Below are 72089 nucleotides of genomic sequence, written 5' to 3'. Positions count from 1 at the left end.
CTCATTAGCCAATTAATTAATTAGGTTCCCCTGCTTCCTTTTCATTCTTTCTTTCCCTTTTCTTTCTTTTTTTCATTTTTTTTCTTTTCTTTTCTTTATTTTAGGGTTATTTTTTCCTTTTTTAAATTTTGTTTTCCTTACCTTCCTTCCTTCTTTCTTTTTCCTTCTTTCCTTTCCTTTTGATTTTTTTTCTTATTTATTTCTTTTTCTTTTATTCTTTGACTTTTTCCCTTTCTTTACCTTTTTCCAAAATTTTTTTTTTAAATTTCCTTCCCTCCCTTATTCCTTCATTCCTTTCTCCTTTTTTCTTTGCCTTTTCTCACTTTTTTCTTTGCCTTTTTTTTTTTCACTTTTTTTGCGTTTTTACCTTTTTCTTTGGCTTTTGGTGTTCCTTTGACTTTTTTCCATCTTTCTTTAACTTTTTTTTCTTATTTATTTCCTTTTTTTCCTTCCTACTTTCCTTTTCTTACCCTTTTCTATAATTATTTCTTTATTTCCTTTCCTCCTTTATTCCTTCATTTCTTTCTTTTTTTCTTTGACTTTTAGTTTTTCTTTGAATTTTTCCCTTTTTTCTTCTTTTTTCTTGTTTTCCTTCTTTCTTTTCTTTTCTTTTCCTTGCCTTTTCTTCTTTAGATTTTTTCTTTTCATCTTTCTTTCTTTCTTTCTTTACTTGACTTTTTACTTTACTTTCTTTGACTTTTTTCCATCTTTCTTTTACTGTTTCCCTTTTTCTTTTCTTTTTTCTTCTTTTTTCCTTCTTTCTATTCTTTTTATTCCCTTTTCTTTTCTTTTGATTTTTTTCTTAATTTCCTTTGTCCTTCCTTCTTTCCTTTCTTTTCTTTTTCCTTTTTTCTTGACTTTTTTCCATCTTTCTTTTACTTTTTCCCTTTTTTCTTTAATTTTGTTCTCCTTTCTTTTCTTCTTTCTTTTTCTTTCTTTCATTTCCCTTTTCTTCTTTTTTTCTTTAGATTTTTTTCTTATTTATTTCCTTTATTCCTTTATTCCTTTCTTTTTTTCCTTCCTGTTTTCGCATTTTTGTTTGACTTTTTTTCACTTTTTTTTTTTACCTTTTTCCATCTTTCTTTAACTTTTTTTCTTTTTTTTCTTTGAAAGAAAGTCCACTTTCCAAACATGTTAACTGCAGTTTAGATGAAAGCTGTGTTCAGGCTACTGAAGTTCCTCCACATCTAACTTTGTGCACAGGGGCACAGTCATGCTGTTGCCACATATTTGAAGGCATATTGTTTAATTAATACAGACCTGGGCAAGACATAAACTTCAAAAGTCAGGTGTAGAGCTGTGTAAGGATCACAATTTAAATCTAGGGTTTATATCGCAGTTACGGTAATAAACAGAAAAATACAAGAACTTGAACGATGCAGAGCGTCACATCTGAAGATTCACTAGCTAAACTGCAAACCAACACGGACTGTTTATAAAGTTTTACACATCCAGGACTTGAAGCAGTTAAGATCAGCTTTGTGATATCCAAACAGCAACAGCACTTTGTATAAAGTTAATGCACATTTTGTTCACATTTGTGTTGAAGAAAGTTGATTAAATAGTGAAATAATATTGATGTTTTTACTCTGCCTGCTTTTCATTTTCTGATTGTAACATCAACTCTTAACAGTAACAGCTTATCAGAACTGTAAAATTTATGCAATAAAAAGAACTCATTAATATTGAGCAGAAGAAAGTTCACACTATCGGTCCGGCCCTCCGCAACAGTAACAGTTTCTTATGTGGCCCCTTGGAAAATTTAATTGCCACCCCTGATTTAATATAACTGATTTTATGCATCTGTTAGCAATGTGAGTACCTTAAACATCTGAAATGAATGATTAGACAGGCTGTTGTCATATTTTTGCCACATGCAGGGTAGTAAATAATTTACATTTTAAATGCAATATGACATCAGTGATGGTTAGAAGTTGTTTAAATAGTCACATAGCTGGAACGATTAGAAGAAGCATAATAAGCATAAGATATGCACGTATACACAAGATACTGTATACACAACAACACAGATCATCACATTTCCTTTTCCTGCTCATTCTTCAGAAGTGAGTGGTTAAAAAAGTGACAAGGCCAAGTACGTAAACAGCGGGTGGCATTCCTTAATCTGTGGAGCGTGATGTCTAGATAAAAAAATAAGATGATAACACCTCGGCTTCCTGTCCTTCATCAGTAAGAATTCAATTACAGCACATTAAACCTGACTCAAACCACCAGGCCTGTACTGGTTTACAGGGGTTGTTGTGGTAAGGTAATAAAGGTGGAAGAGCTGATTATTTCTTTGCTCTTTTTGGTTTCTGTTAAGACTGTCACTACTGATAAAGTCTGATTAATGTTTAAACCAATCAACATACTGGAAGCTAAGAGCAGATAACTGAAACCAGACCACCTTTTATTTCAATAGAGAAGTCTGCACTATAAGATTTGCCTAATGTAGTAGTCTCCGAACCCTGTGGGAGACCAAAGGTGGGCAATGAAATTTTCCAAGGGGCCACATGTGAAACTGGGACTGTTGTGGAGGGTAATGACAGTAGGCTGAACTTGATTCTGCTCAATATTAGTTGTATCAAGTTGCACAAATTAAAATAATAGCAGTCCCTTCAAAATTATGAACAATGTCATTGTATTACATGTATGATGTACACTTATTTATGTCTGATTTCTAATAACCACTGACCTCATGCTGGCCAGTCGGGAACAGATGTGTCCCGGGGGCTGTACAAAGCCCAAGTGTGTTCTAGGCAAATCTATTCAGGTTAGGGAATAAAATAATTTCATATCTTTAATATGTTTGTTTATTTACTTAATTTGTAGCTACACCAATGTTCATGACAATGTCACACATGGAGGAAAGCACTATTCTTCCTGTATTCTTCCACTGCTTGGTTGCAATGGCATGTAATAAATACCCTGCACTAGCATTTACCCTGCACCAATTTCCAGTGTGCCTCCATGATACAGTTATAAACCTGCAGTGAGAGCCAAAAGTCTGAGCACTTGTCTCATTAATTTTAGCATAGTAGTACTTAGTATTTAACCCTTCTATTGTGTTAGAAAGCTGCCCACATCTTTAGTGTTAGCGGGTCAAATTTGACCCGATTTAAAACAGCCTCAAAAAATACTCAAAAACAATAGTTATCATCCAATTTTGTTTCTCACCTGATAGCTAACTTAGTTTGTATTTAAATCCATGTAAACACTGTTTTCAATTTTTTTTTTTTGGCTCCATAAACTTTTCATCTCACAATATTTTCAATAAACTCATTTTCAATAAAAAAAAACCTGTTTAAATACATTGTAGTGAATTTCCTATAGTGAAGAAACAATGTAAGGATATTATCTGAGTCTAACAGACTAATTTCAGAGCACACTGAGCAAATATTGTTTGTATTTTTTTTTTTATCTAAACATTATTATCTATAGTGACATCAGTGCTGCTACGGGTCAATTTTGACCCGTATAGATTTTTTCACTTTTTCATAAAACCAACTGTATTTTACTCAGAATAGCAGGTGTAAATTGAAAATTAAACTATAAATTGAACATAAAAACAATATTTTGTGTGTGCATGTGTGTGTGTGCATGTGCATGTGTGTGTTGTTTACATGCATATATCACAGTATGTGATTGTTTTAGTGTGCTCCTTGCAGATGTGTTTCTTACATGTGTGGCAAGTGGTGCTAGTTTTTCTGTCCTTGTTGAAGGGGCAGGACTGGCACCTCTATCTCTTGTTCCCCCTAGCATCGCCTGTCTGGTTCCATGTACAGGATGCTGGTGTGGGTGTAGCCTGAAGCTCTCTCACCAAATTGACAGAGGCTTGGGTTCGGGGCAGCCGCTGGCATCTTTCAATGTGGGGATATACCAGAGTCCTCCCCAACTATTCCAGAAAAAGCCTTCCTTTGAAGGTTTGTCTGATGTTCCATCCAGGATTTATTTCCGTCCACACCACAAATGCATTGTATGCAGAAACATACAATATATTATAAAAGACCTTTTTGTCTTTCGCTTGCATGTGTATGTGCCAGTGACCTAGTCCAGATTGTCAACTCCTCCTTTGTTTTTGTTATAATCCAGGATCATATCTGGCTTTTTGTCCTCCCTACTGCTCACAGCAGCATCCTTGTGGAGAGTGGACATCACAATGACATTTCTGGGTTTTTTTGGACAGTTTGACACAATTGTGGTTCTCTCTAAGAATGCAAACTTCGAGGAGAGAGGTGCTCTGTCCTTTGTTCCAAGAAGTGCAAGAGGAAGCTCAGGTTTGTTTTTCCTGACCGTTCCCACCATGGTGTGTGTGTGTGTGTATGTGTGGTGGGGCAAATTGAGCCAGATTTGATCCACAGAGCAACCCACACCTTTTATGTAATAGACGCAACAGCCAGTATTCTATGCCGGGTCATATTTGACCCATAACACCACAAATGTCACTTTTTTTATTAGAGACATTCAGAATGGACTAAAATTATAAAAATTTATTTTGTTGTGTTAAAATAGCTGTTTCTGAGGATATCATGAAATCGTGTTCCAATACTAAAAAGCAAAGGGTACTTTTTACATACCTGAACTTAAAAACGGGTCAAATTTGACCCAAACACAATATAAGGGTTCATATAATGACCACATGCACTCAAGCTGGAGTGGACTCAATAAGTCTGATATGAAAACGCTATTCATCAGAAAGTGGAGCGGCTGAGGTTCTGTGATGTATTGGTGTCCAGTCCAGGGTGTGGTACTGCATTGCACCCAGTGAATCTGAGAAAACCAGATATACTGTGACCTTACCAAAATAAAATAGTTGTAAAACATGATAATGACATTAAATAAATAATAATTATTATTACTGGTATTATTATTATTGTGGATAATAAAACTGATAAGCTAAATGACTGTGAAACGATACTGTAGGCATTGTGTACTACAGAAGAAAATGAAGTGCAGTACCTGTGGAATTTTAATGTTTTGGTGAGAATAGTTTTCTATTTGCTTTGTCACCCATTCACATCTAATGTAAACAGGAGGAACCAAAGATGTTCTAACCGAAAAGGAGCTGTGGTGGGTATTGTGAGTCACTGGGAGTTCACAGGTGATTCCCACTTCTACAACAGGAATCTTGAGTCACGCTCATCTTATACATAAGCCCTAAACATCTTTGTTTTTTTGTATTTTTTCCAGTGTCTGTTGAGTCAGAATTCTTCAGGTGTGTGTTTCCTTACTAATAATCCTAGCATGAACGGACTATTTCCAGTTTTCTTTGCAGCAGTATCGTCTTCTGAATGCAGAAGGGTGGGAAGAGTTGTTGTTACTGACTGTATCTAAAATTTAAAAGAATACGAATACAAATCATTACTTCAAATAATAATAATAATATCAATAATAATAATAATAATAGTAATGATAATAATACTAATCACAATATTACTATTAATAAAAAATAATTATTATACTTTTGTTATAAAAGCAATAATAATAATAACATTACAACAACAAAAAAAAAAATAATAACAATACTACTACTAATAAAAATAATTATTATTTGATTATAAAAGCATTAATTATTAACAATAAAAAATAACAAAATAATAATAATAATTATTATTATTATTATTATGACAGCAATAATAATAATAACAACAACAATAATAATAATACAATTATAACAAAATAATAATAATAATAACAATACTAAAATAATAATAATAATAATAATACAGTTTTTACAACATAATAATAATAATAATTACAATAATAAACATAATATTAATATTAATAATAATACAATTATAACACAATACTAAAAATAATAATAATAATTACAATATAAAAAAAAAAAAAAAAAATTATTATTATAACAGCAATGATAATAACAATAATAATTATTATAATACTAAAAATAAAAATAATAATAACGATTATTATAACAAAGTTATAATAATAATAATAATAATAAAATAAAAATAATATTTAAATTTTAATAAGCACTTTCAATTACTGTCATGATGATGATTATTATTCATTAAAAATTATATTAACGTGGTGCTTGGGTGGCTTATTATTATTTATGCTAGCTCACAAGTGTTTGAATCTCAGTGGTGCTATGGACCAGCCAGGCATCTACACTATATAACTGACTGTGTCTTAGGGGGATATGGTCGAAGCCCTGCGATGGATTGGTGCCCTATTCAGGATATTTCTGTCTTGCACCCATTGTTTCCCAGTGGAGCAAGACCTACCAGAACCCTATCCATAATAAATTGGTTGATAAAAATAAAAAAGGCAATAAAAATTAAATAAAAATAACATCTATAATAGTTTTTTTCATTGCATTTATTCTTGATTATGCAGGAGTCTATTTACTTGACTGGAGTACTCAGTCTATTTTTGGGGAGTTGTCCTTTTTTTGCTCTATCTACTGAAGAAGTTTGAACATGCTGGAGTATTTCTGCCCCATTAGCACAGAGGAATGCATCATAGTAGCATAACACAATAGCAGACACGCCAAGCATTCTACAGTAATATCACAGCTCAGGCAGGATAAACATTTTACACCTACACAATATTTTCCTTCTGCAGAACCAAACTCACTTTCTCAGGCTTTCAAATCATCCATATATTATTTTGACTGTTTGAAAATTATAAATCCAGTTTTAATAGACATACTGTACGTCATGTAAGTGTCTGGATTTTAATTGATTTATTAATTAATATTTATTTACTTTGACAGTAAAGTTTGTATTTAAATTTTTATTGCAGAATAAACAGTTGCAAAGAGCATTGAATTCCAAAGACTGCCGCAAGAGTGTTTTATGAGGAGATCAAGTTTTTGGCAACTGACATTAGAAGTCAACTTGCTTATAAGCCATAGCAATGGATCTGAAATGGTTCCTTCATAGAGCATCTCTACAGATCCTTCTTTTTTAGACAGTCCAGCTCACTCCACAGCTTTTCTATGGGGTTTAGGACAGAAGACTGGGATATACATGTTGTTTTTTGGAACAAAGTTCGAAGATTGATTAAACCAGGGCCTAGAACATTTGGAAGGAAAACAGCTCCACAACATCACAAATCCACCACCATGCACATTAAGCGTAGGATACGTTCTTGCATGGGTATCTTTATAGTAGGTGCAGGGTGATGCCTGGCATCAATATACACTGATATACACCGATCAGCCATAACATTAAAACCACCTCCTTGTTTCACTGTCCATTTTATCAGCTCAACTTACCATATAGAAGCACTTTGTAGTTCTACAATTACTGACTGTAGTCTATCTGTTTCTCTGCATGCGTTGTTAGCCCCCTTTCATGCTGTTTTTCAATGATCAGGACCCGCACAGGACCACAGAGCAGGTATTATTTAGGTGGTGGATCATTCTCAGCACTGCAGTGACACTGACATGGTGGTGGTGTGTTAATGTGTGTTGTGCTGGTATGAGTGGATAAGACACAGCAGTACTGCTGGAGTTTTTAAACACCTTACTGTCACTGCTGGACTGAGAATAGTCCACCAACTGAAAATATCCAGCCAACAGCGCTCCATGGGCACTGATGACCACTGATGAAGGTCTAGAAGATGACCAACTCAAACAGCAGCAATAGATAAGCGATCATCTCTGACTTTACATCTACAAGGTGGACCAACTAGGTAGGAGTGTCTAATAGAGTGGACAGTGAGTGGACACGGTATTTAAAAACTCCAGCAGCGCTGCTGAGTCTGATCCACTCATACCAGCACAACACACACTAACACACCACCACCTTGTCAGTGTCACTGCAGTGCTGAGAATGATCCACCACCTAAATAATATCTGCTCTGTGGTAGTCCTGTGGGGGTCCTGACCATTGAAGAACAGAGTAAAAGGAGGTTAAAAAGTATGTAGAGAAACAGATGGACTACTGTCAGTAATTGTAGAACTATGAAGTGCCTCTACGTATATGGTAAGTGGAGCTGATAAAATGGACAATGTTTGTAGAAACAAGGAGGTGGTTTTAATGTTATGGCTAATCGGTGTACACGTCTATGTCAATGGTACCTTCACAGCTATGCAAGGAGGAAAGTGATGCCGCACTGAATGCTGGGATTGCCTTCACCGCTTAGAAAGCATTGGATTCTCCCTCGTTATTCAGTAATGAAGTGATTAATTCTGAGAATATTTTAACCCTAATTAGTGCTTAGTGGCCGTTTCCTGTATGACCTAAGAGCATTCTTCTGGTTAATCTGTTGAGTTGCCTAGAACTGGCAGATCTCTGCAGGGGGGGATGCACAGATTGTTGGCGAGATTGTCCTACTTTCATGAATGTCTCTGTGGGAGCAAAATGAGAGGAGAATTCTGCAGCTGAACACATGCCTGCTCCCCCTAATGGGCAAAATCCTGCCAGTTGAATGTAAGTCAGTCTTAGAACACACCTCAGAAATCAGTTACATGCAACTTATCTGAGTTTAGTTACCAAACACTGGGCTGGATTTATCAAATACGGACATGACGATGACTTTGCATTTCCTTCCTTTTGATAAAATAGTATTTATATTTTATGTTTAATACAATGAGAAATAAAACATATGCCGACAAATTACCAAATGCTGAATGTTATGTAACAGTTATGTAACACCCTTTGCAGCTATAACAGCTTCAACTCTTCTGGGAAGGCTTTCCACAAGGTTTAGGAGTGTGTTTATGGGAATTTTTGACCATTCTTCCAGAAGCGCATTTGTGAGGCCGGACGCTGATGTTGGACGAGAAGGCCTGGCTCACAGTCTCCGCTCTAAATCATCCCAAAGGTGTTCTATCTATTGAGGGCAGTCGAGTTTTTCAACACTAAACTCGCTCATCCATGTCTTTATGGACCTTGCTTTGTGCTCTGGTGCACAGACATGTTGGAACAGGAAGGGGCCATCCCCAAACTGTTCCCACAAAGTTGGGAGCATGAAATTGTCCAAATTCTTTTGGTATGCTGAAGCATTAAGAGTTCCTTTCACTGGAACTAAGGGGCCGAGCCCAACTCCTGAAAAACAACCCCACACCATAATCCCCCCTCCACCAAACCTTACACTTGGCACAATGCAGTCAGACAAGTACCGTTCTCCTGGCAACCGCCAAACCCAGACTCGTCCATCGGATTGCCAGACGGAGAAGCGTGATTCGTCACTCCAGAGAACACGTCTCCACTGCTCTAGAGTCCAGTGGTGGTGTGCTTTACACCACTGCATCCGACGCTTAACATTGTGCTTGGTGATGTAAGGCTTGGATGCAGCTCAGCTATGCGCCTCAGTATCCGCTGACCCCGCTCTGTCATTTTACGTGGCTAACACTTCGTGGCTGAGTTGCTGTCATTCCCAATCGCTTCCACTTTGTTATAATACCACTGACAGTTGACTGTGGAATATTTAGTAGCGAGGAAATTTCACAACTGGACTTGTTGCACAGGTGGCATCCTATGTAGAGCTCTTGAGAGCGACACATTCTTTCAATAATGTGTGTAGAAGCAGTCTGCATGCCTAGGTGCTAGGTTTTATACACCTGTGGCCATGGAAGTGATTGGAACACCTGAATTCAATGATTTGGATGAGTGAGTGAATACTTTTGGCAATATAGTGTACGTATATAGCATGTGTAATTATTGATTCAGGCACAGTGTGAAAAGTCCTTTAGATACATCAATATGCTTTTGGGAATGATACAAAAATGGTCAAGAAATTATATTTAATATAAATGTATTATTATTAATAGATTAACTATCAAGAAATCTAACATCTAAGAAGGAATTTCTTCTATTATTCAAACATGTACCCACATTGCGTGGGTTTTAAAAACAGAGCTCCAAAGATTGACAGAATAAAAAAGGAAATAAATTAAAATATGTTAGTGTGATTAAGAGTATTAAGCTAAAATCAGGGCCAGTCCTGGCACATTCGCTGCCCTGGGCAAGATTTCAGGCACGTTTCAGTTGCAAGTTATGTATATGAAGCATAAGAAATAAAATTAAAGACACACCTTTGTATTTAGCATGCTTTTTAGATTTCTTTTTACTTTTTTATATTGTCCTAGAAGATATAGTTAGATATACAGTGTATCACAAAAGTGAGTACACCCCTCACATTTCTGCAAATATTTTATTATATCTTTTCATGGGACAACACTATAGAAATAAAACTTGGATATAACTTAGAGTAGTCAGTGTACAGCTTGTATAGCAGTGTAGATTTACTGTCTTCTGAAAATAACTCAACACACAGCCATTAATGTCTAAATGGCTGGCAACATAAGTGAGTACACCCCACAGTGAACATGTCCAAATTGTGCCCAAAGTGTCAATATTTTGTGTGACCACCATTATTATCCAGCACTGCCTTAACCCTCCTGGGCATGGAATTCACCAGAGCTGCACAGGTCGCTACTGGAATCCTCTTCCACTCCTCCATGATGACATCACGGAGCTGGTGGATGTTAGACACCTTGAACTCCTCCACCTTCCACTTGAGGATGCGCCACAGGTGCTCAATTGGGTTTAGTCCATCACCTTTACCTTCAGCTTCCTCAGGGCATTCCAGTAATCCATGTTCTTGGACTGCTTGTCTTCAGCAAACTGTTTGCGGGCTTTCTTGTGCGTCAGCTTCCTTCTGGGATGACGACCATGCAGACCGAGTTGATGCAGTGTGCGGCGTATGGTCTGAGCACTGACAGGCTGACCTCCCACGTCTTCAACCTCTGCAGCAATGCTGGCAGCACTCATGTGTCTATTTTTTAAAGCCAACCTCTGGATATGACGCCGAACACGTGGACTCAACTTCTTTGGTCGACCCTGGCGAAGCCTGTTCCGAGTGGAACCTGTCCTGGAAAACCGCTGTATGACCTTGGCCACCATGCTGTAGCTCAGTTTCAGGGTGTTAGCAATCTTCTTGTAGCCTAGGCCATCTTTGTGGAGAGCAACAATTCTATTTCTCACATCCTCAGAGAGTTCTTTGCCATGAGGTGCCATGTTGAATATCCAGTGGCCAGTATGAGAGAATTGTACCCAAAACACCAAATTTAACAGCCCTGCTCCCCATTTACACCTGGGACCTTGACACATGACACCAGGGAGGGACAACGACACATTTGGGCACAATTTGGACATGTTCACTGTGGGGTGTACTCACTTATGTTGCAGCTATTTAGACATTAATGGCTGTGTGTTGAGTTATTTTCAGAAGACAGTAAATCTACACTGCTATACAAGCTGTACACTGACTACTCTAAGTTATATCCAAGTTTCATGTCTATAGTGTTGTCCCATGAAAAGATATAATGAAATATTTGCAGAAATGTGAGGGGTGTACTCACTTTTGTGATACACTGTAGATATAGATAGATAGTAGTTATAGATATAAAACATAAGGAATAACATTATGACCACTGACAGGTGAAGTGAATGACACGGAGGTAGTGTGATGCTATGGGCAATGTTCTGCTGGGAAACCTTGGGTCCTGCCATCCATGTGTTTGAGACGTACCACCTACCTAAGCATTGTTGCAGACCATGTACACCCTTTAATGTAAACGATATTCCCTGATGGCTGTGGCCTCTTTCAGCATGATAATGCACCCTGCCACAAAGCAAAAATGGTTCTGGAATGGTCTGAGGAGCACAACAGTGGGTTTGAGGTGTTGACTTGGTCTCCAAATTCCCCAGATCTCAATCTAATCAAGCATCTGTGGGATGTGCTGGACAAACAAGTCCGATCTATAGAGGTCCCTCCTCACAACTTACAGGAGTTAAAGGGTCTGCTGGTAACATCTGCAGTATACAGTGTATCACAAAAGTGAGTACACCCCTCACATTTCTGCAGATATTTAAGTATATCTTTTCATGGGACAACACTGACAAAATGACACTTTGACACAATGAAAAGTAGTCTGTGTGCAGATTATATAACAGTGTAAATTTATTCTTCCCTCAAAATAACTCAATATACAGCCATTAATGTCTAAACCACCGGCAACAAAAGTGAGTACACCCCTAAGAGACTACACCCCTAAATGTCCAAATTGAGCACTGCTTGTCATTTTCCCTGCAAAATGTCATGTGACTCGTTAGTGTTACTAGGTCTCAGGTGTGCATAGGGAGCAGGTGTGTTCAATTTAGTAGTACAGCTCTCACACTCTCTCATACTGGTCACTGAAAGTTCCAACATGGCACCTCATGGCAAAGAACTCTCTGAGGATCTTAAAAGACGAATTGTTGCGCTACATGAAGATGGCCAAGGCTACAAGAAGATTGCCAACACCCTGAAACTGAGCTGCAGCACAGTGGCCAAGATCATCCAGCGTTTTAAAAGAGCAGGGTCCACTCAGAACAGACCTCGCGTTGGTCGTCCAAAGAAGCTGAGTGCATGTGCTCAGCGTCACATCCAACTGCTGTCTTTGAAAGATAGGCGCAGGAGTGCTGTCAGCATTGCTGCAGAGATTGAAAAGGTGGGGGGTCAGCCTGTCAGTGCTCAGACCATACGCCGCACACTACATCAAATTGGTCTGCATGGCTGTCACCCCAGAAGGAAGCCTCTTCTGAAGTCTCTACACAAGAAAGCCCGCAAACAGTTTGCTGAAGACATGTCAACAAAGGACATGGATTACTGGAACCATGTCCTATGGTCTGATGAGACCAAGATTAATTTGTTTGGTTCTGATGGTCTCAAGCATGTGTGGCGGCAATCAGGAGTACAAAGATAAGTGTGTCATGCCTACAGTCAAGCATGGTGGTGGGAATGCCATGGTCTGGGGCTGCATGAGTGCAGCAGGTGTTGGGGAGTTACATTTAATTGAGGGACACATGAACTCCAATATGTACTGTGAAATACTGAAGCAGAGCATGATCCACTCCCTCCGGAAACTGCGTCGCAGGGCAGTGTTCCAGCATGATAATGACCCCAAACACACCTCTAAGACGACCACTGCTTTATTGAAGAGGCTGAGGGTAAAGGTGATGGACTGGCCAAGCATGTCTCCAGACCTAAACCCAATAGAACATCTTTGGGGCATCCTCAAGCGGAAGGTGGAGGAGCGCAAAGTCTTGAATATCCGCCAGCTCCGTGATGTCGTCATGGAGGAGTGGAAAAGCATTCCAGTGGCAACCTGTGAAGCTCTGGTAAACTCCATGCCCAGGAGAGTTAAGGCAGTTCTGGGAAATAATGGTGGCCACACAAAATATTGACACTTCAGGAACTTTCACTAAGGGGTGTACTCACTTTTGTTGCCGGTGGTTTAGACTTTAATGGCTGTATATTGAGTTATTTTGAGGGAAGAATTAATTTACACTGTTATATAAGCTGCACACAGACTACTTTTCATTGTGTCAAAGTGTCATTTTGTCAGTGTTGTCCCATAAAAAGATATACTTAAATATCTGCAGAAATGTGAGGGGTGTACTCACGTTTGTGATACACTGTATATACGATCAGCCATAACATTAAAACCACCTATTTGTTTATGCACTCACTGTCCATTGTATCAGCTCCACTTACCATATAGAAGCACTTTGTAGTTCTACAATTACTGACTGTAGTCCATCTGTTTCTTTGCATGCTTTGTTAGCCCCCTTTCATGTTGCCCACTACAGAGTAGGTATTATTTGGGTGGTGGATTCTCATTCTCATTCGCATTCTCAGCACTGCAGTGACACTAACATGGTGGTGGTGTGTTAGTGTGTGTTGTGCTGGTATGAGTGAATAAGAGTTTTTAAACACCTCACTGTCACTGCTGGACTGAGAATAGTCCACCAACCAAAAACATCCAGTCAGTAGCGCCCCGTGGGCAGCATCCTGTGACCACTGATGAAGATCTTAGAGATGACCAACTCAAACAGTAGCAATAGATGATCGATCGTTTCTGACTTTACATCTACAAGGTGGACCAACTAGGTAGGAGTGTCTAATAGAGTGGACAGTGAGTGGACAGTGAGTGGTATTTAAAAACTCCAGCAGCGCTGCTGTGTCTGATCCACTCATACCAGCACAACACACATTAACACACCACCACCATGTCAGTGTCACTGCAGTGCTGAGAATGATCCACCACCTAAATAATACCTGCTCGGTGGTGGTCCTGTGGGGGTCATGATCATTGAAGAACAGGGTGAAAGCAGGTTACAAAGGTATGCAGAGAAACAGATGGACTACAATCAGTAATTGTAGAACTACAAAGTGCTTCTATATGGTAAGTGGAGCTGATAAAATGGACAGTGTGTGTAGAAATCAGGAGGCGGTTTTAATGTTATGGCTGATCAGTGTATGTGTACTGTATGTGGGAACTTGCATCCATTCAGCATTAGTAATGCTGGTCAACAACACTGGATGGAAAGGAGAGCAAAACAAACAACAAAACTTAAAAAAACAGTACTTTTTATTTACTGCAACTGTACCGAACTCTAACTGTAAGCTTTTTGTTATCTGTTCTTGTACTGATGAGTCAAACTAGGCAGTAAATATTTCTTTTGCTCAGGGTTTACTATCACTCACTCAAACGTTCCATGCAGGGCTTATAGAAACAATAACATATGGAACACATTGAAAAAATAAAATAATGCAGAACAAGCAGATGAATACACTGACTGGGGTAACAGGACACGATCTACAAACAGGTGACAATAATGATCAAGAGGTGGAGAGAGGGCAGTGCCAGGGAAGGAATGATCCAAACAGGAAGGTTCCATGACAAGGTGAAACTGAAGATCATTGAAGTGGGCCAGGGTGGGGCTGTAGCATGAATCCTCCGTGCAGGAAGGAATGTGCATTGGACTGTTGAAACGGGTCCCTGGGGACATGGTTTGATCCTCACCTTTATAACACCTGGTTTACTAATATGTTCTGAAAAGATAAATTGTTAATAATTGTAAATTAATTTAATTTTATGGATATATATTTCCTGATATATAGTCAAGCTTGACTTCCTAAAGGCTGTGTCAGAACTGCTATCATGGACAGCAGTTTACACCACCTGCATGCTCCCATGACTAAGCAAAGAAGTTCATTTATCAACAGATTAAAACACATGTTCTGTGCCAAGGAGCGGCAGGTGAGGTCACTTCTACCCACTGCAGTAAGACTTTTTGGTATACCATGTCCTTATGAGTGTTGCTTTGTGAAGAGGTACAGAGTCACATGGAACTGAGGAACATCTTTCCCAAACTGTTGAAAGCACATAATTGAAAATCATTCAATTTTTTAAATTGACGTGTACACGCATTAACAATCAGTGTGGCTAAAATGCTGGAAACAGTAATTAGAGGGGGTGTCCACATACACACACCGATCAGCCATAACATAAAAACCACCTCCTTGTTTCTACATTTACTGTCCATTTCACTGTTGGGCTGAGAATAGTCCACCAACCGAAAATATATCCAGCCAACAGCGCCCCACGGGCAGTGTCCCGTGACCACCGATGAAGGTCTAGAAGATGACCAACTCAAACAGCAGCAATAGATGAGCGATCGTCTCTGACTTTACATCTACAAGGTGGACCAACTAGGTAGGAGTGTCTAATAGAGTGGACAGTGAGTGGACACAGTATTTAAAATTCTAGCAGCGCTGCTGTGTCTGATCCACTCATACCAGCACAACACACACTAACACACCACCACCATGTCAGTGTCACTGCAGTGCTGAGAATGATCCACCACCCAAATAATACCTGCTCTGTGGTGGCCCCTGTACTATAAAAATAAGAAATGTTTCCTTTTTAGCAGCATTGAGGTTCAATTTTGACTGCCGCAGGGATCTAGGGTTCAAACCTCCAAATTTGCCCATTGGGGGTCTACATACAGGTTTGATTGGCTATGTGTGGGGGAGAAGGGTGGTTCAAGGCTCTGAGGTATGTAAGGGCTGGACTAGTAATAGAAAAGTCGCTGGTACAAGCCCCACCACTGCCAGATCACCACTGTTGGGCCCTTGAGCAAGGCCCTTAACCATCAATAAACTGTCACAATACTGTAAGCTGCTTTGGATAAAAGCGTCTGCTAAATGCCAAAAAGTAAATGTATTGCGTTGTGCCCTGTGATTCTGAAGAAAACAGCCCCAATGTGACCTGACCAGGATGACGTGGTGGTGAAATACGAAAATAAAAGCAATTAAACTCAAGAGTCTCAAGTTGTTTTGGTTGTATGTTTGGGGTTGCTGTTTTGGTGAAATGTCTAAATGTAGTTTTTATGACTAATTAAATTTTAATATGTTTCAGTATATTGCTTCATGCATAAGGGTTGTTCATTATTGTTAAGTTAATTGTCCTCAGTAAAACTGTTGTTTGTGCTGTTTTCGGTTCATTATAAATTCCGAGGCCTAATCAAACCCCGCTCTGTATCACACAACCTCCGAGCCACTAGTCTCGCCCGACTTGATGCTTGTCTTCCTCGAGTCCTGGGTGGAGGATCAAGACTCTTCTCTGTACTTGCACCCAAGTGGTGGAATAAACTTCCCCTGTCTGTCCAAAAACCTTCATCACCTCTTTACTTAACACTTAAGCTGACTTGTACTTACTTACTAACGCTCTTATTCTTATTCATTTCTTGGGAAATAAAAAACACCTTTGGTTCTAACAGGGTTTCAGCAGATTTGTATTCTTGTACTGTTGTCTACTTAAACTAGAGTAAGGTAATGTTACTATGGAAGCACTTCTGCAAGTCACTCTGGATAAGAGTGTCTGCTAAATGCCGAAAATGTAAATGTAATTATGCATCTTATGAAATGGCTGCTGACTTAAAACAATACTTATTTTCCATTAATTAAACATGTCTTTGTTTATGTCTATTCATCCCTTGGAGATAAAATACATCTATCTATCTAAATGCATAAGAGTTGCTTTGATACAACATAAAAGTAGCAGAAATATAATACATATTTAGTAACTGGGTATAATGCATTAAAAACATAATAATCATTAATACATTAATACACTCAGTATTAGCTTTCTCTATTAAACACCATTAAATCTGACTCAGAGTATCAGGACAACACCTATTTGCTGCAGCTCGGATAGTGTTTGGTAATCATTCCCGTTGCTATGGTTACCAGCAGATCAGTTTGCCCGGTGCTACCCGCTTTGGTTTCTGTTGTCAGATTAGAGATACCTGTTGGCAAAGTTGATGATTCCTTCCTCCCTAAAATTCATTTGACAGAGACAAGAGGGACTATAATGATTAACATTGATCTTTAGTGCTAAAATCAAAGGTCTGGACTTGCTTGTTGGACGTCCCATTCCAAAACCTTGGGCATAAGTGTAGATTTTGTACTGTCTGGGACCTGGGACCCCCCTCCTTCTTTCATTCAAACTAGTAATTTCCAATACCCCCATTGCAGATCAATGGCTGCTTTCACCACCCGCAATCTGCCCAAGAAAAGCTGTGATTATTTACTCACCCCCTCTTACACAGGGAGTCGCCGGCTGCTAGTTATCACCTACCGGTACTGGCTTCCCACACAGAGCCGTATCGCATACAGAGAGACACGCTCAGCTTTATCTGACACCCACAAACTTGTGTCAGTGCCCACACGAGTCCCAGAGATTGCATATAGCAGTGCCAGCAAGAAGAAACCTCCTCCAACCCTCTCTCCCAACGGGCCAGGTCAGTGACTGCTGAGATTCAAACTTGTGAGCTCAAATACTCTGCAGGGATGAGCTAGTGACACCCCAGCATCCCACCCCAGAATCGGCATACCAGTTTACCAAAAATTGGTTGATGGGATTGAAGACAGGGCTCTGTGCAGGTCTGAGCCAAACCCCACCTTAAAAATACATCTCATTCCTTATCTAAATTATAATGTTCATAAATAAAACAACCCTGTCCTGTCCATAAAATAGAATGCCAGTGTCTGTAAAATATTGCTGACTGAATATACATTGATCAGCCATAAAATTAAAACCACCTCCTTGTTTCTACACTGACTGTCCATTTTATCAGCTCCACTTACCATATAGAAGCACTTTGTAGTTCTACAATTACTGACTGTCGTCCATCTGTTTCTCTGTATGCTGTGTTAGCCCCTTTTCATGCTGTTCTTCAATGGTCAGGACTCTCCCAGGACCACCACAGAGCAGGTATTATTTAGGTGGTGGATCATTCTCAGCACTGCAGTGACACTGACATGGTGGTGGTGTGTTAGTGTGTGTTGTGGATCATGAGTGGATCAGACACAGCAGTGCTGCTGGAGTCCACTCACTGTCCACTCTATTAGAACTCCTACCTAGTTGGTCCACCTTGTAGATGTAAAGTCAGAGAAGATCACTCATCTATTGCTGCTGTTTGAGTTGCTCATCTTCTAGACCTTCATCGGTGGTCATATTACGCTGCCCATGGGGTGCTGTTGGCTGGATATTTTTGGTTGGTGGACTAGTGATCGTCTCTGACTTTACATCTACAAGGTGGACCAACTAGGTAGGAGTGTCTAATAGAGTGGACAGTGAGTGGACACGGTATTTAAAAACTCCAGCAGTGCTGTGTCTGATCCACTCATACCAGCACAACACACACTAACACACCACCACCATGTCAGTGTCACTGCAGTGCTGAGAATGATCCACCACCTAAATAATACCTGCTCTGTGGTGGTCCTGGGAGAGTCCTGACCATTGAAGAACAGCATGAAAGGGGGCTAACAAAGCATGCAGAGAAACAGATGGACTACAGTCAGTAATTGTAGAACTACAAATATGGTAAGTGGAGCTGATAAAATGGACAGTGAGTGTAGAAACAAGAAGGTGGTTTTAATGTTATGGCTGATCAGTGTACTGTATACTCATCATGTGAATAAATTAAGCTATGAAAAGGTGAAGCTAATGCTTTTACCTTTAATTGAAACGTTTGCAGTACACTTTATGGCCAAATGTATCTTGACGCCCCTCCTTATTTTAGAGTTCAGGTGTTTCAACCACACCCATTACTAGCATGTACAAATCACATACTTTAAACTTTGTGGCAACAGCTTAGGAAAGGCCCTGTCCATCATGACTGTCCCCTTTGGGCAAAGTGAAAATTCAAGATCAATTTGCTTAGACGTCCAACAAGATCATGGTCAGGCATTTACATACTTTTGCTCATATAGTGGATGTTGTTTATTTATTCTATATACTAAGACTAAACAGTAATATGCCTTATTGCCTTAGTTTTTGCTTGGCAGACACTAAGCCTATGGCAGTTTCAAACTTGCTTGACTGTGAACAGACTTTTAGTTTATACCAGCTTGTATTTGGATTACATTTGACCCCTCTGTATAACATAACAGTTTAGGTTTCTTGTTCCAATCTTGGTAAAGAGACCACTGTTCCATGTACATTGTACCTATACCTAATTGTTGAGTTCCTTAGAAATAGATAGCATGTGACACTATTGTCTTATATTATTGTGTTATTGTCTTAGATTACCACACATCTTATAGGTGCAGTCAGTCACTATGAATACATGCACACCAGATGTAAGTCACCAGATGTATTATTTACACTAATGAAAAATTAAAGGACCATGGTAAATTAGTCAGCATGTCAAAACTGGGTTACACAAACATGATTCCAAAAAGTTGGGACAGGAGGAAAAATATAAATAAACCAGACAGCTAAAACTATCTAAAAACGTATCATCTTGTATTTAATTGGAAAACATTAGTGGTAGTTAGTGTTTTAACTAATTAACTTTATTACCTAAATTTGGGCAAAATTTGGCCAAGTGTTCTAAAATATTGTGCCAGAGGCTTTTTTAATGACTATTATGTTACCTCTTTTTGACAATGTTTTGAGATTTTGCAAAGAGAGAACATCAATTGTTATAGTTGCAGTAGAATTCTTTCCGGATTAGTAAAATTTCTAATAATCTCTCTAATAATTTTAAGGACTGTAGATGGTGAATTTGTTACGATTACAACATGCTGTTCAATAAATACCTGTAACAGACCATTTATTATCAATGCTTTCACAGTAATACACATACACTATTGCATTATTAATCTAAACCGATCACTGACAGGTTTAGTGTATAACACTGATTATTTCCTCATCACGGCACCTGTTGGTGGGTGGGATATATTCGGCAGCAAGTGAACATTTTATCATCAAAGTTGATGTGTCAGAAGCAGAAAAAATGGGCAACTGTAAGGATTTGATTGAGTCTGACCAGGGCCAAATTTTAATGGCTAGACGACTGGGTCAGAGCATCTCCAAAACTGCAGCTCTTATGGGGTGTTCCCGGTCTGCATGGGTCAGTATCTATCAAAAGTGGTCCAAGGAAGGAACAGTGGTAAACCGGTGACAAGGCTCATTGATGCACGTAGGGAGCAAAGGCTGGCTCATGTGAGCCGATCCAACAGATGAGCTACTGTTGCTCAAGGGTCCAGCAGTGGCAGTGGTGGGGCTTGAACTAGCGACATTCTGATCACTTGGTCAGTACCCTAACTGTTGAGCTAACTGTTAAATACTTTAAGTTCATATATCCTCTTCAAAGTTGTACACATAGTCTTCAGAATCAGAATACTTTATTGATCCCAGAGGAAAATTGCAGCATAATTTTCTTAATATTTTCTTAATTTCGAATAACAACTTTATTATTATTTATTTATCTATTTATTACCAGTTATAACTTTTAGATCATTTAATTCTGTGTTTGTATGCTTTGTGTAAATCGTGTATTTATTTAAAGTATCCTCCAGACCACCCAAGAAGGATGGGCCCTGCTGAGTCTGGTTCCTCTCAAGGTTTCTTCCTGTAATTTTCTGGGAGTTTTTCCTTGCCACAGTCGCCCTCGGCTTGCTCAACAGGGGTTTTTGTATCTGTTGGTCCTGGATTTTGTAAAGTTGCTTTGAGACAATGTCTATTGTAAAAAGCGCTATATAAATAAAGTTGACTTGACTTGACTTGACTTAATAAATATACTGAGTCTTAATAAATATACTGATAAATTGAGAAGAAAATTTTATGATTTTATTTCTAATATGTAAAGATATTACAATAAACAGGGTGTGACATGTTTGGGTTTCATCACCTTTTCTTAAGAATGTTCTGTAATTATTTGGGAACCGAGAACACTAATTGTTGTAGTTGTAAAATAGTCATTTTAATTCCTATTGAGGTGAGGTGAGGTTAGGTGTGGTGGTGGCCCCAAGCACAGAATTTATTTTGATGTGTGGGTTTATTTCAGCAAAATACAGAGTAAAGTTGAGTAACCAATATAAGTTTATGATTTTATGTGTTTTAAATAGTACAATAAAGATTTCGGCTTTCAACCTCAAACCACCGACTTCTAGCGCTATAGCGATGTGCCTTATCAACGCACCACTGAGTCGGACTCAGAGGAAATGGATAAACCGCTATAAAAGGCGGTGAGAAAATAAAGGTGCAAAACGACAAACAAAGGAGACGCCGGTATCGCATACTCAAACAAAGGAAAGTTTTTCCAAAAATTAAACAAAACTCAAACTCTTCCCCACGCTCCCGTCGAGAAACGTCCCTGTTCTCTTTTGAAAAGTATATTGTGCTTGTGAAACAATACCGAAAACAAACGTAACGGAAGCGGAGAACTGAGCTTCCCTCTAGTGCAGGGGTTTTCAACCTTTTTGGACATGCGCCCCCCTTCGTGTATCAACCGCAAACCGCGAGTCAAGCATAGACAAAAGTTCATCAATTACTAAGTTGGTTAGTTCAGGATCATCTGCTCTGACTGCCCGAAAACGTTTAGCTCCATGGGCAGAACGAGTCTGAGTCGGTTACGGCTCTGTGGTAACAGCAGTTTAATTAAGCCTGAGCTTTTTAAGGTAATCGAGTCACACAAAATGTTCTGTAGTTGTTGGTGTTTAGTTACAACCACAACATTCATTATAACAGTAAACACAGAGAGATAACTGAGAAAAGAAACTTACGCTTCACATAAAATGAATCGACTCCTGAATCACATATCGATACTGTGAACAGAGCGTCTCTCTTAAAGACACACGCGTCCTATAACAGCAGTCGTTGCTTTTGTCACCGGTTATCTTCACTGTTTGCCCTATTTTAAAGGTTTTTTCAAACTGAACTGAATAACTTTAAAGGTGCGTGTGAGCTCTTCCCCTGCGCCGCCCAGGCCCCATGCTGGCGGGTGACTGCACTGGCGGCACCGTTACACTATATCTGTGTAAAATAACACTTTAGCAGCTAAGCTAAAATAACTAAGAAAAATAACGTGATAATTACTTGGTAAAACGGGATATTAGCTAAAACTAGCATAAACTAGCATAGTAATTTGCACAATAACAATAATAGTCACAATTATTATTGTGATATTACAATAATAATAGTAATAATTCGTTTCAAACTGCAAATTTTATATTTTAAATAGATAGAATAACTAGCCAATTAAATATTATTAAAATGTTATCGAACTAAAAATATAAAAAAGCTAAAACTAACGATCTCAGATATTTGCTCCTCCATTGCTCATTATGGTTGGTCATCTTGTGTTTTGCAATGGCTCAATCCTGACATCTAGTGTTCAATAAAAAAAATAAATTAAAAACAAAGTCTAGCTTATAAATACAAAAAATAATAACAGTAATAATTAAGGGGTTTAATATTTCCAGTTTCCAGCTTAGCAAATACGACACAGACTGGCACTTGACATAGCAAGAATGAAGGAACTGGTAACAATTTTATGATTAACAGATTTCCAGACAAGATAAGAATTTTCCAGACTGGTCTTCTCAGTGATTCTTGATGGATGTAAAAGCTGGATAATAAAAATCCAAACAGGAGTAATATTAATACCACTGAAGTTGAAACAAGGAGGTGGTTTTAATGTTATGGCTGATCGGTGTATAAAGCAATGGTATAACAGACGATGAATGAATGGTGTCATGGCATTCATTGTTTTGCAACGGCTAAATACTGCCATCTAGAGCCCAATAAAGAAAACAACTCATACTCACACGGCATGTTTTCATTCTTTTATTTTTATTTTGTTCTAATGGAACAATAAATACTTCAGATAGCTTCCAATTTAATAAATTAACAAAGATTTTAAAGATGATTTTATTGCTTGTCCATAATTTGTCGGTAACGTGGCTGTTCATAGGCACCCAATATTTCATTGCATCCACAACAATGGAGCTACATGAAGTTCTAAAAAAGATCAGTATAAATCAGCCAGACACTGTTGGATTGTTACTTAAACAAGTACACATGATTCTGCCAACTTAAGTGTCCTAAAAAATTTCTAGAGAATTTTTAAAAAAGCATAGCAAGTTTTCAGTGAGGTGCCAGAGTATAAATATTATACACGCTACTTTGTTTTGTTTTTATTCTCAGTTCATCATCGAGGCACTCAATAGTGCTATAAAGTCTAAACAACACCAAAAAGTGTAGCCTAATTAAAGTCTAAAGTACAATCAAAGCTCTGCTGACAATGAGAAACTGGTATTATTGAATACATTTTCTGCATATTTTCCAATAAAATGTAAAACGAGACAGCAAAGCTGGAGATAAAACCGTGCTTCAAGCTTCAGATATTTACAGTAGATGCATATTATTATATTACCTTATTTTATGTAAGGAAAATCATTTCAGCCATGGCTGATTACAGACTGATTACTGGCACTCTTCATATTTAAATACAGTACAATAGGAAAATACTGTACAGGCCTCTTCCCATGTGTAAACCAACACCACAAACGAAAAAGAAGATACTCAGACTCACAGGTCTTGTACTTTTGGTTATTTCAGAACTACTGAATCTACCATGCTTATTATTATGTACACTCACTTTATTAGCACTTCATTAGGTACGCCTATCCGGTAGGTACACCTATGCTATGAGGTTCAGTAAACATTACAGTAACAGAAAGGGTACACTAAGTAACTGTGTACAAACAAATCAGGAGTAACATTATGACCACCTTCCTAATATTGTGTTGGTCCCCCTTTTGCTGCCAAAACAGCCCAGCAACTGTGATGCACTGTGTATACTGACACCTTTCCAGCATTAACGGACCACCTTTCCAGACCACACGCGCCAGCCTTCGCTCCCTGTGTGCATCAATGAGCCTTGGCCGCCCATGACCCTGTCGCCAGTTTACCACTGTACCTAACTTGGAGCACTATTGATAGATATTGACCACTGCAGACAGGGAACACCCCACAAGAGCTGCAGTTTTGGAGATGCTCTGACCCAGTTGTCTATCCATCACAATTTGGCGCTTGTCAAACTCGTTCAAATACTCACGCTCGCCCATTTTTCCTGCTTCTAACATCAACTTTGAGGATAAAATGTTCACTTGCTGCCTAATATATCCCACCCACTAACAGGTGCCATGATGAAGAGATAATCAGTGTTATTCACTTCACCTGTCAGTGGTCATAATGTTATGCCTCTGTGTATGTACCAGGGCGGCATGGTGGCTCGGTGGGTAGCACTGTCGCCTCACAGCAAGGAGGTCCCGAGTTCGATCCCCAGGTGGGGCGGTCCGGGTCCTATTTGTGCCGAGTTTGCATGTTCTCCCTGTGTCTGTGTGAGTTTCCTCCGGGAGCTCCGGTTTCCTCCCACAGCCCAAAAACATGCAGTCAGGTTAATTGGAGACACTGAATTGCCCTGTAGGTGAATGGGTGTGTATGTGTGTCTGTCCAGGGTGTTACTGTGTGCCTTGCGCCCATTGAAAAGCTGGGGTAGGCTCCAGTACCCTCCTGCGACCCTGCTTGGATAAGCGGTTAAGAAATTGAGTGAGTGGGTGTATGTACCAAATAGGTGTACCTAAAAAAGTGCTCATTGTGAGCATATCAGAAACGTTAATGATGTATAGATTCATTAAGCCTAGTAAGAAATTGCATAAGGTAATAATACAAACACATCAATACAAATCGCAATGCAATACAACAATCATAATATAATATAAATTAATACAAACTCTAGATTTATATATAAATTATACAATAGATAGATATGATTGTTGAATACCAATGAAGAACAATATACATACATGTACAAAACCATTTCAGATTACACTACAGATTTTTGCATTCTTTAATTTTTAATGTGGTTTGATCTTTAGAAAGTATTTGGACACCCTTCGTAATTATTTAGTTCATCATCTTTTCCAGCCACACTCATCTCCAAAAAAAATCAATAAATGTGAAGTCCAAAGAATCCAGGTAAAATGAGTTTGGTGTGCAGGTACTTTGGTGATTTGAACAGAGAAAAAAAGTCCCTGCGCTTTATTTAATCTGTAAAGCGTGGTGAAGGGAGTCATTTCAAAAGGAATGCAAAAATCCACGTGATTCCAAAGGGCTTGCAAAGTTTTTTTTTACTTTTTACCGCATGTTGCATCTAAATAATTATACTGAACAGAGAATTATTCAGTCGTTTTGCACTAGCTGACATTCTTTTGGAGATGCTAGTCTGTACGTCCACCTTGGTTCCCAGCACAAGGACCCACCTAAAGTCTTCTTTCTGATTTATTTTTCTCTGCTACTCGAGAAGCCCTTTCCTTCCAAGTGCTCTTGGGTGTGGCTTCACCATCTGTGGACTTCTCAGTGCACTGCTTGATGGTAACACCCTTGTGGATGTACGTGAGCCTTCTCTCCATCCGCTTTCTTTCCTTACTTTCAGATATAATCCTCCAGGTTGTTAATGGTGCACTTGGAGCGTCTCGTTTTTTACTATCAAATTCTTCCCCCTGTACAGACCCACACTTTGGTGTCTTACTTGTGAAACGCTGGCGCGTCCTTTTCTCCTTGCCCTGCTCAGCTTGGGCCGTTTGGGTCATGGTGGGGTTTGGTTTCGACTGTTGTGTGTGGAGACTCGAGCTGATTACTGGAGTCTGGACCATCTGAATCCCCCCTATCGGGATCATAAGGCTTGAGCTTGAAGCTTGAGGTTGAGAGTGTAGAGGAAGGTGGCTGAGCACTCGTTGGCCTGCTCTGGTCTGCCCAGGCCTCAAGGGGGGCAATTGGGTCTGAGTTCCTTTCTTCTGAGAACTTTTTTTTTCCTAATAGACAAACCAAAGAACATTAGTGAGTAAAAAGTTGCAATTTGGTGAGTAGTAATTACTGTATACGGTTTGCTTCTTATGGCTAATTCTCATATACAGTAATTTGAAGTTTTTTGTCAAATTAACCTTAAACAGGTTTTCAGAAATGTATTTAAAACAATAGATCTCAAATATGCATTTTACTAAACTTTTACTCCATAATTTAAAAGATATTAGCCACATAGCCACAGAAATGATTGTTTAATGGCAATACTTTGAAAATATTTGCATTATCTCCTCAAAACCCTTCAATAAATAAATAAAACAGGTTAAACTGGACCATTAACATCAATATGTAACATCAGAACTATTTTCCTTTATACACACCGACTAGGCATAACATTATGACCACTGACAGGTCAAGTGAACAACACTGATTATCTCTTCACGGCACCTGTTAGTGGGTGGGATATATTAGGCAGCAAGTCAACATTTTTTCCTCAAACTTGATGTGTTAGAAGGCAGAAGCAGGGCAAATGAACAAGCGTAAGGACTTGAGCGAGTTTGACACGGGCCAAATTGTGATGGTTAGACGACTGGGTCAGAGCATCTCCAAATATGCAGCTCTTGTGGGGTGTTCCCGGTCTGCAGTGGTCAGTATCTATCAAGGGTGGTCCAAGGAAGGAACAGTGGTAAACCGGCAACAGGGTCATGGGCGGCCAAGGCTCATTGATGCACGTGGGGAGCGAAGGCTGACCCGTGTGGTCCGATCCAACAGACGAGCTACTGTAGCTCAAATTGCTGAAGAAGTTAATGCTGGTTCTGATGGAAAGGTGTCAGAATACACAGAGCATCACAGTTGCAGGGCTGTTTTGGCAGCAAAAAGGGGACCAACACAATATTAGGAAGGTGGTCATAATGTTATGCCTCATAGTTGTATGGTGTACCAGTGAAAAATGCGAGCTGACCTATTTTTATTTGTATAAGCCATAAATTCAATTTAATGGTTTAAATTTACCATTTAAGAGGAACTAAGCATATTTGCCTTCTTTATTTCAGGCAACATTATTTATACCTGGAAAAACTTATGAGGTAATAAAACACATTTAATCTTAGAGACACAAGTTTAGCGCTGTTCCTATCTAAATTTATCTTACCGACAGGAGACGCCAAACAAACAGATGTATATTCTACTCTGGTTTGGGCAGTAGGGCAATAGCTTGGCGCCGTCTTCTAATAAAATCACGAGTCCAATTATAAACTGAGTACTTTTGGTATCAGTGTGTTTGTTTTTAGATGACTGGTTTGGATTGATTCAGACAAAAATAGCTTTGTGTGCAAAAATAAATTTAAACTTGGATTTGTTTTGAGCTACACTATACAGACAAAGGTATTGGGACACCTGACCATGAGCTTGTTGGACATCCCATTCCAATTGCTCCTTCAATATTATATATGCTTTCTACAAATCTATTGATCTCAGTTTATCCCATTTATCAGGGCAGATCCTCTCAATTTTTGTCAGATGGGTTGACCTCATGGTTTTGCCAGGCCACTCAATGACATTTTCTTTGCATTTGCAATTAGAAAACCCATTGAACTACCTCTCTCAGGCATAGGCAACTGTGCTTGTTAGACGCACGACCAGGACAGCGTCGTGGACTAGCGCATTAGACCTCTGCGCCACCCAAGCACTCTATTTCAAAATCATAGAGACAACTTTGTCTTAAACATTTAAAAAAGGTGGACTCTTTAATACAAGTCTTTATGTTTTACGGGCTTTATCGGGTCCAGTTTCTCCAGAATCACCAGAACACACCCTGGACAGGACGTCAATCCATCACAATGCCTCGGCTATCCCCACTCTCCTCAGACATAGCCAATTATGTATGTATGTAGACGCCTGACCAGCTGATAGCACCACTAGGGATTTGTCTCCTGGATCCCAGTGGTAGCGGGGTAGCCAGATATACAGCTGTGCCACCTGAGCAGTTATTATTATTATTTATTTATTCATTCGTTCATTCTATATCTCTTTTACCACCGCTTTATCCTGGTCAGGGTCACGGTGGGTCCAGGTCACTGGGCGAAAGGCAAGAAACACAGGGCACACACACACTTGGGGCAATTTTTAATACCCACATGGACATAGGGAGAACATACACAATTCAAACAGAAAGCATCATGGCTGGGGTATTGAACCCATGTCCTTCTTGCTGGAAGGCTACACATTGTGCCACTGTGCTGCCCGTTTTTATTATTATTATTTCTGTTGTTTTTTATTTTCTGAAATGAAGGTAACACTGAGGAGTCACTCTGAATAAAGGTGTCTCTTAATGCTGCAAAGGTACAGTATATGTGAAGTAACTGTGGGTATTTATGCATAAATTTAAAACAAAGCACATATAGAACCTACCAGTTTGGCCTTGGAGACGAGTCTACTGGGTGAAGTCTTGGACAAATCTCGATGTCTGCTGGCTCTTTGTTGTACGGTTATGGTCGCCCCAACGATGGAACTTAGCGGACTGCTAGGGGACATGGGATGTATAGGAGACATGGCTCGAACTGGTGAAAGGTGTCTTGCTGAGAACGGAGAGACGGGTCGGTTAGAAGGGGACAGAGAGGACTGGCAGGGGGACGGAGAAAGGCTAAGCCTGGGAGAGAGACAGCGTAAAGGTGATACTTCCCGCCGCGGGGAACTTGACAGGCAAGGAGACAGACGCAACCCAGGGGACAGACTGCGTATGGGGGATGAAGCCGTATTAGGGCTGGGTGGTGCTGGCAGTCTGGATTTGTTTATCTTTGCTAGTGCTGCAATTGCAGATGACTTGGGATCTTCACTGAACTGAGATGTGTTCATAGAGGTGGAGGAGGATTGAGACGCCTCCTCGTCACCTTCCTCATTTTCATCGTTTTCTTCATCGTCTGTTTCATCAGCATCAGAGAACTGGTGATCCTCGGTGACCTCTGATACTGAAAGAAGCGCCTTGACCCCACCTGGAAAAACAAAGATTACAGTTTTTTCTAATACAATTTGGGGCCAAAAGTATGTAGACACCGCTGCTGTTTATTGGGTTTCCGAGTTTCAGCTAATTAATTATATAAAATAAATAAAAGACCTATAATTTTGTAGTAACAGTTTGGGAAAGACCCTTTTCTGGTGCATAAAGCGAGTTTATTACAGACATGTTGAATTTAGTGTGAAGGAACTCTGGCCCTCTGGAACTCTTTACAATGGGTCCAACTTTCCCAGAATCACTAGGCGCTATGCAGTAACACACCCTGGACAGGATGTCAATCCATCACAGTACCTCGGCTATCCCCACCCTCCCCCAGACATAGCCAATTGTGTATTTATGTAGACGCCTGACTGGCTGATAACACCAAGTACTGTAAATCGCTTTGGATAACAGCGTCTGCTAAATGCAGAAAATGCAAATGTAATTAATTATTATTATTATTATTATTATTATTATTATTATTATTATTATTAATTTCATCAATCATCATCATTATTATTATCATTATTATTATTATTTTATTATTATTATTATTATTTTTTTTATAATCATTATTAATAGTATTATTATTATCATAATTAATATTATTATTATTATCATAGTATTATTATTATTATTATCATTATTAATATTATTATTGTTGTTATTTGGTGTTTGAAGTGCAGTTAACACTGATCAATAAATTAAATTCAGCAGCTTTACCACCTAAAGCCACCTAAGCCCTCAATTAGTATTTAACAAAAGGAAAACTGCTAATTAAATTAAATTAAATGCTAATTAAATACATACAGAATATTCAAAAATAACAAATAAATATATAACAGTCATTTACAAGTTCGAAATATTGGACAAAACAGACATGATGTTAAAACTGCAGAAAATTGCTCGGTCGGCTCAAAAGTAATTAAGACTGAGTGAAAACAAAGCTTATGACACAGTTCCCTAAATAAGCCCAGAATTAATTAATTAACTCTACTTCATTCTTTCAGCCAAGTGTTAGTAAATAGCTTCTAGTTTTACCTCCTTCTTCTGTCTCTGGTTCACTCAGAAGAGGACCTGGTGGGGTTCCCTCAGGACAACGTTTCCCATGAGCCTTTGACTTCATATGTTTGGTGAGATTCCCTACAGAGGGCACAGCAAAGTATACAGACAGGTATGTTTACATGAGTCAGGCTTGTAGGGTAAAAACAGAGCGCTAGAATGTACTATTTAAAAAAAAAAAGAAAGAACAAATAACAGGGGTGCTTGGGTGGCCTAATGTGCCAGCAAACCACAGCTAAGATCTCAAGCTCTGAGGTCGATTCTTAGCAGTGCTTTCAACCTGGCCAGGTGCCTGACAGACACAGTAGGCTGTGTCTGAGGGAGGAGGGTCAACTGGGTTCTTCACTGCTGCGGCAAATGTGGCCTTTGCTCACTGGTCGAGTCGCCTGCATGAAGGCTGAGAGACTGAGAGATTAGCATTAGCGATACAGCTCTCTATAAGACTTCACTTCTGGCAGGTTAAAAAAAAGGCGAGTCAGAGGAAGCGACTCTCCTCACACAGGGAGGGGTGGAGGAATTACAATCAGGAATTCAGAAACGACTAAAACAAATGTATTAAATGTTTTATCTTACTTTGTAAAAATAATTCTATAATGTTTTATGTTTTTTATTTTTAGGACAGTGTTTATTCAACTTGACAGCAGTTTTATTTTATTTATATTCTATTTTTTTTTTTTTCAATTTTATTTATGCATTTTCTCCCAATTTAGCGTAGTCAATTTGTGGGGGATCTCTGAGTCGAGGTGGAGGCAGTCGAGGTGGGCCTTTTTCACCCATGCACTCTGCTAATCAAGGTCCTTACACAGCGTTTGAAGACCCCACCCACCCACACTGTCCAGTCACCCCACCCTATCAGAAACCAATTATGCCCACTAGATGGCGCCAAGCCCAAAGAGTTCAGAATCTCGGCACTGGTGTGCTAGCGGAACATCCTGCTGCGCCACCTAGGCGCCTATATTCTATTTTTGATGTCATCACATCTTCATTCTTTTAGTTCACCTGGTAATTAAGTAATGTATGTATTTATATAAGAATGTAACACTTTAAATATAAAAAAAAAATCATAAATTGTTAAAATAAAATTATACTGAATTATATTCTTACATTTACAGCTAAAATGTAAAAAGAAAGAAAATAAATTTAATTATATACTGTACATCTACACTGTAAGTCAAAAAATGGACTTTTCTCCTCAACCTTTTTTAATTCTTAGACCCCTCTGCAACCCCCTTGACATGGGTTATGTTATTATTCTTATGCTTTCAGCAAGGGTGAGAAAAGGTATTGTAATCTGCATCCACAACTGAATCAGATTTTTTTTTTTTGCAGTCACCATCTGTTGACCTTTGCACTTTTGCAATGGGCAAATCAAATATGTGTCTATTCCCAAAGACCTACCATAAGATATAGGCAGTTTAAAATAGATCTAAAATAGATCTACTGTATATGACATCAAGAAATCCGCCATATGCCACTAGCCTATTGATTTTCCTGCCCAATCACGTGTGATTTTTTTTAGTCTTCTGAATTAAATGCAACTGGACCCCTCTCTAGGCTCACTAGGCCCCCTGGTTGAGAACCACTGGGTATATAAGGTCTGTGATAGGCGGTCTGCACATAAATCCCTTGTTGCTGTCATGGATAAAAGTACCATGGGTAAAATTGTCCTCCCTGAAGTGGACGGGATCTTCCAGCAAGACAATGAGACATGTCACACGGCTAGAAATGTCCAACATTGGTTGACCAAGACTTCCAAGTACTACCCTGGCCCCCTAGGTCCCCAAACTTGAACCCAATTGAGCATCTGTGGGACCACCTTGATTGTCATGTTCACTCTATGGATCTTCCCCTACGCCCCCTCCAGCATCTCTGGGATGCACTGCAGTCAGCATAGATCCAGATACCTGTGACAACCTACCAGGACCTTATTGAGTCACTCCCAGCCCATATAGCTGTTGTCCGTGCTGCACACGGCGGTTACTCTGCATATTAGCTGGTGGTCATAATAATGTGACTTGACTGTGTACAAACAATGATCAACATTGCCAAACTTATGAGCAAAGGTACAGCGTTCCCTTTCTGTAGTTTAGAGTTGAGTCAATTGCCTTTGGTTTTGAAGGCGAAGTTGCAGTGCTGGCAGACGTAGGGCCGGGCGTCGGTGTGAAGCCTGATGTGTTTCCGCAGCATGCTGGGCTTCTTGCAACGGATCCCACACTCCTCACACACATAGCGGCCTCTCCCGCGGCCCCGTACGTACACGTACTCCTCACTCGACCTGTAGCTAAAAACACAAGTTATATTTCTCAGCGTTTAATTATTTTGTCGAATTATGTTAATCAGGCAATAAAACCTTGTGTTTACAGGTTAGTAAGAGAGAGCAGTAAACAATATTTATTACAAGCATAAATTGGTAAGATATGCAGTCAGCTTCAGAATTATTGGCAACCTTGGTAAAGATAAAATGTACAAAAGGTCCAGAAAAAGTGTGTGTAAATAATTTGTTTAAAAAATTGTAATCTTAAAATTAAATAGAATTTATTATACAGAAATAAAACCATGTCTTTTTTGACAGTACAACCATATGTTAAAATTACACCCCAGCATGTAGAATTTTGTGGAACCTCTACCTACATCTATAATAGCACTGAGTCTTTTTTTAAATACAGTGATACCTTGTAAATCAACATCCATTAAACTCATAATCTTTGAAACTTAATGCCCTTCGTTGAGAAATTTGTACCCTTGAACTCAACGTTTCCCTTAAACTCAACGTGTTCAGTTTTGTTTTGTTTTTTTAAATTTATTTATTTAATTTCAAAATAATAATGAACAGCCTCGTTGTTCAGTGTTTGGCTTGAGTCTGCGGTAATACGTCATCAAAGTGCGAATATGAGACGAATCTGCATTTGTGTGAAATAACCATCAGATTCACTCTAAAAGCTCCACATGTCTCCATGTTTGGCTGTATTTTCCTCACTGTTTCACTTTTAAACTTGTGTTACAGCTCAGGTTCTGAGAAATTATAGGAATCAGCTTTTATTTCTGTGTTTTTTACATTATATTTGGGTTATTTTAGTGAATAAGTGTCAAAAACAACCCCATTATTTTACATAAGCTTAAAATATGTGCAGTTCCACAGGACCATGGGACGCATTAACAGGTTTCCCCATACATCCTTATGGGAAAAAATACCTTGAAACCCAACTCTTTTTAAATTTAACGCCACTCCCAGAACCAGTTATGGATGACCATCGATAGGGTGGCAATCCATAAAAGGAAAACATTAGCAGACACCGGAGGAAGATACCACACTCCTGCTGACATTAACCGGAGGTGAGGGTTCAAACCCAGGTCCTAAGGATCGTGGTGCTGGGTGCCACCTATACTACATGATGTCTAGTCCTGGGTATAAGCCTTGCCGGTGCCACAGGCATGACTGGGCACTCAAAAGACATAATTAGCCGTGTTTGTAGCCTCCCAGTGTAGCGACTCCGGCTAATGTTGGATGAGAAGGCCTGGAGGGAATTGACTTTCCAATTCATTAGGGGCACAGTCATGCTGGAACAGATAGAAATACCTTTCCCAAACTGCTGCCACAAAGTTGAAAGCATATACAGTAATTTATTTTATATTTAATATACTTAATAGTAGTAGGTGTGGTTGAAACACCTGAACATAATAATTAATAGGGGTGTCCACATATATTTGGCTGTATAGAGTATGTACACTAATAGGCCTAAAAATGTCATTTGAGTGATTTTGACCATGATATGTGTCTGGCTTTAAGAAGCTGGGATTTTCATGTACAACAGTCTTTTCGTATCTGACCAATGCAGCACAAAATTAAATACAACACTGTGAAAAACCACCAGCAGTGAAAAGCAAACACGTGTTGTACGAACTGAATGCCTCATACATTTAGAGAAATCTGTGTCCAGATCTTAAGCACCTGCCCAGACTGCTTTAAAAATCTGATTTTAAAAAAGCAGTCAGTATGTTTGGCTAAGCCTTTTATTAAGTGCAAACACCCAGACTAGGTGTCCTGCCCTGGGTGTGTTCAAGAAGTCCCAAAATGGGGCCTCCACTTTACCTCAAACAGAGAGCCATTTATAATGTCAAGAAGCTGGGCCCCCCCGATGTCTAGCCCCTCACCACCCACACCTAACAGATCATACATGGGGTGCCAGTGCTGCTGCCCGATGGCCAGTCTACATACATATCTGTGCCAATACAAACACCCAGGAGGGAGGGAAACCCTGACTCGGAGCAGCTGCGTCGTAAAAATATTAGCAATCGTTGGTCATAAAATCAAGATTTCTTTACCACATTTAATATTGATGTACAAAGCTCGAAAGCTTTTAGCTTTGTTTTGTCCTGCTTTTTATATTTATAGTATTTAGCAGACGTTTTTATACAAAGCGACTTACAGTTGTGAGATAATACAATAAAGCAACAGAGAAGTAAGTGCCTTGTTTATGGGCATAACAGTGCCAATTCAGTGGTGGTGGGGCTTGCACCTGAGACCTTCTGATTATTGGTTTAAGCCCAGAAAAGAACTTGAGTGTTGATCATGTAGTAAAGCAAAAGAGAAACTGCAGTTAAAAGTGCTGGCATATTCATAAAGGAGTGAACCAGAATAAGGATTCTGACATATCTCATAAAGTAGTTTTGTGTTCTACATTTCCACAGTTTACCCAGTCATGTTCAAAAGCACTAGCACATTTATAAAATATCAGTCCAGAATAAAGATTATGACTTCATAATGTAGCTCTATTTTCTATTGTTTGCCCAGTCATATTTGAAGAAACTAGCGCATTGCTTAACAATTGGTCCAGAATAAGGCTTATAACACCATAAAGTAGCTTTGTGCTCTATACAGTTCTACACTTTACACAGTCATATTCAAAATGACTAGCATATTCATAAAGAAGTGGTCCAGAATAAGGCTGAAAGGATTATGACATCATAAAGTAGCTTTGTACATTTCTACACTTTACCAAGTCATATCCAAAAGCACTCACACATTCATAAAATATTGGTCCAGGACAAGGTGTATGACCTTATAATGTAGCTCTGTGTTCTACAGTTCCACAGTTTACCCAGTCATATTCAAAAGGACTAGCACATGCATAAAATAGTTGTCCAGAATAAAGATGACTTCATAATGTAGCTTTATTTTCTATAGTTTACCCAGTCATAATCGAAGGAACTAGCACATTGATTAACGATTGGTCCAGAATAAGGCTTATGACTTCATAATATACCTCTATGTTCAACAGTTTGTTCAGTCATATTTAAAAGGACTAGCACATTCATAAAATATCAGTCCAGAATAACACTTATGACATCATAATGTAGCTCTGTGTCCTACAGTTCTACAGTTTACCCAGTCATATTTAAAAGCACTAGCGCATTCATGAAAGAATGGCTAGAAAAAAGCTTATGACTTCATAATGTAGCTTTATTTTCTATAGTTTACCCAGTCATAAGCGAAGAAACTAGCACACTGATAAACAATTGGTCCAGAATGAGGCTTATGACTTGTGCTCTACACTAGTTTTACACTTTACCCAGTCATGTTCAAAAGGACTAGCACATGCATTAAATAGTTGTCCAGAATAAAGCTTATGATGTCATAATGTAGCTTTACTTTCTATAGTTTACCCAGTCATAATTGAAAAAAGTAGTGCATTGCTTAACAGTTGATCCAGAATAAGGCTTATGACTTCATAATAAAGCTCTATTTTCTATAGTTTTCCCAGTCTTAATCGAAGGAACTAGCGCACGAATAAACAATTGGTCCAGAATAAAGTTTATGACATCATAAAGTAGCTTTATGCTCTACAGTTTTACACTTTACCCAGTCATATTCAAAAGCACTAGCACATTCATAAAAAGACTGGTCCACAATAGGGTTTATAACATTACAATGCACCTCTGTGTTCTACAGTTTACCCAATCAAATTCAAAATGACTAGCACATTCAGATTAAGGCTTATGACATCATAATGTAGTTTTGTGTTCTACGTTTCTACAGTTTACCCAGTCATATTCAAAGGGACTAGCACATTGATAAAAGATTGATCCAGAATTAAGCTTATGTCATCATGCTCTACAGTTCTACACTTTACCCAGTCATATTCAAAAGCACTAGCACATTGGTCCAGAATAAGGATTATGACATCATAATGTAGCTCTGTGTCCTACAGTTCTATAGTTTACCTAGTCATACACAAAGGACTAGCACATTCATACAATATTGGCCCAGAATAAAGCCTGTGACCTCTGTGTCCTACAGTTCTACAGTTTATCCAGTCATATTAAAAAAGACTAGCAAATTCATGAAAGACTGGTCCAGAATAAGGATTATGACATCATAATGTAGCTCTGTTCCCTACAGTTCCACAGTTTACCCAGTCATATCCAAGAGCACTAGCACATTCATAAAATCAGTCCAGAACAAAGCTTATGACTTCATAATGTAGCTCTAATTTCTATTGTTGACCCAGTCATAATCAAAGGAACTAGTGCACTGATAAATGATTGGTCCAGAATAAGGCTTATGACATCATGATGTAGCTCTATGTTAAACCAAAGAGTCCAAATGTATTTAGACACCTTCTAGCTGTTCTAGCTAGAAGGTGCATGAATTCACGTTTTAGCATGACATTTTATCTGCTTAGGCAATTTATTCTATTGGTTGCATCTTTTCTATGGTCATAAAACTAGCAGTACTAATAGCTTATATATAATATGTACATAAGTAAATTATATGGCTAACATTTTTGGGTTCTATGGGATCTAATAGATAAACATTCCAGCCCTTAAAATTGGGTCAAACAAAAAGGTCAAACAGGACCATAAAAAAACAATGGCATTGCTCATGCTAAGGAACTCAGTGACACCGTTGTAAGATGCTACCTTTCCTTAAACTCAATTTCCAAAAATTCCCACCTTTCATATTATTTTTGTCCTGCCAAAGCCACCCCAGCTAAATATACTGTGTAGCGGCAGCTGTAAATCTGTAGACCACAGAGGGCTAAACCCCGTAGTGCAAGAAAACCAAGGGTGCATTCCATTGCTGCCTAGTCCAGTCCTTCAGCTCATTACCCAGAAATCACTTGAAGATCGAGTCTTGATTGTTGGGTACAAGGCTTGTCAGTGCCTCAGGCATGACTGGGCACTCAACAGACATAACTAGCCGTGTCTGTAGCCTCCTAGTGTAGTGACTCCTGCTGTCTGGTCGGCGGAGGAATACAGAGAGAAGCGTGTATGTGCTAAGGCTCTTTGTAAAACGAATAAAAACAACACTGCCCAGTGCAGTGTGGAGAAGAAGCAGCTGGGGTAGATGTGTGGTAACCAGTGTTTGGCATATTCAAAACAGGTACAATGCAAAACAGGCTAACACTGGAGCAATACGCAGGAACAGCTGATGACGTAATTGCTATCTTAGAGGTGCGTCTTAATAATCTGCCTTCTAAAGTTTGATGTCAGTTAGAAGCCCAGGTAGGCAGCAGACAGCAAGGCAGCTCACTAGGTTTTCAAACAGACCCAACGTAGCACCACAGCAAGGCGAGTGTCGAAAGTATTGCAGCGTCTCTCCACCTCCCTGTTTTTGACTTGGAGCAGAAGCTTCCGTTCGGTTGATTGATGAGTCAACCTCACAGCGCCTGGTATGATCATGAGATCAAGTCACTACGCAGAACGTTTTGCACAAACGTGCGACACATGAGAGCGACACAGATGGCTGCCACCCGAAATACACATGGCAATTTTTCCAAAAACCAGAGACTGCAACCCTAGTCACCAGATTCACAGCCAAGAAAGCAAATATGATACGTGGGGGAAGAGTGTGTGTATACACCGATCAGCCATAACATTAAAACCACCTCCTTGTTTCTACACACACTGTCCATTTTATCGGCTCCACCTACCCTATACCCTTTGTTAGCCCCCTTTCATGCTGTTCTTCAATGGTCAGGACTCTCCCAGGACCACTACAGAGTATGTATTATTTGGGTGGTGGATCATTCTCAGCACTGCAGTGACACTGTCATGGTGGTGGTGTGTTAGTGTGTTAGACACAGCAGCGCTGATGTCATTTTTAAACACCTTACTGTCACCGCTGGACTGAAAATAGTCCACCAACCAAAAATATCCAGCCAACAGCGCCACTCCTGTGATCACTGATGAAGGTCTAGAGGATGACCAACTCAAACAGCAGCATTAGATGAGCGATCATCTCTGACTTTACATCTACAAGGTGAACCAACTAGGTAGGAGTGTCTAATAGAGTGGACAGTGAGTGGACACGATATTTAAGAACTCCAGCAGCGCTGCTGTGTCTGATCCACTCATACCAGCACAACACACACTAACACATCACCACCATGTCAGTGTCACTGCAGTGCTGAGAATGATCCACCATCTAAATAATACCTGCTCCTGTGGTGGTCCTGTGGTGGTCCTGACCATTGAAGAACAGGGTGAAAGCAGGCTAACAAAGTATGTAGAGAAACAGATGGACTACAGTCAGTAATTGTAGAACTACAAAGTGCTTCTATATGGTAAGTGGAGCTGATAAAATGGACAGTGAGTGTAGAAACAAGGAGGTGGTTTTAATGTTATGGCTGATCAGTGACCAGTCTACCTTCTTCCATTGCTTTGATCTCCATATCTGATGCCTGCCTGCCCATTATAGAATAGGCACTTTGACTGGCCTGTGACTACACAGCCCCAAATACAAAAGAGTTCAATGCGCTGTGTGTTGTGACTCATTCACATCATTTGGTGTCATCGAGTCTTGGATGCCCAACAACCTGTTGCGGTTATGGTATTCTTCCTCTGACCACTGTCTTTGTGCACTCTCCATGGCTGCCTGTTAGCACATCCTGCTTGTTTCTAAGGTACTTTAATCCGAAGGTACTTTAAGTGACCTGGCCATAATGATCTGGATTTTGTCTGATCATATCTGCCGCATTTAACACACTTACTACAAGAAACTAAGATCAGCCCAAAGTCTAATGCATCTCTGACCAGGACATGAACATTGGTCCTAATGTTTCGGCTCCTTAGGGTATATGGACACCACTCTTCTATACTGAGTTCAGGTTTTTAGTCACATGTATTGCTATCCTTAACATAGCACCATAGCAAGGCGAGTCCGACATAATGCTTGGAGTGTAAGAAGTACTGGAGCTTCTGCTAGGCTGATTGATGAGTCAACCTCACATCTCCCGCTATGAGCATGAGAGTCACTACGGGGAACGTTTTGCGCAAGCGTTAGTGCCAGACTTCACAAATGCGCTTTCAAAAACAAGCACAAATTCCTACACGTGAAAGGGCTTCTTAGGAAACTTAGGACTTTCATCAACTCCACATTTAATGCCAATGCTTTTGGAATTAGCTAATGGTCAGGGGTCCATATAATTTTGGCTATGTAATGTGTATGTATATACATCGATCAGCCATAACATTAAAACCGCCTCCTTGTTTGTACACTCACTGTCCATTTTATCAGCTCCACTTACCATATAGAAGCACTTTGTAGTTCTACAATTACTGACTGTCTGATCCACTCATACCAGCACAACACACACTAACACACCACCACCATGTCAGTGTCACTGCAGTGCTGAGAATGATCCACCACCTAAATAATACCTGCATGAAAAGGGGCTAACAAAGCATGCAGAGAAACAGATGGACTACAGTCAGTAATTGTAGAACTGCAAAGTGCTTCTATGTGGTAAGTGGAGCTGATAAAATGGACAGTGAGTGTAGAAACAAGGAGGTGGTTTTAATGTTATGGCTGATCAGTGTATAAATATAATAAATATATTTTATATTCCCAGCAGTTTTGGGATGGGGTACAAAAAGGTAAACAAATTACAGTTAATTGATTTATTTATTGTATGTTTTACCACTGGGTCAGGGTCGGGAGGTCTGATTCATTGGGTGAGAGGCAGGAAGAACCCTGGACAGGGGTGTTTTTTTAATCTCCATTTGGTCTGACTGCATGACTTGTGGCAGGAAACCACAGCCCCTGAAGGAAACCATGCAAACCCAGGGGAATCGAACCCAGGCCCTTCTTCCAGGCACACCGTGGCACCCCCAATGTACTCCTAGTGTACTAGCATAATTTACAGTTCCAATCAGTGAGAAGGTTTCTCCACCATACAGCAGCTTGTAAAACCCCAAAAACTGGGTTGATTTTTTAAAATATTTTTCATTTATCTGTAAACACAGCTGCTGCGTCTGGCTTCCACGGTTTCCTTTTTTTAATTTGCATGACCGAAATCGTTTATACAGTTCGGCATTGACGAGGCTCTGCTAGGTTTGTGGGAGAAAGGAAGTAGGTGCCAGGCTAGGTAGTTTCCTGGCTCTTGCCATCTAACAGAAGGTCTGGGTTAGCTTTGACAGCCAAGCCATCTCCTACAGCAGAGGGGGCAAGAACAGCCCAGCACACCGCGCTGGCATAACGATGACAGGAACATAACATACGTGATCAAGTAGCACAGGGTACGTTCAAAAACATGGAAAACTGCTTAAGCAAACAGTCCACACATACCATATTTGGGTAAAAAACTACATGTGACTTCTTAATTTTAATTAAGGTGAGATGATAAATGAAAACAAACTATTGCAGCTGACTGGATTGGAGAATTGATGGAATAGCTGAAAAACAAGGAACAGAACTGTGGCCCTCCCTTTATACTGCTCTAGTCATATCACAATGGGTGTTGGACTTTGGAACCTCCATTCTGTGCTAATTGTTGTTTCTTATCTGCTAACAACAGCTTGTTGCTTATTTCTCTACTTTAGACTCCCAGCCACATCTTAAGCAGAGACGAACTTCTCGTTGTTTCATGAAGAGCACCTTCATGTTTAACTACCACCATTCAGTCACAACAGTTGGTGACACAGTAGTCATCCTAATGAGTGTCCTTCTGGTATGTTGACTAGGTTTAGAGAGGCAATACTTGTAAATGGTCTTGAGCGCCTTAGGTACCTTCACTATACATGTTTTATTAGAGTTTATTTTAGGACAATGACAACTGTTGTAATCAAACTATTTTCTGATGATTTAAACAAAGGTTTTTGGTCACTATCTTGCTAGTGAATGAGCAATTTTGTGGTTAAATGATGAAAAAAATCAGGCAAACCTTTAGCGAATAGTGACATTTTCAGGCTTGAAGCTATTTGCATATGCATTGCCTGATTTATTAATAACATAAGCTGTCTTATTTTATTTGTGCATTCTGTTACCCTCAGTGTTAATAAATAATCTAAAGAATTTAGTCTGTCATCTTATATTTAAGCCCCAGTAAAGAGAAGAACCCAAAAAAACAGAACAAACAGTTTTACAGTTTGCTCATATGCAGTTCTAGTACAGTGGACCCTTGAGTTACGAACGGTTTACCGTTCGAACATTTTGTGTTACGAACAATCTTTTTCAACTTAACGTAGGAACAAATTTTTGACTACAAACCGAAATTCGCTAAACACGTAACGTCACGAACAAGTTGACTCCAACCATCTCTCTCTCTCACTATATACATAAATATACAGGGGTTGGACAAAATAACTGAAACACCTGTCATTTTAGTGTGGGAGGTTTCATGGCTAAATTGGACCAGTCTGGTGGCCAATCTTCATTAATTGCACATTGCACCAGTAAGAGCAGAGTGTGAAGGTTCAATTAGCAGGGTAAGAGCACAGTTTTGCTCAAAATATTGCAATGCACGCAACATTATGGGTGACATACCAGAGTTCAAAAGAGGACAAATTGTTGGTGCACGTCTTGCTGGCGCATCTGTGACCAAGACAGCAAGTCTTTGTGATGTATCAAGAGCCACGGTATCCAGGGTAATGTCAGCATACCACCAAGAAGGACAAACCACATCCAACAGGATTAACTGTGGACGCAAGAGGAAGCTGTCTGAAAGGGATGTTCGGGTGCTAACACGGATTGTATCCAAAAAACATAAAACCACGGCTGCCCAAATCACGGCAGAATTAAATGTGCACCTCAACTCTCCTGTTTCCACCAGAACTGTCCGTCGGGAGCTCCACAGGGTCAATATACACGGCCGGGCTGCTATAGCCAAACCTTTGGTCACTCGTGCCAATGCCAAACGTCGGTTTCAATGGTGCAAGGAGCGCAAATCTTGGGCTGTGGACAATGTGAAACATGTATTGTTCTCTGATGAGTCCTATACAGTATATATATATATATATATATATATATATATATATATATATATATATATATATATATAGTGAGCGAACATTCGGACAGCGGACGGTGTTTTTCCGGTGTTTTCTTTATATTTTGTAAAATTCTATATTAAAATGTCCCCAGAGAAGGTGCAGAGAAAGCACAGTTTTTTGTTGTTGTATAATTACTCCTGCTAGTAGATGTCACTGTGTATCAGACAGAGGGGACATTGAGTAAGAGAGGAGAAGGAAGTAATTTTTTCATGAAATTACACCTACAAAATACAACGCTATTGAAATAAAGAAGGAAATAATAGAGAAATTATTTATTATATACTTATAGAGTTATTGTTGTTTCTGGTACATATATAATGTATTATGGTGTATGGTACAGCACACGTACTGCACTGAAATGTGATGTGTGTTTATGTACAGTACAGTACTACTGTGTATTGTTGGTTATTGTTTATTACAGTAATGTCTATTCTATAATTTAAGGGAAAATATACTTGTATTTATAACAAAAAAGAGCATTTAAGACATTAGAAAGGTTAGGTACGGGGGGGTTTGGGAGGTCTGGCACAGATTAATTCTATTTACAGGATTTCTTATGGGAAAATAGGTTTAACTAACGAACATTTTGACTTAAGAACAGCCCTTCAGAACCAATTAAATTCATAAGTCAAGGGTTTAATATAAGAATTTTTTTCTTTATCCATAGAAACACATGTTTTTACCAAGGGTACTTATAAATCTGGAGCTGATTAGAAAGTAAAACAGAATGTCTTACCCTCCTTCGCAGATCTGTACCCGTGGGATCTCGTATTTGGAGGTAGACCGTGGTTCCTCTTCTCCCTCTTGCTTTAAAATGTTTTCCTTCTTTGTCGGCTCAACGTTCTGGATCTCTGAGGGGTCTTTGGGCTGTATGGCATGAACCTATACTCGAGAGAGACACGGGCAAGTTCACCAAGCCTGCTCCGGGTGCCCAGGGAGACAGAGATGGGGGAATTCACATTCAACATTTTGCTGAGAGTGATGAAGCTGATTTTTGACTCTGAAGACTAAGATATTGGCTGAATGATTCTATAAAACAAAATTTACTTCTATTGTACCTTTTGGAACACTAAATTAAATCCAATTTTTCTTTTTCTACAAGCCCCCAATTGGAAAATGATTTGGTTTCCGTGATATAAACACAACACAACAAATTCATAAATAAAAGCTTAATAGAAATATTTACATTTACCTCAGGCCCCTTGGGCTCCTTGGAGTCAGGTGCCACCGGCTTCATTACTGTGGAAGATGGCATGGATGCCATAGTGTAGGTAAAAGAAGAGTGTCTTTGCTTGCAGTTAATTAGAGACAGAACTTCTTTGCTGGTTAGTCCTGGGGGATTTGGGTTCCTAGTGCTTACACACCAAGTAGAATACACTGAACTTTGATTGTCACTTAGGACAGAAGGATTGGGTTTGATATAGTTTAGATAGCACCAGCTAATTGTAAGATTTGTGCCAAGAGAGGGTAATACGGTCTCTTTTTTGTCTATGGGGGGCATAACATTCTGAGTACACAACTCTCCTTTGCTGGCGATCAACCCCCCAACTTTGCTATTGGTCCCGTCCTCATCCTTCTCCTCTTCCTTTACTCGTTTCTGCTGTTGACTTTCGGTGTTGAATTCCACGCTGCTTGTTGGAGACAGCACTCGTTTATTTCCCCCTGAACTACAGGATTTGGATCCCTCTCCTGCTGACTGTTGATCTTCAGGGTCAAACTTCAACACTTTACAATCTAATTCCACACCAGAGCAGCTGGGATCCTGGGAACTTCCGGCCGATGTCTGTGACAGCGTAGTATAAACAAAGGTGGCATGCGAAGGTAGGTCTGAATGAAGACGAACTGGTACTCTCTGCACCTCGAGAGGTCTCAAGAGCTCTGGGCTTGGAGTAATATCGATATTCGGGTGGTGATAACGAGCGAGGTGCATTGAGCAAAGACTTGAAACTGACTGCCCGACATCATCTTCTATGGGAATCTCAAGTTTAAGTCCGGTGGACACTGAGCAATAATGAGCTCTTGCAGCACCTGTCAAACTTTGTGGACTTTCCATGACAGGATGCGGTTCAGTACGAGTCAAAGCATCCGTTTTTTGAGAGGTTGTGGGGAACGCTGCAGTAGCCAAAGATATTTTAGAAAATTTAGATAGCTCAGAAGAATGAGAAGTGTCAGGGCTGTGTGTACGAGAAACGATTGTACTTGGATTCAGATCAAGCATTGGTTTTGACGACGGTAGATCCTCTTCCTCCGGCTCTTTCACTGCAGAATGCTTTATCAGAAGACATTTTCGCCTCTCCCTCCAGCCTGCAGCTGTGCGATCAGGGGACAGACAGCCATAATCAAAGGACTTACTCCTGGTGTCAACAGTGGGGTTTATCTGCTGAGAAATATGTGGTGCTTGCTCAGACGCAGACCGATGCATCTCTCTGCGAGGGTGGTGAGTACTTGTAGGGATTGTCAATGTATGAAGAGCTCTTGACCTTCTAGACATCATCATGTCTACGTCACTTCTGTCACTTTTGGCAGTTTCCTCGACTAATGTGGAATGACTGGATCTGCTAGACAGGTAACTTTTTTGACTTGGACTCTGGGGAACATAACATGATTCAAAACTAGAGTCTCCAGATGACTGTGCTGCCTCTGCAAGACGGAGTCTCTTCTTTTTTGGTGGCAACTTCTCAATAGGAAGCTGTGCCAGTGATGGACTTCTTTGGGGCCACTGAAAGTCTTCAACTTTTTTAGTCTCTTTAGATTCTGGTACATCTTGATGAAACAATGCTTTTAAGCTGATATTCGGTTCCTCGGTGATCAAAATTTCTGGTACTTGAACATTTTCTTGGCGGACAAGTTTACGAACGGTCGGTTTCATTGTCTGGTGGGGTGAAGTAGGTTCTATTTTGTTAATTAAACTAGTATGCTGGATTACAGATACTGCTTTTAAGGTGTTCTCCTTCTCATGAGCTTGTGATGCCCCACTGGAATCCATTTTTGTTTTTTCAAATGTTTTGATATATTCCTGTGATTTCAAGCTAGATGACGAAGCAACAGATGGAAAGTTAGGATCTTCCAGTTCCAAACTCTCTTCCTTTCTTCTCTTCCTGATTGATAAAGCGCCGGGCCGAGTTATATTAAATGTTCCTTGCCCTTCTGTTTGACACACTGGAATTTCAAGCTGGTGAGAGGTATGGGATGAGCAGTGGTAAAGCTTGTGTGTTTTATATGTGTCCAAGTTGCTGCAAGCAGTTCTACATAATTCACACTCGAATGATTCGGCTTGTTTGTCCTCACATTCAGGCACTACGCTGATTGACGGATGAAGTGGCAAACTAGAACAGGGCTCTTCCTCAGAAGTAATTTCAGCACCAATCGGTAATTCGATAGCTGGTTGACGTCTTAGCATGCCGTGACGTCTATTCGGAGCTGGTTGCGGGTCGTCAAACGAATGACTGAGACGAAGGCTATGTAAAGGACCAGCGGATTCAGAACTAGCACCTGAGGGTAATGAGTGACTTCGCAGAAGAGGAGCTGTGCACAAAGTATCAGCTGGCTGTCTGACACTTACAGAGTGCTGCTGAAATTTCTCACATGGAACACCAAGAGTGATGGACCCACTGATTTTTGAATTGATCTCTTTCGCTCCACAAAGAATTGGTTCTTTGGAAAGAGTTGACTCAATGCTGCTCTTCCTAGAAAAAGGACACCTTCTGGGTTTGACACTGTCAATCTTGCTCGTGTCTACAACTGCTTCATTGATGGTAATAAGCTTGGTTATGTGGTCAATGACTTGCTTTTTAGGCACTGAGAAAGGGATGCTTCTTCCCTCTTGTTCTGCAGGGTGGTCATGCTGTTGGCGGACAGTCCTCTGTAAATGGCCAAGGCGACCAAATTTACCAAGAATTACCTCTGCATAGCTTTTTGCACTTGTGGCACTCTCTTGAGGGACGTCGGTGCTCTCAGAACGAGAGAAATATCCTGATTCTGTGCTGCCTTTGCTGCTTAGTCCAAATGATGATGAGCTCTCATCAGTTGAACCCATAGGAGAACGTTTTCCTCTGCTGAGCCTCATTGCTAATCTCTTTTTGACAGCATGAGAGTATCCTAAACTCTGCGACTGCCCTTCTGGAGACATTTCTTTGCAAGATTTTCCCTCTTGATTTTTAAGAGTAAGAGATGAAGACAACAATCCAGTCTCTTCATCTGATTCTGTTACTTGGTCCTCAAGACAATTCATCCCTGGTACCTGACTGCTTGAGACCATACCAGCTTTTACTTTATGCGTGTGAGACTTCCGGTGCTTGTAAAGATTACTCTTAGTCTTGAAGGAAAAACCACACGGCGCGCAAGGGTACGGTCTTTCTCCAGTGTGGGAACGTATGTGCTTCTGTAGCACACTAGGCTTGGCACAGGCACGGCCGCAGTAGGTGCAAACGTACTTCCCTGGCTTCTGAGGTTTACGCTCACGTTTTTGCTTTGGTGTGCTTCCTTGAACCTCCATGGAAACCATTGTTGGCACCAATGTAGTCGAGGCCTGTGATGAAGTGTTCTTTTTATCTTTGGAACCTCCAGAAGACTTTTCTGACTTTCCCCTTTCAAGACAGTCTGTTTCCTCAAGCTTTTTTCTCTGCAGCCTGGAGCGTTTTTTATCATAAAGTCGTTTTGCTGAAGTCTGTTTGGGCTGAGAGGGTTGAGCTTTCGATGGCTGAGGGTTGCTGGTAGAGAAATCATGTTGAGGTTCTTGAGAGTGTTCTTGACCTCCTGCCTGGTCCCCAGTGCTCAGCTGGCTTTGTGAGACCTCCATAAAATGGGGAGAGACCGTCTGTTTGAATGGCACACTCTGAATTTGTTTATTAGGGACAACTTCACAATTCTTTATGTTTACGTGGGTTCATTGATACTACAGTGTTGCATAGGGACAGCATCATTTTCTGGGACATGTGGGCACTGATCTTAAAACTGGGTAAAAAAAAACAGGTCAGCATAATTTCCTTTTAAGAGGTTTGTCAGTATAAGACTCGGATGAATTTTTATAGGTGTATGAGCTATGATCCCATTCTGTCACTTGTATGGAGCCTTTTAAAACAAAAGCCTTCTTCAATAAATGTATTTCTTGGTACTCCAAGTTTACTTGGTCCTTGCTCTTCTTCTCCAAACGTTGCCTCTGCAGAAGTTCTGTAAGATACCAGAAATGAATGATGAAGTGAAACACTGAACTTAATTTTTTTGTATAAATACTAATAAATACTAGGGATGTAATGATGCACCACAAGACAGTTAAAAATTGATTCACATGTGCAACGATTCAAATCGGTTTACATGTATAATAATTCGATTTTCACTTTAAACAGCAGAGGGCACTGGCGCTATTCACCTCGCCTGGTTGACGTCACTACAGGGTTGCCAGGTTTGGAATTACTTACAGCATAGAGTCTAAACAATGGAGGGTTAAGGGCCTTGCTCAAGGGCCTGATAGTAACAACCTGGCAGTGGTAGGGTTTGAACCAGCAACCCTTTGCTTACTAACAGTACCTTGACCGCTAGGCTATCACTGACCTAAGTAAACATAACAAACTAATCTGGTTTTACTAAATATAAATGTAGTTAGAGATAAATTACTAAATTCAGTGACCATGCAATGAAAGCAACCACATGGCTCTGGAATACTTCTGAAAGCCGATGTCAGTAAACACAGTTTGCCGCTGCACACCCAAATGCATGTTAAGACTCTACCTGACATAATGAAAGCTATATAGTATTCAACACCCAGAAATGACACAGACTTTTCTGTACTCAAACAAATCTAAGATGTGCTGACACAAAAATGTGCCCTATGGTCTGACAAGTCTATCTTTTAAATATATTTTTTAAAATAATGGATGATGTGTCCCTCTTACAAAAGAGGAAAAGGGATCATCTCAATTGTTACCAATACAAGATTTTAAAGCCAGTGTCTGTTATGGTATGGGGATGTATTGGTGCCGATGGGAAGGTTTAAGACTCCAAATGCTGAGAAGCAACATATGATGCCATGTAGACCAGTGGTCCCCAACCTTTTTTGCACCATGGACCGGTTTCATATAAGATATAATTTTACAGACCGGCGGGGGCGGGAGGATTTAAAATAGAGTAACTATAGAATGGAAAATCAGTGTGAATCCTGAGCTTTTCTCGCTGCAACTAGACGCTGTTCCCACCTAGTGGTGATTGGGGACAATAGCACCCGAAGAGTATTAGAAATTTAATTGCTCTTGTAGCAATCTCTAATTATTTATTCTTTCTGTGCGGCCCGGTAATAAATGACCCATGGACCGGTACCGGTTGGGGACCACTGATGTAGACAATGTCTATTTCAGCAACGATTCTGCTTGTTTCAGTACGACAATGCCAAGCCACTTTTTGCACATGCTATAAAAGTGTGTTACAATTGGTATTTTCAGGTGATGTACTACAGTGTTAAACAAGCCCACATTCCAATGTTTTTATAATGTATAAATAACAAGTGATGTATGTATGATACATTTATTTATTTGTTAAATATTTCAAGTTAAACTATCCACATATAATTTCTGGCTAACATTTTGTACTTTCCTAATTGTAATTCTAAAACAGCATTGAGTTAAAGTACACAAAAGTTGAATCCTATCAGAAACCTTTAGGAGTACGAGAGTTTTCTTACTTTTTTATTTTAACACACAGTAACCAGCTTTTCATTTACTTACCAGCTGGCACCTGTGCCCACGCTTTGCTGTGGGGGGGGAAAGGTGTGGGGCCATATGGGATCCTGCTGGTAGCTGAAGTTTTTGCCAGCAGTGCATTCCAGACTAGATACGCTGTAAGATTATTTTGATATAAGTAAATTATTGTTTTCTTGATTTATTGTAGTAGCAGGACTATAACATTGAAACATTTATCTTTGTATGCTATTTGTGTTGTGTACTTATTTGTTCATTTAATAATTATTCAATTTGCTATCTGTTGAGATTAAAATATCTTGCAATATAGAGAAACGATTGTAACATATACACCGATCAGCCATAACATTAAAACCACCTCCTTGTTTCTACACTTACTGTCCATTTTATCAGCTTCGCTTACCATATAGAATCACTTTGTAGTTCTACAATTACTGACTGTAGTCCATCTGTTTCTCTGCATGCTTTGTTAGCCCCCTTTTATGCTGTCCTTCAATGGTCAGGACCCCCACAGAGCAGATATTATTTAGGTGGTGGATCATTCTCAGCACTGCAGTGACACTGACATGGTGATGGTGTGTTAGTGTGTGTTGTGCTGGTATGAGTGGATCAGACACAGCAGCACTGCTGGAGTTTTTAAATACCGTGTCCACTCACTGGTCCACCTTGTAGATGTAAAGTCAGAGACGATCGCTCATCTATTGCTGCTGTTTGAGTTGGTCATCTTCTAGACCTTCATCAGTGGTCACAGGACGATGCCCACGTGGCGCTGTTGGCTGGATATTTTTGTAGTTGGTGGACTATTCTCAGTCCAGCAGTGACAGTGAGATGTTTAAAAACTCCAGCAGCACTGCTGTGTCTTATCCACTCAAACCAGCACAACACACACTAACACACCACCACCATGTCAGTGTCACTGCAGTGCTGAGAATGATCCACCACCTAAATAATACCTACTCTGTGGTGGTCCTGTGGGGGTCCTGACCATTGAAGAACAGGGTGAAAGCAGGCTAAAAAGGTATGTAGAGAAACAGATGGACTACAGTCAGTAATTGTAGAACTGCAAAGTACTTCTATATGGTAAGTGGAGCTGATAAAATGGACAGTGAGTGTAGAAACAAGGAGGTGATTTTAATGTTATGGCTGATCAGTGTATATATACAGTGGTACTAACTGTGTACTAATGTAAAAAAAAATACCTTACCTGAATGGTAAGAAGGAGAAACACTCCTTAAGCATGGATATGTGTTTAAAAAGGAATCAGACTCCAAAGATGGTCTGATAACCAATAAAACCTCATTAAACACTTCATTAATTCATTGGTTGTCTAGCCGCCTTCAGTTGTGGGGTAACTTAACCTGATATATGCATGCATGTCTGCCCACTACTTGAAATGCACTTCTAAAGAAAGATTGCAGTATATTTACGAGTCGACTGTTTGTGCAGGTGGAATGTTGGAAGCAAATCAGAAGGTAAGGCTGTTCTTCACACGTTCTTGATTAGGAGACAGAAATATCACCTGACTTCAAACGTGTTAAGAAGCCTCACAGTGGAAAGTTTATGAAAATCTCCACAGGTAACTGCCACTACACAGGATTCTGTCCGAGGCTGGGAGCTGAAAATAACTAAAAAGGTCAGAAGATAAGAGCGGACACATTTCATGGTCAAACCTCTTTAAGTGAAATGAGCAAAAGGCTTTCAACTATTTGCTGGCTTACTTAATTGAATGCATCACAATATCCTTTCACTTAAAAATGCTGCCCTCACAGGGTGCTCAGGTGGCACAGCTTGTGGGTTCAAAACTCAGCTCTGCCATCCGGACAATGATTAACAGCCAATCATTGTCCGGATGGCAGAGCTGAGTTTCATACAGGGTGGGAGTCGGATAGGGACTTCATAACTAGTGCAATTACGACCTCTGCTGGCTGATTGATGGCGTCTGCACACACTGTAAGCCCGGACTTTATATTTAATCAAACATTTTTAGTACAACATACATAAATTATTTAAGTTTTTTTGCTCTACTATAAAATGCAGAGTACATTGTACTAATTTGAGTACACATTTAAATGTGCTAAAAGATTTAAGTTTACTAAACAAAAAAAATTACTTTTCTATCAGATTAACTTAAAAAAGTTAAGTTAAGGTAATAAAACAGAAAAACGCCCACCATTAACATGTAAGTCCGTCTTTATTCAGCTTGCTGTTGGTGAATCAGGTAGCCATTTGTTTTAACTTTTGAAACCTGTTGTTGCAAATTACTTTTTACTTTTCATTGAAGGCTTTTTGCAAAAGTAAACTTGTCTTCCTGAAATGTCTTTTGTGAAGTGGAACCTTTGTTAAACTAAGAAAACTAACATTTTCTTCCTCATTATGCTATTTTTGAGTAGCATGTACACCAGTCTGATGGGGCTTTTTCATCTTCCGTCTAATTTTGGTAAGTGTTGTTCTTTACTTAACAATTTTGTTTAAAATAAATGATCTTAATGTTGACACTAAATAAATAATCAAACAGCGCTGCTTTATTTGCCGTATTTAGGCTACATGCTAGCATGTTAGCATGCTAGCCTTCATACGAAGCAAAGAGTGTGCCGACTTGCTTTATTTTAATCCTTAATTAATGCTATTAATGTTGATACTTTAATACTTCTGTTTCTTGTTTCTTTTTGTTGTTTTACAGGTTCATGGTTACTGTGAGGAGCTGTTTGTGTTTCATCAGAACTTTATATACAGTTTGTACAGTTTTAAAGATGTTTTCTTGACATGTTGTATTTTAAGTAAATACTTCTGAAGTGAAATAAAGAAAAATTATTTTATAATTGTGTCTGTTTCTCTATAAACATTTGTAATTCATATTTAAAATGTAATTAACATGAAAACTAAGAAAAAATAAATAGTTTTTTCCATTGAGCTCAAGATAATAAGTAGAATTATTGGGAAAAGCAGTTGGTATAACAAAAAAAAGAAAGTTTAATCAACTTGCCTTTTAGGTGTAATAACTTAATGTTTTAAGTTATGCTAACTCAAGTTTTCATTATATAGTACTTAACTTTTTTAAGGCAACCGGTTTCCTCAAATTTTTTAAGTAGATTGAACTTATCCGGGCTTACAGTGCAGAATCGAGGAATAATGATCAGGGTGTGGCTCTCTGTACACAAAGCTAATCCGCATATGAACTCATCGTGCTTCCCTCACAATACATGGAAACTTAATTTCTGAATATATGAATTTTGTGTAGGGTGGCACAGTGGGTAGCATGGTTGCCTCATAGCATGAAGGGCCTGGGTTCGATTTCCAGGCTGGGAAGCCAGGGTCCATTCTGTGTGGAGTTTGCATGTTTTTCCTACGTCTGTGTGGGTTTCCTCCGGGTGCTCTGGTTTCCACCCACAAGTCCAAAGACATTCAGTCAGGCCAGTTGGAGTGGTGTGTCTGCCCTGTGAAGAACCTGTTCGGGTGTTTCCTACTTTCTGCCCAATAAATTAGACCCACAACAACCCTAACCAACTATTGATGAGGTATAAATTTTTAAAGCTGTCGCCTCCCAGCAAGTAGGTCCTGGTTTGATTCCCAGGTGGAGCAGTCTGTGTGGAGTTTGCATGTTCTCCCCATGTCTGTGTGGGTTTTCTCCAGGAGCTCCGGTTTCCTCCCACAGTCCAAAGACATTCAAGTGAGGTGAATTGGAGATACATAATTGACCATGACTGTGTTTGATATTAAACTTGAACTGATGAATCTTGTGTAACCAGTAACTACCTGTACTGTCATGAATGCAACCAAAGTGTGTAAAACATGACGTTAAAATGCTAATAAAATAAATAAATAAACAGTTTTCCTAAAAAGGTGAACGCTGTTATAGTCCTATAGGGAGATCCAATTTCATATAAATGTCCAGGGTTTTCAAATGAATGTCCAACAAGCACATAGTCCAGTGTCCACTTACTATACAGTCAATTAGTATATACAGGCACGGTGGCTCGGTGGGTAGCACTGTCGTCTCACAGCAAGAAGGTCATGGGTTCGATCCCCAGGCAGTGAATGGGTGAGTGTATGTGTGTGTATATATGTGTCTGCCCTGAGATGGACTGGTGCCCCGTCCAGGGTACTACTGTGTCCCCTGCGCCCATTGATAAGCTGGGATAAGCTCCACCCCCACACGACCCTGATTGGATAAGCAGTTAAGAAAGTGAGTGAATGAGAATAATACATTACATGTGCTGTCATAGCACCAAACGAAATAGGTGTTGTGTAACAGGTTATATTTCCAGCTGAGAATAAACAATAAGTACATGATGTACTGTGGTATTTTTTACATCTTAAATGCTGTTAAAATCTACACAAGAAGTACACAAATTTAACAATGACCAAGCGTGCCACCGTGTGCATTGAAACCCATTCCAAATCAAGGTCAAGTCGAAATTCAGCCAAATCGCGGTGATCAAATACGTAGACGCCGAAAACAACCAATGATCATATTCAATACAATCGTGTAAGTATGCTTTATCAATAGAAAATATACAGTTTAAATGATTTTTTGTACAAATATTTCATTAATCTCTCTCCTCTCTCTATCTCAGTAATGGGCACCCAGTGGTTGTTCCTATGGCAACGGCCCTAAACCATGCGGCGGCAGATGGAAGCAGAGCTGGAGGGCTAAATTTATCTCGCAGCATCCTCGCTGACTATGTAACCCCCTCCCCTTCCTTTACTCTTACAATCCTCGATTCATACCCGGCCATAAAATGACCAATACACAACAACCGTCGTAAGTCTTGGATTTCGGCATCTATAAAAAATAGTGGATTTATCTGGAGGAAAACAGGGTAGCGATAGATTTTCAGCTAAACAAGGGAGGCAAAACAAGCTTAGAAAATTGCAATAATATTTTTTTTTTTTATTTATTAAAATTTTTTAATATTATGTCATTTTTTATTTTAAATAAATTGTTTTTTTTCCGGCACTTTCTGATTTGTAATCTTAAATAATTTAAAATTTTACATTTTGCTCTAATACGTGCATTGATTCTACTTTTAAAACATTAATAGAAAATATTCACAATGTGAAATAATCCAAATCTGCCGTGAAAGCAAAAATATTCACCAAACTGATTAAAACTCAGGTTCTGACAAATTCAAAAAATGTCTCAGACGGTCCAGCACTAAGCCGACTCGGTGTTTTCAGTGATGTCATTCCCAAAGAAAGAAAACAGAACTGTGTGTCCTGCACTGCAGCCTGCCGTTCCATCTTTTTGCAGCTCTCTTAGCCTATCACAGACGCAACAATACCACGGCACTGTAGTCTACAGCGATAGCTTCGTCAGCAGTGAGCCAGCGCTGGTCTGTTGGGAGACAAAACCCCCGGGCTGATATTAAACAGTCTGTACGTGCATGCATACACACACACACACACACACACACACACATGCGCAGCGGATAAACCCTGAGCCGCCCCAGGACTCATTCACAAAGCTGGAGTGTAAGGAGGGCAGGGACGAGGCTGAGACTGAGCACAGCAGACAGTCAGTTCATTCATCCTTCTGGCTGCCTGTACGCTCTATACCATGCTCACGCCACACGTTCTATGCCATACGAGATCGATCGCAGCCTTTACATCATGCACATGCTGTACTACCACAAGCACAAAGCCTACCGTGACTCAGTACCAGGGACAAGCGTAATATCCTTCAAGTGCCAGCAGCTCGACAATGAATGATGCAGCACCACCTCAATGAGATCACCCACAGGAGAGCAAAGTCTGGTCATCGAGGCGCTGAATTACTGTTTACCTGGGGAGGGTAGGTCTTCTCTCAAGCCCTGGTCATATCTTAGATCGGTCAGGATTTGAGTGAGAGAATTAAGAGAGAATAAGAGAGCAAGAAAGAGGGAGTGAGAGAGATGAGAGTGAGAGAAAGAGAGAGAGAGAGAATGTATGAATGAGCCAGCGCGGTGGATACGAGGCGGAGAGAAGGTGAGCGTTCCATCTGACTACGGTGAGCTCACATGTTTTACTAAGTAGGTTCTAAGCTTTTTTTTCTTCGATTACTCTATGTTAATAAAATCTAATTCATTACACTTATTACGCTTAGCCTCATTTGTTTAATTGAAAAATCCTCACTATTAGAGGTGTTATATAAGCATTGCAATACAATATGCACTGTAATACACTGACTCCTGAGATCACAGCCAATAGCAGCCTAAAATGCTTAATCAGATTAGATTAGCTGGTTAGATTACGGTCGAGTGCAAATATCAGAATGCTCATCCTCAGATTCCTTTTCGTGTTAAATTTCTAAGCTAAAATTATTTTTTTTCTAAATGGTATGATAATGTTATTATTGAAAAATACAACATAAAATACGAAATTAGGCACATTATATGTGTTGTTTAATTACCAAAAAAGTGTAGGTTGCCCTTATGCTGCCCAAACAGTTCTGACCCGTCACAATTTGCCCGTTTTCAAAGTCACTGAGATTCGTCTGTCCCATTTCTCCTGCTTCCAACACATCAACTTCAAGAACTGACTGTTTACCTGGTACCTAATATACATATCTCACCCCTTTGTCAGGTGCCACTAAACTGAAATAATCAATATTATTTACCTAACTGTTAGTAATTTTAATGTGGTATTTGATCTGGTACACACTACGCACTCAACAGTCATTTCATAACAACACCTTTATAGCTGCTCATTCACGTAATCGGTGTTACCTGGACTTCATCAAAGCTGAAACTGCTTGCGCTAATCTCCCCATATTTTCCTACAAAACAGTCCCTCGTGTTTACACAGAATTATGCAAGAAACATCCAGTAAGTGGAAGTTCTGCAGGGTTTAGAAGAGAATTAGCAAGACAGGTTCAAAGTAAAAGGAAGGCTATGGAAACTTATATAAACACCTCATTACAAGCACAGAATCTTCAGACAGACTGGTTACAACAGCAAACCTCTTTATCACGTTCTGGTCTTGTCAGACAGAATTATGCTGTTTATTTTTGACTGCATATTGTTTTGTCTGTGTATTGTTTTGTCTGCATATTGTTTTTTTTATTGTTTTGTTTGTGTATTGTTTCGTCTGCATATTTTGTCTGTGTATTGTTTTGTCTGTATATTGTTTTGCCTGTATGTTGTTTTGCCTGTGTATTGTTTTGTCTGTGTATTGTTTTGTCTGTATATTGTTTTGTCTGTTTATTGTTTTGTCTGTGTATTGTTTTGTCTGTATATTGTTGTCTGCATGTTGTATTGTCTGCATATTGTTTTGTCTGTGTATTATTTTGTCTGTTTTGTTTTGTCTGTGTATTGAATTGTCTTTATATTTTTTGTCTGTTTATTGAATTGTCTGTGTATTGTTTTGTCTGTATATTGCATTTTCTGTATATTGTATTGTTCATACATTGTTTTGTCCGTATGTTGTTTTGTCTGTGTATTGTTTTGTCTGTATGTTTTGTCTGTATGTTGTTTTGTCTGCATATTGTTTTGTCTGTGTATTGAGTTATCTGTAAGTTGTTTTGTCTGTGTATTGTTTTGTCTGTGTATTGTTTTGTCTGCGTATTGTTTTGTCTGTGTATTGCGTTATCTGTAAGTTGTTTTGTCTGTGTATTGTTTTGTCTGTATGTTTTGTCTGTGTATTGTTTTGTCTGCATATTGTTTTGTCTGTGTATCATTTTGTCCATGTATTGTTTTGTCTGTATGTTGTTTTGTCTGTGTATTGCGTTGTCTGTAAGTTGTTTTGTCTGTGTATTGTTTTGTCTGTATGTTTTGTCTGTGTATTGTTTTGTCTGCATATTGTCTTGTCTGTGTATTATTTTGTCTGTGTATTGTTTTGTCTGTGTATTGTTTTGTCTGCATATGGTTTTGTCTGCATATTGTTTTGTCTGTATGTTGTATTGTCTGTTTACTGTTTTGTCTGTGTTGTATAGACTGTATGTTGTTTTGTCTGTATATTGCTTTGTCTGTATATTGTATTGACTATTGTTTTGTCTGTATATTTTTCGGTCTGTATATTTTTCGGTCTGTATATTGTTTTAACTGTTTGTTGTTTTGTCTATATGCTGTTTCATCTGTACTGTATATTGTTTTGTCTGTATGTTGCATTGTCTGTCAGTCTGGGATCCATAATGGTGTGGACAGCCAACAAATATCAGGCTAGTTTACATCACCAGTAGCTGTATGGTACTCCGTCGGTGCAAGGATCTTTCTTGTCCTACACCATTTTCCTATGCCGCTCTCCGTCCCATCAAGGCTGGGGCAGAGGCAAGATGGAAAGAATCAGGTCGCAGGTGGAAAAAAAGGAGGGAGACTCCGGTTGAAGTGGCTCTAGAGAGCTTCCAGACTTTATTGCTGGGCTCCCCAGGCATGCCAAAGTCATGCTCCAGCTGAAAGGAGCCCAGGCACTGTGACATCATTCGGCTTGCTTTTTCCGTCCGCAGTTTTTTGAGGAGACTGGGGATGTGTGTGTGTGTGTGTGTGTGTGTGTGTGTGTGTGTGTGTGTGTGTTGATAGAGGGTTAGTAGGCACAGCCTCTTTCACAACCTTTCCAGATGGTTGGATCAGTAAATCATTCCAAATCAAAACAGGGAGGCTTCAGGGGGCAGGGTGCTTCTGTGTTGGACCACTCTGAGATTTCTGTACCCCAAAACAAAAAGGTTACAGATTTTCCAGTACAATTAAAATACAGAAAAAGTAAAGGGTTGGGCAAAAAGTTAATATAAGCACAGGGTGACAACTACTCACAACATGCACCCATGTTAACTTATTAATTCAGTGTTTAAAAGCAGGTCAAGATAAAGCTATGTAAATTCTATAGACAAACATTGGCATTAAAGTGGGTCATACTGAAGACATTGATATTTATCTTTGCCATAGGATGCTACCCTACCTAAACATCTGTTAGTCATACACAATGTGTCTGTCTGAAAACCTAGTGAACTCTTTACATAGACAGCATTTTACTTCATCATATGCATGCTCCAGAGAAAAATGCTGCCCACTGAGGTGCCTTAATTCTAAGCGGGCTTGTCAGTGACAATTTAATAATCTGCCATATGACTTCAATGTCTTATTAGAATCCTCTCTACTTTGGCAGCTGCCTTGGTAGACAGTAAGCAGCAAGGCAGCTCACAAGGTTTTCAGACAGACCCAGTATGGCCCTCCTTAACATTATTATTACCACACAGGCATTGCTTGATGAGTTTGGGGTGGAAGAACCCCAGTGCCTGGAACAAGCAAGAATGGTCAAAATGACATCACAATCTGTATTCCCAACTTCTAAATTATTAAAAAGTGCAATTAATATGAGAGGGGATGTGACACAGTGGTAAAAATGTGTCTGTTCCAACATTTTTTATTTGTTTAATTTGTTTACATTATGATGGACTGGCAACATGTCCAGGGTGTTTCCTGCCTTTTGCTCAATTAATTAGACCAACCTGGCCAGGATGAAGCAGTGGTAAATGAATGAATTAATGAATGGATGGATGGATGGATGGATGGATGGATGGATGGATGGATGCACGGATAGATGGATGGATGGATGGATGGATGGGTGGGTGGATGATGGATGGATAGATGGATGGGTGGATGATGGATGGAAAGATGGATGGATGAGTGGGTGGATGATGGATGGTGGATGGATGGATGAGTGGGTTGATGATGGATGGTGGATGGATGGATGATGGATGGTGGATGGATGGATGGGTGGGTGGATGATGGATGATAGATGGATGGGTGGATGATGGATGGATAGATGAATGGGTGGGTGAGTGGATGGATAGATGGATGGATGAGTGGGTGGATGATGGATGGAAAGATGGATGGATGAGTGGGTGGATGATGGATGGAAAGATGGATGGATGAGTGGGTGGATGATGGATGGTGGATGGATGGATGAGTGGGTGGATGATGGATGGATGGGTGGGTGTATGATGGATGATAGATGGATGGGTGGATGATGGATGGATAGATGAATTGGTGGGTGAGTGGATGGATAGATGGATGGATGAGTGGGTGGATGATGGATGGTGAATGGATGGATGGGTGGGTGGATGATGGATGATGGATGGATGGATGGATGGATGGATAAATAATCACAAAACATTGTTAAAAGGTGATTTTTTGGAATATGTTCCAGCTATCAAAATAAAACAAGCATATACACTGTATATAATTATATTTTATACATATCTAAAGAATCATAATGTTGATTTATTTAAACATTTGATATTTTTTGTCTTTGTGCTGTTTTAATTAGTTTTTCAAAGTGGGTACATTTGGTCCATGATTTTAGCCCAACCCAGGCAACACAAACAATGCATCTAAATGAAATATACTCAATTAATAAAAATGGTTGCAATCTGGTCCCACTGTGGTTTACAAGATGGTGTTATGTGCCTGTTAAAATTTGTTTATTTAATTATTATTATTTTTCTCAGCAACCCATTTTTTGGCTCGCAACCCACCCACCCGTGGATGCCAATCTCCGGCCGCTTTAAGAGCCAAAAGAAACGTTTTCTATTCGTGAATAGAGTCAGTTTAGGTTTAAAGAATAGCATTTAAAATAAATGCTGTAGCCAGATTAGTAGAAACCATTCTGATACGGCTAAATGAGCTGCCAGCGTTACAATCCCAGTGTTCTTATGTAGGAGTAGGTGGAAAACAGTCGATAAAGGTATAAAAAGAAAGTACAATTTAGAATGTGTGTTTGCACATGCTCATATTTAGTCAAAGAGGAGCTTTCATTTTGCTGCGAGCATCCACCGGGGCAACGGACAGGGGGGTAAAAATACCCACCCACTGTCTGGAGTAGTGGGTAGCTTCTTTATCTCCGAATCCATCTGAACCGCACACATCCGCAACCACGAAAACATGAATTTATAGTCAGCCATGCTTAACATAGAGCGAAGACTCCCAGAATCCAGACTGTTGAGACATGGGTATGACCGATCCTCCAAGTAAAAACTGCTTTCTAAAAAAAAAAACACCCATGGGAGGGGGTGACTGAAGAGACCCCGGGACTTAATACACTGTTGTGTCTAAATGCATACACACGTTTTTTTTACAGCACTTGAGATACACGTGTGTTGGCACGGCTCACAGTGTGGCCAGGGTTTTCTGGTAAACCTGTTATTAACTGCTCAAACATTGTTTTTAGATAGTAAATAACCCAGCCAGCATCTGCCGAGTCATCGCAGCATATTATGTTAGTTTCTATACTTGGGTTTGTAAGAAATGACAGAATTAGCATGTTATTGTGACAGTTCTTTTCGGACGGACCGCAAGGCGACCGCAGGTCTGGCTCGAATTAAAATTCCATCACTAACGAAGTGGCTCACGGAACCTGTAGTTAAAGGCAAGACCGAGTCCCTAACAAACTTCCATAGTGAGTCATTTTAGTTCCAGTAAAAACCTGCAGACGGCTGGCAATCCGGTTTCTCTTTAATGACCGAACGCTGCTTTACTGCAACCCACTGAGCTTAGGGGAAAAACCAATGATCAGCTTTCCAGAAAGTCCTCAGTGTGTTTGTGTAGGATAGGAAGCCGGTAAAATAAGGAAAACAAGGAAAACTGGGAAAAGGAGGAGTGCGTACTATATTTTCAACCAGATGGTAAAAGAATGGAACGACACGATGGCAGAGTAGGTGCCAGTCAGTGGTTCATTACCTTAACCATTGAGCTACCATTGCCACCTAGCAATGTGGGTCCTGGGAACCTGGTTTAGGTCCTCGCCTCTGGTTACTCTTACAGCAGGGGTGTCAAACTCGGCCCGTCATGTCATTTTATGTGGCCTGCGAGAGCTTAAAAGACGTATGATTGTTGTGATGGTTCGAGAAGTTACAGAGACCTGCGCATTTAAGCCTTCGCTAAGAAGCCGTGTCACTTTTACGTGTCACTTTTACGTCACTTTTTACGGGGCAGCGTAGTCAGTAGCGTAAATAATAATAAATAGAAGTTCATTCTCTTGCAATCCAATACAAAAGCGTCGCCTGTACGTAGTAGATGTTTATATTCTCAGTTGTTTGTAAATGTTTAGCGAGTATGTTACAGCGTTTCAGTTACGAATTTACCGTGATACCATAATTAAATACGCTTGTTACCGTTACTATAGCAACTAGTATTTTTACACAAAATGCTAACTCGTTAGTGCTATTTTTTGTTTGGTTAAATTTCATATTGTACTAGATGTAACACTTAACTACAGCTATGTGCGTGTACTGCATTAAGTTTGTTATTGTTTATATTGTTTGTATTTTGTAGTTTTACTCCATTCTGATGCACACAGTGTACAGTTGGGAAGCAAAAAAAAAACCGACCTAACTGTATTTTGGAGGGAGTTGTCTGTCTGTCTGTCTGTCTGTCTGTCTGTCTAGCTGAGAAAGGGGGAAAACCTCTTAGCGAGGGCAGAACAATTGTCTTAAAATACACTGTAAAATCATACATAAACTGCATCTCCCCACAATGCATGCCGATTTTGTGACCTGCAAAGTGATTGCATCCCGTCTCTAGATGATTTTGAGAAATATTTACAAATAATCCTAAAATGTACAAGAAGAGAAAATTGAAGCAGAAGGAGGTAATTTAATAAAAGTTTGTGCTTAAAGAAGAAGAAAAAAAGGTACATCTCTTGTGTTATGAGGCCGTGTCTGTGGTAAAGGAGTACAATATAAATGTAGACATACGTTATAAATATACAGTATAAATTTGACATTTTGACACCAAACACAGAATTTAGCCTCCAAGAAAAACAACAAATTGTCCAATCACAGCAGGATATGTTACGATCTGCCCTTTGAGGGCCACCATAATGCAGATGTGGCTCTCGATGAAAATGAGTTTGACACCCCTGTCTTAGAGGAATTTGGAATTGTTTCTCAGTGAGTGTGGAATGCCCAGCCTGTCCCACTTTTTGCCCAGTGTTTCCATGACGAACCAGTAATAAAAATGTTAGTCTGTATGAATAAAAACAGATCAGTCACATGGTGGAGTTTCTTTAGATACTCATTATATCTAATTTAATAAAAACAATTAATAATAAGTTTTATTACCACAAAAAATTACATGAAAACAAAATCTAAGACTATTAAGAGACACAGGGAAACTTAAAATCAATAACAATATTTAAAAAAAAATCAACAAATGCATATTATGATGTATATGCCATATGCGGACATTTCATGGAAATCTAATGAGATTATGGGCGAGGAAAGACTATTAGGAGACACAGGGAGAATTAAATTGGTAAAGAATATCAAATATATGCATATAATGATGTATGTGTCGTATGCGGACTCCACTCCTAATTAGGTTTAGGTGTTCCACAACTACTGCTAACAGGTAAAATGCATAAAATAAAGGAAACGGTTCCAGCATGACTTTACCCCTGTCCGCAAAAGGTGGGTTTGAGAAACTCCAGTGGCCTGATCCTTGACCTCAGCCCCAATGACCACCTATGGGATGAATTGGAGCATTTTCTCTCAATACGTTAATAGTCTAGTGTCTACATATGTTATTAAAAAGGGAAATTAATATTATGATGTCAAACTGCCTCTGTCCCAGCTTGTTTGACTGTGTTTCAGGCATCAAATTCTACATTTCTTTATATTTACAAAATACAATAAAATGGTCAGTGAAAACTTTGGATTGTAGATTTGTCAGTTGAATAAAGGTTTAAGATAAAGGTTTAATTACAAAATATCTCAATGTTCTGAAAATGGGGTTTGTACAACAAATGGGCTACTGTTGGACCCCTGAGCAAGGTCCTTAACCCTCTCAGTTACAAGGGTGCCATACAGTATTTATCATGGATGGATGGATGGATGGATGGATGGATGGATGGATGGATGGATGGATGGATGGATGGATGGATGGATGGATGGATGGATGGATAGATAGATAGATAGATAGATAGATAGATAGATAGATAGATAGATAGATAGATAGATAGATAGATAGATAGATAGACAGGTGGTCCAGTGTCTACATATTTTTGACTAAATAGTGTATATTGGTCCAAGGTAAACATAAAATATAAAGTCTAGGTATGGACAGATTGATCCATGTGTGTATGGAATGCATTGTGACTCCAAACAGGTGGGAACAGGACTTAACTTCATGATGTGGACAGGGGTGGTATGAAAACACACCCAGACTGTGCAAAGGGGTGTGTCAAACAAAAGGGCTCATTTTACCTTAGTTCTAAAATGTAATTTATCATGTTCTTGACTGACCATTCTAAATACAAAGATGGAACTTCAGTCCTTTCCTAGGCAGCGTTCTACAGCTTCTTATGGAAGATTGCTTTTCTAATATAAAATCATATTATCAGCTCCAGTGTAACTGGTATTTAACGTTTTCAATTACGCCACGATGACATCTGAAGGTACGGCCAGATGAAACGAGATATCCATCGCTACGTTGAAAAAGAGAACCGCAGGAACAGGAACCTGCGCAGAACCTTTTAGCCAATCTAGCCAAACAGTATTGTACATTAGCAGTTAGGCGTGAGTGTATAAGCTGATAGCTCTCCACAGAGCATGAGAGGCGCTCAGTAGATTGAGCTTCCCATGTGGTGTAACCAAACCGGCAGGCAGATCAATTCTAACTGTGTTAAACATTAGCTCGTGCCAAGCGCTAAGCACAACCTGGAGGAGTAGGTTTACACACCTTGACCACACGATTACAGGGCGGTACCATGAGGGTAGCTCTAATACCCAGCCGGGCACCTAAACTGCAGAAAGGAATTGACAGGCATTCTGGTGTGATAGCCTACCACCACCCTTGCCACCAACTGGAAACTTGGGGGAATGGAAGGATAAACTGGGAATTGCCTCTTTGGCACTGCAACTGAAATGAGTGATGATACGCTCTCTTCATGAATCCACTGCTGGGTGGTATAAAAAAGCAGCCAGCAGCTTCGCTGTTCTCTGCCAGCAAGGTGTCTTTTAAGCGACTGGTAGGGCCAGAGAATAGGATATATCCAAACTGGAACATTGCAGTAGATATGACGGAAAGATGAGGCTGACAGTCTGACGTGTCTTTGGAACCTCCTCAGCCAATGAGGTATATATATATATATACCTCTGGGATCTAGGGTTCCCATTCCCAGCAGTGCTATCGGCAGGTCCGGCATCTAAGTACAGGCATGACTGGCTGTGTCTGAGGGATGGGGGATTCAAACCCTGATTTAGTAGTTCTAAGTGATGATAAGAAGGCACAAACATGTTGTCTTTTCTTAAACAATCTCCTGGTACCAGACAGAGGAAATCATGACACCCCTATCTGGGGTGTGTTACTGCATTGTGTCCGGTGATTCCGGTGACCTTGAACAGGATAAAGATTATAAGACCATATGGGGTCTGTTTAAAAACCTAGTGAGCTGCTATGCTGCCTACTGCCTCCCTGGGCAGCTGCCTAAGTAGAGAGAATCCTAATATGTCACTGAATTTATAAGGCAGATTATTTGGACGCTTTACTTAGACAGCGATTACGGTGATTAAGCCATCGCAGGTTTTGCTTACTAAGCTAACAGAGTTAGCCTCAGGCCATTCAAACCAATGGGCTGAGGCGGGACAACCTGCTAGCATGCCAGCTAATGTCTCCCTCTGTGTATCGACAATGGTTAAACTGTCACTAACAAGCCAAAATTTGCAAATAAATGACATCTGTATACCTTATTATATTGTATAGCTCAAGGGCTGTTGTAGCCTAGTGGTTAAGGTATTGGTCTAGTAATCAGAAGGTTGCCGGTTCAAGCCTCACCACTTCTAGGTTGCCACTGTTGGGCCCTTAACCCTCAATTGCTTTGATTGTATACTGTCACAACTGTAAGTCGCTTTGGATAAAAGCGTCAGCTAAATGCTGAAAATGTAAATGTATTAAAAATCAATGAGAATGTATTTACATTTGAAAAGAATATATTGTGAGAAAAGTTGTGCCGCATTGAATTCAGTCAGATTATCGCTTGGAATTAAGGCACCTCATTAGGCAGCATTTTAAGGTATCTAAGAATTTAGACAGCCCTCTTCTTGGGAGCGCATATGATGACGTAAAATGTGTCTATATAGAGAGCTTACTAGGATTTCAGACAGACCCATGGATGTTATCTTCAAGTGTCCACAAACATTTCAAAAGGGCGTTTGTACTATGGTTTATTATATAAAGTGAAGATTGTACTGAAAGAAGGAAGTGTACAGTGTGTTCCTGGTGTCCCCTTATCATTAACATCATTTCCTTGGTAATATATTGATCCGTTTGCAATTTCCTGTAGTATGTGTTTATGGGATCATGGGATTGAGTTGAGCTTTTTCAAGGGATGTAAGAATTATATTTCCACCCAGAGGCCGAGCCCTTCCTCTCTCTATTTCCCACATGGACGTCATCCTGATAGACAGATAGGTGAAAGGCTACTAACCGAGAAACTTGATTAACAAGGGCCCTAAGAGAGAGAATGACCCTTGGCTTGACACACCAGAATATGGAAAGACCTCTAATGACCAAATAAAATTAGAAATATATAGTATACAGTATATAGCTGGAAATGCCAGTCTGGGTAAATGGACAAGAGTATCGGGACACTCCTTCTATTTTCGGAATTAATGTGTTTCAGCCACAACAATTGCTATCAGGGGTAATAAATCAATTATTATATACACTGATCAGCCATAACATTAAAACCACATATAGAATCACTTTGTAGTTTTACAATTACTGACTGTAGTCCATCTGTTTCTCTGCATGCTTTGTTAGCCTGCTTTCATGCTGTTCTTTAAGGTCAGGACCCCCACAGGACCACCACAGAGCAGGTATTATTTAGGTGGTGGATCATTCTCAGCACTGCAGTGACACTGACATGGTGGTGGTGTGTTAGTGTGTGTTGTGCTGGTATGAGTGTATATGACACAGCAATGCTGATGGAGTTTTTAAACACCTCACTGTTACTGCTGGACTGAGATTAGTCCACCAACCAAAAATATCAACCACTGATGAAGGTCTAGAAGATGACTGACTCAAACAGCAGCAATAGATGAGCGATCGTCTCTGACTTTACATCTACAAGGTGGACCAACTAGGTAGGAGTGTCTAATAAAGTGGACAGTGAGCAGACATGGTATTTAAAAACTCCAAGAGCACTGCTGTGTCTGATCATACCAGCACAACACACTAACACACCACCACCATGTCAGTATCACTGCAGAGCTGAGAATGATCCACCACCTAAATAATACCTGCTCTGTAGTGGTCCTGTGGGGGTCCTGACCATTGAAGAACAGGGTGAAAGCAGGCTAAAAAGGTAAGTAGAGAAACAGATGGACTACAGTCAGTAATTGTAGAACTACAAAGTGTTTCTATATGGTAAGTGGAGCTGATAAAATTGATAGTGGGTGTAGAAACAGGGAGGTGGTTTTAATGTTATGGCTGATCAGTGTATATAGCAACAGTTTAAGGAGGACAACAACTTCCGGAAGAGTTTAGGCTTACCTGAAATGAACTAGTAAACAGTAGTACTGTAGTCTGATGAGTTAACTTTTTATATGTGAATATGGACCATTAGTGCTAAAAGACATTAACGCAACATAACAGCATAATCAGGGAGCGTGGGTGCTATATTGGCTTGGATGGATTACATTTAAGACTGTTGAGGATCTTCAGTATTTTACATACTGACCTAAAGTTTGTATTATAAACTAGGCCACTGGTCAGCTTGTGTTTCAGTTGTGTTAAGTCTGTTTTGGAAATCTAAAACGTACCAGCTGTAAAATCTGGAACCAGTTCTTAGCTTGTGCACGGTCACGGTCTGTAATTCACCGAGGTGCTTTAATGATGCGTCATGATCTCACAGCTCAAGTACCACCCTAAAATGTGCCAAAAAACAGAAAATCTGAACCCCTATTCATTTCACGAGTTGTCCTCGTATTACTCATATCCAGAGCGTAGAAATCAAACCCCGTCCTGGCACTGATGACGCTCGGTCGGAGTGCCGTTTGGGCTCGGGGCCTATCAGAGTCACAATCAAGGCGTTATTCTCCTGGGCCAATGGCAAAGATTTTAAGGGTGATTAGTGAGGGATTGTCTTGAATAGCTCAGAGCAAAAAGGCACTGTAAGTTAAATCGTGTCCTGGCAGAACACTCTGAACAAAGAGAAGTGTTGAGTTTCCTTAGGAGTTACAGCAAGGTTATGTTAGAATCAGGGTTGGGTTTAGGCTTTGGGCTTGTTGTGGTTTGATGGTAACTCGATTGGTCACAGTATATGATGTGGCAGTTACCTTACTAACAGATTTTTTTTTTTTTATATTCACCTAGGGTGGCACAGCAGTCTAATGTGGCCTGGTCACTGGCCTGGTCAAGCACTCAACAGACACAATTGCCCAGATAGGGCCCAGCTCTTATTGTCTGGTCGAGGCGTCAACACACACAGCAAAAGAGTACAGAGATAATAATGTGATTCTTTGTATGTGTTAAGCTCTATGTAACAATCCTTTACTGGCTAGAGTGGGAAAATATACATGGGGAACTGGATGTGTCCAAATTGTGACACAAAAATTGGGGAAAGTCAATTACCATTAATACATTCATTTTGTATTACTATATACATACACTGATCAGCCATAACATTAAAACCACCTTCTTGTTTCTACACTCACTGTCCATTGTATCAGCTCCACTTTGTAGTTCTACAATTACTGACTGTAGTCCATCTGTTTCTCTGCATGCTTTGTTAGTCCCCTTTCATGCTGTTCTTCAATGGTCAGGACTCTCCCAGAGTAGATATTATTTGGGTGGTGGATCATTCTCAGCACTGCAGTGACACTGACATGGTGGTGTGTTAGTGTGTGTTGTGCTGGTATGAGTGGATCAGACACAGCCGCGCTGATGGAGGTTTTAAACACCTCTCTGTCACTGCTGGACTGAGATAGTCCACCAACCAAATATATCCAGCCAACAGCGCCCTGTGGGCAGCATCCTGTGACCACTGTGACCAAGGTCTAGAAGATGACCAATTCAAACAGCAGCAATAGATAAACAATTGTCTCTGACTTTACATCTACAAGGTGGACCAACCAGGTAGGAGTGTCTAATAGAGTGGACAGTGAGTGGACATGGTATTTAAAAACTCCACCAGTGCTGCTGTGTCTGATCCACTCATACCAGCACAACACACACTAACACACCACCACCATGTCAGTGTCACTCCAGAGCTGAGAATGATCCACCACCTAAATACTACCTGCTCTGTAGTGGTCCTGTGGGGGTCCTGACCATTGAAGAACAATGTAAAACCAGGTTAAAAAGATATGTAGAGAAATAGATGCACTACAGTCAGTAATTGTAGAACTTTAAAGTGCTTCTATATGGTAAGTGGAGCTGATAAAATGGACAGCATGCTTATAAAATATTCTGGTTTGTATGCTTAAAATCAGGTGTCCAAATACATTTGGCTATATAGTGTAAATCTTTTTGTGTGGTCATTGTTTCTGCTATATTAAAAATATACATCAGTGGGCACCCAAGTGCCCAAGTATTCCCCTAGCACACAAGCACTGAGATTCTAAACACCCAGGTTCGAATATCAGCTCTGCCACCGGTCGGCTGGGCGCCATCTAGCGGGCACAATTGGCAGACACAAATTGGCCCACCAGGTGGGTTAGCGGATAGAGGCGTCTGTGCAGAAGGTCGGGTGTAAAGAAGGGGTATGGGGGTATAGCAGCAATATACCCTCCTTAAACGCAATCAGGGATCCACAGCAGCGGAAGACAAATTGATTACGCTAATTTATATCAGTGATGGACAGAATTGGGACAGTACCAACATACAAGTACTTAAAATATATATTAAAAATGCCAGCATTTATACAAAAATACATTAAAATGTCTTCATGACTAAATAGGACTGGAACTGTTGCTGAAGGATAGAACGCCATTGTTCCCTAAATATATTCTATCTCTCGCACTGTCTAACACATGAGTCCAAAACAGGTCTTGGTTAGGATTTGACAACTGCAAAGGCCAAAGCATTTGACTGATATTGATATTTATTATATATATATTTTTTAATGCATTTTATCCCCTTTTTCTCCCCCTTTAGCGCATCCAATTGCCCAATTTGCATCACGCCTCCTCTCTGCCTCTGCCGATCCCTGCCCTGACCGAGGAGATCGAAGCTAACCCACATCCCCTCCGACACGTGAGCAGCAAGCCGTTTGCATTTTGCCACCCACACATTGACGAGTGTTGCGCCACCTAGCGTTGCGTGCGGAGAGACACACCCTAAGAGCACTCCTTCCTCATCTCTGTGTAGGTGCCTCTAATCAGCCAGCAGAGGTCGTAACTGCACCATTCTGACAGAGAGAGACCCACTTCCGACCTTAGTCCCGCCTATCTGAACAACAGGCCAATCGTTGTTCATATAGCCGCTCAGCCTCGGCCGGTAAGGCAGAGCTGGATTCGATACGACGTACTCGAGATCCAGCTCCGGTTGCAGCGTGTGTTTTTATCGCTGCGCCACCTGAGCGACCTATTTATTCTTTTTTATTTACACGCTCTAAACCACCAATTGACCCAGTCAGTGATTGCATTGTCATCCTTAAAGAAACCATTTTTATATCAATCTAAATATTTAGGTACGTTTATTGGGTAATTGTTCAGCACGTACGCTGAACAAATAGACAAATAGACCCAAAACATTCCAGTGAAATGCCTCGTAAACCAGATCACCTCACTCAGGAGGTCAAGCGTTTTCTGCTTGTGGAGAATGTGATAATGGATGACTCATCTGATCATATCAATTTCTTTCACATCTCAGTAGACCCGTGCCTGTGGTTTTACACTGAACTCACTTAGTGTAGATTATTTCCTTCTGACTTGTTAACTTGATCTAAAATCCAGTTTTTATATACATGCCACAGATCATGGTACTTTTAAATTACACTGCCTTCTTTGAATGTTGTCACCCTTAAAAACACTGGCTTTATTGATTATGCTAGGGCTGGCTCGATACCACTTTTTTATGTCCGATATCAATACTGCAAATTGAGTATCTGTCGATACCGATACCAATCCGATACCGTCATTTCTCCTCTCAAACAACTAAGCAGTAATAATACATGTCTCAATGCACCATGGGTAAACTAGCTATCTGAATAACAATGCTCAGACTGTGAAACAAATATTCTAAAGGAATAAATACAAAACCTACAACATCACACTTATACAAAACTGCTGTTTTTATTTTCACTTTTACACACAGAACATTTAGCAGTATTTTTGGTTTCACTTACGTTCCAGCTGTTGTTCACGTGACACATCTCGCTTTACGGCGTGTCGTCCAAAGTGTCTGCAATTGGAAGATGTGGATGTCAATCACACATGATGGACCAATTAGAATTGACGCAGAGTTAAGAGTTGATCACGTTTTTAGATAATTAAACCCTGCTGGATTTTGAAGAGGACATCTGTGGCTAAACGGGAAACGGTATAGTTTGTTTTATTTCATAACAGTAATGGATCTAATTAATCGTTGAGGATGTGAGATATCTCCAAGCCGGGACAAGATAGGTTTTCTTAATCTCAGGTGATTTTATTGTGTTTAAACAGTGTTTTTAGATGTGGCAGTAGTAGATGATTTTTTAAATGCTTTTTAAGTTTAAGTCGATCAATGTGTTTTAATTTCTGAATGGCTGTTGCAGATGAGTTGTAGATCTGTGGCACATGTTAATGATGTCATCAAGATGCACTCTGTTGGAACGTATCTTTGTGTGTTATTTGCTTTACACACAAACAATGGCCTTATTTACATTAAGTGTTATTTACATTAAGTGTTATTTACATTAAGTGTTATTTATATTAAGTGTTATTTACATTAAGTGTTATTTACATTAAGTGTTATTTATATTAAGTGTTATTTACATTGTGTTATTTACATTGTGTTATTTACATTAAGTGTTATTTATATTTAGTGTTGTTTACATTAAGTGTTGTTTACATTAAGTGTTATTTACATTAAGTGTTATTTACATTAAGTGTTATTTATATTCAGTGTTATTTACATTACGTGTTATTTATATTCAGTGTTATTTACATTAAGTGTTATTCATATTAAGTGTTATTTACATTAAGTGTTATTTACATTGTGTTATTTATATTCAGTGTTATTTACATTAAGTGTTATTCATATTAAGTGTTATTTACATTAAGTGTTATTTATATTAAGTGTTATTTATATTAAGTGTTATTTACATTAAGTGTTATTTATATTAAGTGTTATTTACATTAAGTGTTATTTACATTAAGTGTTATTTTCATTAAGTGTTATTTATATTCAGTGTTATTTACATTAAGTATTATTTACATTAAGTGTTATTTACATGAAGTGTTATTTATATTAAGTGTTATTTATATTAAGTGTTATTTACACTGTGTTATTTACATTAAGTGTTATTTATATTAAGTGTTATTTACATTAAGTGTTATGTATATTAAGTGTTATTTATATTAAGTGTTATTTACATTAAGTGTTATTTACATTAAGTGTTATTTTCATTAAGTGTTATTTACATTAAGTGTTATTTACATTAAGTGTTATTTATATTCAGTGTTATTTACATTAAGTGTTATTTATATTAAGTGTTATTTACATTAAGTGTTATTTATATTAAGTGTTATTTACATTAAGTGTTTTTTATATTAAGTGTTATTTATATTAAGTCTTATTTACATTAAGTGTTATTTATATTAAGTGTTATTTACATTAAGTGTTTTTTATATTAAGTGTTATTTATATTAAGTGTTATTTACATTAAGTGTTATTTATATTCAGTGTTATTTACATTAAGTGTTATTTATATTCAGTGTTATTTACAATAAGTGTTATTTATATTAAGTGTTATTTATATTAACTGTTATTTACATTAAGTGTTATTTATATTAAGTGTTATTTATATTCAGTGTTATTTATATTAAGTGTTATTTATATTCAGTGTTATTTACAATAAGTGTTATTTATATTAAGTGTTATTTATATTAACTGTTATTTACATTAAGTGTTATTTACATTAAGTGTTATTTATATTAAGTGTTATTTACATTAAGTGTTATTTATATTAAGTGTTATTTATATTCAGTGTT

The 72089-nt window shown here is 39.4% G+C and overlaps 1 protein-coding gene across 1 annotated transcript; it reads right to left on the bottom strand.

Moving 5' to 3' along the window:
- Positions 1 to 25386: 25386 nt before the first annotated feature.
- Positions 25387 to 47094, bottom strand: hivep3a (HIVEP zinc finger 3a). The gene is made up of 7 exons (XM_062985401.1): positions 43466 to 47094; positions 43285 to 43303; positions 43033 to 43130; positions 32129 to 32304; positions 30003 to 30104; positions 28379 to 28959; positions 25387 to 25980 (listed from the first exon to the last, which is right to left on the bottom strand). Exons 1-7 carry the CDS (start codon positions 47092 to 47094, stop codon positions 25429 to 25431), a joined length of 5157 nt encoding a protein of 1718 aa, XP_062841471.1. The 3' UTR covers positions 25387 to 25428.
- Between the last annotated feature and the right edge of the window lie 24995 nt (positions 47095 to 72089).

Source organism: Trichomycterus rosablanca, chromosome 2, assembly GCF_030014385.1.
Source record: "Trichomycterus rosablanca isolate fTriRos1 chromosome 2, fTriRos1.hap1, whole genome shotgun sequence".
NCBI lineage: Eukaryota > Metazoa > Chordata > Actinopteri > Siluriformes > Trichomycteridae > Trichomycterus > Trichomycterus rosablanca.
Note: the sequence above shows the minus strand (reverse complement) of the source record. Positions and strands in the feature narration are given on the sequence as shown.

What these genes read in the sequence shown, in the direction of transcription:
- hivep3a (XM_062985401.1), bottom strand. Translation starts at nt 47,094, where the DNA reads ATGGAGGTCTCACAAAGCCAGCTGAGCACTGGGGACCAGGCAGGAGGT. An exon ending in CTTCGCCTTCAAAACCAAAG is followed by an intron (nt 30,105 to 32,128) that starts GCAATTGACTCA and finishes TGCCCTCTGTAG; the next exon opens with GGAATCTCACCAAACATATG. An exon ending in ACCAGAGACAGAAGAAGGAG is followed by an intron (nt 28,960 to 30,002) that starts GTAAAACTAGAA and finishes TTGTTTTTCCAG; the next exon opens with GTGGGGTCAAGGCGCTTCTT.